This window comes from Carettochelys insculpta, chromosome 28, assembly GCF_033958435.1.
Source record: "Carettochelys insculpta isolate YL-2023 chromosome 28, ASM3395843v1, whole genome shotgun sequence".
Taxonomy (NCBI): Eukaryota; Metazoa; Chordata; order Testudines; family Carettochelyidae; genus Carettochelys; species Carettochelys insculpta.
Genome location: NC_134164.1, coordinates 2,175,209 through 2,226,193, shown reverse-complemented (window position 1 = coordinate 2,226,193; position 50,985 = coordinate 2,175,209). Strand labels below are relative to the sequence as shown.

At 56.3% G+C, this 50,985-nt stretch overlaps 1 protein-coding gene across 1 annotated transcript; it reads left to right on the top strand.

The window, feature by feature from the left end:
- Positions 1 to 18,034: 18,034 nt before the first annotated feature.
- On the top strand, positions 18,035 to 50,563 carry TBX21 (T-box transcription factor 21). Its single transcript, XM_074978915.1, has 6 exons — positions 18,035 to 18,865; positions 45,526 to 45,680; positions 46,469 to 46,590; positions 47,009 to 47,167; positions 47,460 to 47,521; positions 47,889 to 50,563. Exons 1-6 carry the CDS (start codon positions 18,366 to 18,368, stop codon positions 48,547 to 48,549), a joined length of 1,659 nt encoding a protein of 552 aa, XP_074835016.1. The 5' UTR covers positions 18,035 to 18,365; the 3' UTR covers positions 48,550 to 50,563.
- Positions 50,564 to 50,985: the final 422 nt, after the last annotated feature.

Sequence of the window (50,985 nt, the reverse complement as noted above, 5' to 3'; positions counted from 1 at the left end):
GCCCATCCTGTGACTTGGCCCCAGCCTCCCTGGCACAATAGCCTTGTGGGATTACTTCCTGCCCATTCAAGGAGCTCCAAGGTGACTCTGTCAGGCCAGCTGGGGTGTCCATGCTGCAATCCGACACCCGCAGCTGGCCTGTGCTACTGACTGCGCTCATGGGGCTCAGGCCTAAGGGCTGTTTGACTGTGATATAGATGGCCTGTGGCGTTCCCTGTAAGCTGAGCACTTGTGCAGCCACCCAGCTGATCAGCAGAGCACGCACAGCCAGCAGCCTGTGTGTCTACCAGTGGTGCGCACCCACACATGCTTTGGCGCACATAAAAAAATTTATGCCAGACGTGGGTGGAAAAAATTAGAGGGAAGCCCACCGGTCAGGCTTAGCTGAAGCCTGGATTCTATGTCCCTACACAAGGGGAGGGTCTCAGGGCTCGGAGACTTAAACTCTACACAGCAAATGAAAAGCTCTTAACCCCCTCCCTCCCCAGCCTGAGTCAGCCCGGGGTGTCTGATTGCACTGCAGACACACCCCACGCAAGGGAACAGTCGTTCCTCCTTGCTGAGAGCGGAATGGTGGTGGGATCCATTGTCAGCAGCTCCCTTGTGCGTCTGTCTCCCAACCAATCGGCCGCTGTCACCTGAGTTGCCTGTCTCAGGTGTGTCATCTGGGGCTCTGTGCTTCAGGGCAGCTCTGCGGAGGCAGAGGAGCTGGATTTGAGTCTGCAGCATCCAGTGTTAGGGCCTTTCCTACCTCTCTCCAGCTGACTGCACATGCAACACCTTGAGACTATAGTCAAGGGCTTCTTAGGTGGAGGATCCCTTCTTCTTCCTGCCTTAAATGGCTGTTAAGGAGCTGTTTTGTTCCACCCCAGAGCTGGCTGCATTTCAGTGATGCAAAGACAGCCATGCCTGTCTGTAAAGCTAACAGGCCCACATCCTCTGCTAGTGTAAACTGGTGTGGCATTGATCGACGCCAGATCGACCCTATCGTGTATGTATTTATGTACCAGTCTGTGGACCAATGTTGCCTGTAAGCTGAGCCCTTGAGTGGCTGTTTAGCTGATTAGCAGGGCGCCAACGGCCGGCAGCCTGTGTTTCCACTGGTGGTGCACATCCACACAGGACTTTGTGCACAAAACAAAATTTATTCCGCCCATAGATGGACAACATCAGCGGGAACCCTGCTGTGGGCACCAACACAACTGAGTGACCCCAGACTGCCGCAGGCTGTGTGCAACACGCACAGCAGTGCCCAGGTTCCGGCTTGGGTTTCTCTCTCTGGACATAGCTGGGGCCTGTTTACATGTGTGATGACTGTGTGGCTATTTCCAGCGGGCTGGGTTGGTTCTTTCCCCAGGGTCCGTGCCAGGTGGCTAGGGCTGAGCTCTGCCAGGCTGCGGTTTGCTGTCATGCCTCCCTGAACCGCTACGTAAGAGCTGGCTTCAGAGCAAAAATGAGATGCAAATTTTTCCGATGGCATCTTTTTATTTTCTTCCTGAGACGATTTTAGACCTTTTCTCTTTTTTTTAATTTTGTTTGACTAGTGAAAAAAGGAACAAAGTGATTTATAAAGCAACAACCCCCCGGTCGATCCTCTCACAGTCCTGAATTTCCTGCATCAGACCTCGGCCTCTGCCAGACGTTTGGCCATGCTGCCTAGCAGGATTTCATTCGTCAATGGATTGTACTGGCTTTATTATTAATAGCACCCAGCCTTGCACAGAGCCGGAGTTACATGGATTTACACCTGTTGCTCACCCAGCCCCAGCTGCCAGCTTGTCTAGGTACAGCTTCGCTCAGTTCTGGACCTGGTTGGAAAAACGCGGACGGGTGAGTTTTCCAGTGTCAGTTTGTGGAGATCGAAAGGAGGTGGAGGAACGTGCCCAGTTCAAAGTAATCTCCTACTTGATGTTCTCATTTCAGTAACTTCCAGAGGTTGTATTTGGACTTTCTCACTTTGTATTTGTTTTGGATAATAACAGAGAGGGAGCTGTGCTAGTCTATATACTATCAAAACAAAAAAGCAGCCCAGTAGCACTTTAAAGACTAACAAAATAATTTATTAGGTGATGAGCTTTTGCGGGACAGACCCACTTCTTCAGATCATAGCCACACCAGACTGCCTTAAATATTGAGTCTGTTCTGGTGTGGCTATGACCTGAAGAAGTGGGTCTGTCCCACGAAAGCTCATCACCTAATAAATTACTTTGTTAGTCTTTAAAGTGCTACTGGACTGCTTTTTCGTGTTTGTTTTGTTTTGTCTTTTGTGAGTATATTACAATATCACTTCAATATTAAATTAGATTTCATATTACATGTTCCATATATGACCTTTCATATGTTATAGTAGAATGTTTCTGCAGCATCGAAACCGAGATTTTACCTCGACTTAAACGCTTGTTCTCTGACTGAAGCATCAGTCATCTACAAATCTCCTCCACTTCACTGTCTCCAGACAAATCCTCCAGCTGACTCTTACTTGAGGGAGTGAAATATCCTGATACAGGCTGAACCTCTCTCAACCAGCGAAATCCGTAGTGAGCCAGACGACCACTTCTCATGGCTGTGGCCAAGTTGCCTGCGGTCCCATAATGTTTCTTTCCAGCCACCAGTCCTGGTGCTCCGTGTTCTGGGCTGTTATTTCGCTGTGATTTACCCCTAAATGTCTTCTAAGAGCCCAGGAAGCCATGGGAGTGTTGGTGATGTGCTAGACAGCACTGGCCTCCTGTGGGCCGGGAAATTCTCTTGTCCGACACCGGTCAGGTCCTGAGGGTGACGGACGAGAGAGATTCAGCCTCTAGCCCTGAATCAGAAATGCTGAAATTTTCATTGGGTGGGAAATTCCTAACTTTGGGGTTTTTGTTTCTGAAGAGGAATCCTTTTCTCCCCTCAATTGCTGGAATTTCTCATAGAGCAGAAATTCCAGTTTCTGGGCTGCAGTGCTCACTTGATGTGATGGACCCAGGTGCATTTGACAGGGTGTGTTCTGCTCCTGACAGCTGTGCCAGCCTTGATTCTGGTCTCACTGCTGCTGACATAAATCAGGAACGTGTCCAATGGACCTGTGCAGCAGGCCCCTGCAGTGCTAGGAGCTGTACAAAACACAGAACGAAAATATATCTCTGCCCCCAATGAGCTTGCAATTGATGTATAGGCCAAGAGACACCAGGAGGAGACAGACTGGTGGGATGCCACAAGAAATCACAGTAGTGGTATATTCCTCGGTTTACCCTAACCGTAAAATGGGGATAATGATACAAGCCTCTCTGAGATCTGCTGATGACAGGTGCTACATAATGTGCAGGAGGAGCTTGCAAGCAGCAACACCAGCCCTGTTCAGCAGAGAGGGCTCAGGAAAGCAGCTTGGATCAGTCCAACCCTGCATGGGTGGGCACTGGCGGTCTTGGTCCGGCCTTGCATATGGGATATAGAGGGGGGCCTTGGCCAGTGTTCCCTGTAAGCTCAGCACTTGCGCGGCCACCCAGGAGAGAGTCAGATGCCACCCAGCTGATTAGCAGAGCTCTCACAGCCGGAACCATATGCTTCTCATGGTCGTGCACAGCTGCACATGCCTTGGTGCTCATAATAAAATGTATTCTGCCCCAGATGGAACAAATTAGAGGGATCCCTGATCTCAGGCCAGCCCCAGGTAGGTATCTTGTTTTCCCATTGGGAAAATACTGTCACTCCAGACCGTGGTACTTACATGGGTTCCTCTCGTCCTGATTCTCAGCTGGGGTCTGTGGGTGTAGCTCTGTCAGCACAGCTAGGAATCAGCAGTGCTACGTAGATTAACATCAGCCGAGCCAGAGTAACTTGGTGCTTCACCCAGCCATTGGACATCCATGGGCCTTTGCTCGCACGTGACAGGGGGCTGTCCATGTGAACTTCATCCCGATGCAAAAGGCCGATGAACCCTTTACATTCATTTCAGCCTTCCATTTTGCGGGGGGGGGGTAAACTGTGCCCCCCCAAGCTACAAATGCCCTATGCTGCCGTACACCAGCACTGCCCCTTCGCCCCCACCCAGCTGAAGGAATATTCACTTACTTCCAGGACTGACAATGGCGTGCCAAAACCAGGCCCCCCCCCTTTTGCCTGTGGGGAAACTGAGGCACGGCAAAATTGAAATGACTTATCGGGGGGGACAGCATCAGGCTCCCGGCTATCTGATGTCCAGCGCCAGGATCACAGCTGCCCCTGCACAGTTGTATAGGTCTAGCTGTGTGTATATATATGAAAATCACACCACCTCTGGCCAAAATGCCAGTCGCCGTGGCTAAAAGGTGACTGCTGTCAACAGGACACAGCAGCCCAGCGTAAAGAAGGCAGCGCCCCGGTCACAGGCTGGGGCAGGGCAGCGGGGGGGAGGGGAGTGACAGAACATGCATCAGCCCCATGACCTCAACCATCCCCTACGCAGACCCCTACGCCGCTGGCAGGAGCCGGCTCCTCCTGCACACCCAGCAAGGGCCACCGAGTTCAGGAAACCGGACACGCTTAACACAGAGCAGGGGCAGCACAACAGGCTGCTTGTACCTGCCCAACTGTGCACCCTCCTTCCCCCCCCCCGCCCCCTTTGTGACTTGCCAGTCCTCCCCCTACTTTAAGGAGCCCTGCGGGTGCCATTGCCACTGTACCTGTGCGGCTCGTCATTGTCACCGGATCGTCACAGCTCCTGTGTCTGGCACCTCGTGGTGCATGTTCTGAGCCCAGGGACCAGGTTGGGCTAAAAAAGGCCTGAGCCCCGGGGGTGAACAGACTTTTTACATTGGGCCCCACTTTTCATCCCTGCAGTTAGCAGCCCCCTGCTCCCCACCTGGCCACTGTCACCCAAACTGGTGGCATGCTGGTTATGTTCATATTAAAAAACCCCTTCCAGCACGTGTAAGCCAATAAGGCTGTATCATGTGAAAAAGGCCTGTAAATGTGAATACACCAACATAAAAATAGTAACACATTTCTGCACTTTTAATGGGAGGGATTAGCCTGCGACCCAGCAGCCGATCGTGTCCCCACCACCTTATGAAACTTCATCCCCCCCCGCTCACTTTGTGCACCGCTGCTTAAGAACCCCTGGCTTTTGCCTACTACACTGCTTCAGCAAAGCTGTGGGTTGCCACGGATCAGTGCAATTGTCCCTGTTTTACACAGAGGGAAACTGAGACACACAACGACACATTACAGCCCTGTCCACGAAGAGATGGGATTCTGTCCAATAGGAAAGGGCAGAATTTGAGATGAATTCGTCAGTAGCTCAGGGAACCAGTCCATCCCATTTCACTGTAACACCAGCAAGTCAAGCAAGCCCATTCCAACCAAGAAAAAACAGCGGAGCTAACGAAGGGGCAGACCTGCCTGATGTGAACATGGGGTCCAGCTTTAGATTTACAACACAGGCTTCTAAGCTCTTGCGATGGTGCCTCTCCAGAAGTGTGGATCGAGCACTGAGCTGGCACTTGGGAAGCCAGCGTCACCCCTGGGTGAGCCTGGGCAAGTGCCCTTCTTCAGCTCCTGGAAAAGCCTGACTACAGGAAGGCCTCAATGTACATCCGGGAGAGGGACTGGAGTGTTGCAACTAACAGCAAAATGACATATAATGAGGACTTTTCTCCCTTAAGAAACCACGTAAATGGAGGGGGATAGGGACTGCCTATGTGACCCTTTAAATCCCGATGTACCACTCACTGACTGCACCAGGTGTTTAAAGCATTTTAAACAACATTTCAAGACATGACCCTAAGCCAAAGTCCATTTTACCCTCTGGGCAGCATACGACAGAGCCGCAGAGGCTGCTGGGAGGGAGGCTCAGCTAATTTTCCATTTTCTGACCGACTTAAGCAGGAGGAATTTTCACGTCGTGTTCTTCAAAGCGTCAATGGCCTCGGTGCCAAACGACATACACCGGTGTGACTGAGGTCGAAGGTTGCCTGTACGTAAACTAATCAGCCAAAGCAGTGAGAAGTCCTGTGGCGCCTTAAAGATGAACAAATTTATCTGGGCATCAGCGAAAGTCTGGCAGGCACCACAGGCAGTGTTCTGCCAATTTTTCCCATCCATGTGCAGAATAAATTTGATATACACTGAGGCATGTGTGGATGTGCACCACCCATAGACACACAGGCTGGTGGCAGTGGGTGCTCTGCTAATCAGCTGGGTGGCTTTAGAATCTTTCCTGGATGGTGGCCAAGCATGCAGGTTACAGGAACCACTGGCCACAGGACTCCTTATTGTTTTTGCTGAGCAGACTAATCTGACTACCTCTCTGAAACTTAAGCTAGCCAGGTAGTTATAGACCTGAATGTGGAATGGGGACACCCATTCTATGGCTCTACCCTTAGCTGGCATCTTATCAGTCTTGCCTGTAGAGCTAGGCTTCCATTAACATACAATGCCATGCCCTTCCCATGCTTCTCCTTGCAGAGAGCCAACAGAAACCAGCCCCCAGGTGTGTTTACTCTTTCCCGCTGGGATTCTGGTCCATAGACTCAGAGATCTTACAGAGGGACAAGACCCACTGAATTTGACCTCTCCCCTGGTCTGTTCCATTTCCTGTATGTATCAGCAAGATTGGTTTGGAGAGAGAATACTGACACAGAGAGGGAGTGCTCGCAGAGTTGCAGGCATAGGTACAGGTAGCTGGGGACGTTTACCTGCATATGCAGGCTTATACATTTAGATATGGGCTCACATATAAATATATGGCCTTTTACAGGCACACAGGGGTTTATACTTCTAGATACAGCCTGATCTGTGCATATACAGACACATACAAGCATAGAAGAACCATAACATTTTGATGACTCTTTTTACGGCTACAAGTTGAAGCTAATGTGGAACTCTGTCATCTGGCAACATCTGTAATGCAGCATCATTTTAGTTAGCCAGACAGCCACATGTCATGGGTGGGGCCAGGTTTCCCATGGTCCAACAAAGTTTGTTTCCAGCTACCAGTCCTGGCTCTCCGTGTTCTGTGCTGTTATTTATTTACCCCTAAATGTCTTCTAAGAGCCCAGCAGAAGTGTTGGTGATGCTGCTAGACAATACCGAGCTCCCGTGGGCTGGCAAATTCTCTCCTCCAGCGCCAGTCAGGTCCCGAGGGCGCCAGATCAGAGAGGTTTAACCTGTACTATGTATTGGAAAGTGTTTATTCAAACAGTCCCAGTTTGGGGTCCACTCACTCTTCCCTGGACTCTGACATGGCCCAGTGCTTTCCATGCCCACCAGGGGCAGGCTGTGGATCGGGGAGGTAGTTAAAATGATGCTGCTCAACGTTCTCCACAATGAGCAGCACTAATGCTCAGCTGTAGCAAAGCTTTGCCAGTGGGGACAGTGTGTTTGGACTTGCTGAGAAGCCTTGCGTGTGGCCAGAGAAGAAACGCAGGAGCTGGGATCTGAGTTCATCTTCGGTCCTTTTGAAAGAGATCCAGGCAACGCTGGGCGCAATAGGGCCCCAGAATCAGCTGGGGCTTCTAGGTACGTTAAGACACACGCTAATAGGAGTTCCCAGTTTGGATCTGGCTCGTCTCTGGTTGTAAGAACTCTACTGAGGAGCAAAGGGACCCTTAGAGCTGGAATGACAAGCACCTGTAGTGTCTAGAGGCCTCAGCGGAGATCAGGCCAGTCTTGCGCTAGGGGCTGTACAAACACATAGGGGAATGCCTGACACCAGTATAGCTTCCCATACAGGAGGAAACGGCCCTTCTGTAATGGAACAACTGCATCAACACGAGTGAGGATTCTCCTCCTTCGCTTGTAACCCAAGTGAGAGAGCTTCTGTGTGCAGACAAGGCCCGAAAGGAACCTGAACTCTAACGAATGGAGGAAGGAAGCAGAGGGGAAGTGATTTGCCCCAGCTCCCACCCCAGGGCAGCGCAAGGCTCCCCCGGGGCCCTGGTGCAGTGCCCTGTCCGCTCACCCCTCCTGCCTAGGTTAACAGGGAAGCAGCAGGGAAGCTGGTGGGTCTGATAATTGCTTGTCTGCCTCTGCTTTCTGGCCAGGAGGGCTGATCTCACAGCAGGTGGGGGCGTGTGCCTGTGAATTTATCCTCCCCGGGGATGGTAAATCGGGAACGAATTAGCACGTGGTGACATCAGAGGCGCACATGGTGCCGCACCTTCATCTCTGCTCCTTTTTAATGAGCTCTTTGGGTGTTCTTCCCCCTCCCCCTTTCCTCTTTTCACAGACGTTCGCCTGAGTCTCCAACCGGCTGGCGAGTTTGGGCCAGAACTTGGAGGTGTGATCAATCCTAGACTCGCAGAACACCAGAACTGCAAGCGGCCTCAAGAAGGCCCTGAGTCCAACCGCCGTCTACAGGAGCCCTGCTGGACCTTTGTCCAAGGGCTAATCCATACTTACCGGACGATCTGCCAGAGTTCGACTTTGCCGCACGTGTTAAGAGGCAGCGAAATCGACCTCTGGGGGCTCGGCTGGTGACCCCTGTACTCAATGCTATCGCCTGGTGTGAGGGATGTCGGCGTGAGCCTAAGGAGCCCTGGACTACGCTAGGTAAGAGAGTCAGTTGTGATACGTTGATTCTGGCTTCGCTAATGGTGTAGCTCGAATTGTGTATCGGAAATTGACTTTCTAGCCTAGGGTAGATCTAGCTGGGCCTGCTCTTAAATATCTCCAGTGATGGAGATTCTACAACCTCCCCAGGCAATTAATTCCAGTGCTTCACCACCCTGGCAGTTAGGAAATTTTTCCTAATGTCCAACCTAAACCTCCCTGGCTGCAATTAAATCACAGTTCGATTGAGTTCTTCCTGATTTGGGCCTCTGCTGCTTCTGACCTGCAGCGTTGCTGTGGGCTGGTGAACAGTTGGGGCGCTGCACCCCAGAAGTGGGCAAAGTGTGTGGGTTGCAAACCAGCTGAGGTGCCCCACTGGCAGCGTTTCTGCAGTGGGGGCGAAGCCGTACATGAAGCTGGGGTTAAAGCGCATAGGGGGATGCAGTATATCCTGCCTGTGTGTCTTCCCTACAGGGTTGTGTTGCTGGATGCACAGAGCACCCATAGGAGACCTCCCATGATACGATCAAAACAAAAAAACGGTCCAGTAGCACTTTAAAGACTAACAGAATAATTTATTGGGTGATGAGCTTTCGTGGGACAGAGCCACTTCTTCAAGCTCACCTAATAAATTCTTTTGTTAGTCTTTACAGTGCTACTGGCCTGCTTTTCTGTTTTGATAGTGTACAGACTAGCCCGGCTTTCTCTCTGTTACTATTCTCCATGATACTGGGCTTCCAACACCCTCCCCAGTCTGCGCCCCCCCCGCCCCATTGCAAAATCCTGAAATGTTCCTGGTATCAGTTCTTTCTCTTCCGACTGGGAGGGGATTACAGAGTGGGGAGGAGCTGGCAGGGAGCCGGAAGAGGCGCTGGGGGGACTTTGCATATAGATTTAAACCGGGGGAAGGGATGTCTGGCTGAACAATTAAACTTCTGAAAAGGCTGAAAGGGCTGTTAAGCAGCATCTGATGGGGCAATCCACAGCCCCCTGGAGAGACAGCAGCCAGGCCCATCACTCTGGGGTAGTCAGTACCATCCGGGAGGGTGTCAGACACATCGCCCCAGCCTTGCACATCCTTAACTTGCCATTTCCTCCAGAGGGGACTTTGGGGAGCTCCCCCCACCCCTGTCTGGTCTGCACTGGGGGAGGGGGGCTGAGCAGCTCTACTGCCTTGTAGCACCTCCCAGATGGGATATGGGGCATGGCGGAGCTGGGGACATGGCAGTGCAAGGGGATTTCAGGACCCCGCAGCTGAGACCGGGGCACCTGCATGTATTATTTGTTTGTATTGCAGGCATTTGTACCCCAGAGGCACTTCTACTGAGTAAGGCAGTGGCTGGCTTGAGGCAGCTCCCTTGGGCTGGTGGGACCAAAAACTTTCCAGGAATACCACCACTGGACCAGGACTCCACTGTGCTTTTTCTGCTTTGAACAACTCTCATAACCAGTATAGATGTGTGTGTGTGTGCGCTGGTTATGAGAGTAGTTGTTGGGACTATCTCTCTCTACATATATATATATATATATAGAGAGAGAGAGAGAGAGAGATGCACCCACATCTATCTATCTATCTAGCTGGCTACACAATTAAACAATTAGCTAGCTAGCTATCCTTTACTCTGCCCCGTCTCCTTTGCATCCATCTATCTGATTCAGAACAAAGAAAGCCTGATAGCCATGAACATTAACAGGCATCGCACAGCCATATCTACATTCTGTTGCTCTCTCACGTTGAATAGCGCTGGACTCCAGAGAAGCCCAGGGCCCTTGCCTAGGGAGTAGCATACAAAGTCTGGGGCTCAGAATCCGGCCTGGTGAAATCTCAGCGCCTCTGATAATCAGGTCGCAGAGATGGGAGCTGCCCCTCGCAGTGGCTGTTCTGAGCCTGCCAGTGCTGTGGGTGCCTATGTTGGGAAGAAAGCCGAGGGGAGCAGCTTCCTCTGCCTTTGAGACTTGGGGCAGGAAGAAAAAGTCAAGGACCAGCAAAGGGTTCCAAGTGTTAATCTAGAATCCTCTGGGCTGGAGGAGTGGAGAGAGCTTGAGGGCATCAGTCGATAGCAGGCTATTATAATGACTGGTGAGCAGGGATTCCTCTAATTTTTCCATCCGTGTGCAGAATAAATTTTTATGTGCACCAAGGCATGCATAAATATGCACCACCCATAGAAACACAGGCTGCTCATTGTGAGGGCTCTGTTAATTAGCTGGACAGCACTTGAATCTGTCCTGGGCAGAGAGAAGTAACTTGCTGATCAGTGTTGGATGAAGCAAACCAATAATCAGTGCTGCTAAACTGGATTCTTCTGCCTTCCTCTTCTCTCGTCCTGGTGCTCTGAAGCGTACATTGCAGGTCCAGCTTTCTTCCCTTAGCCTTACAAGCAGGTTCTTCAGAGTGCTTGCTGCTGACGCGAGGTGGGGAAAAAAAGATTCACACATTTTTTTCTGGTGGAGACTGCAGATTCAGCAACAGCAAAGCCTTTCTTGAACACACGTCGATTTCACCCACTGTTTCATTAAGGAAAAAGGAATTAAAAAAAGAAAAATCTGACTTCCCCAAGGGCCAATTTTGACATTTTCCAACCAAAACATTTTTTCCTTGAGGTTCAAAATGACTTTTCATTTCAAAAAGTACTTTTATTTTTTAAAAATCAAAGCCATTTAGAAAAGCTCCTGATCAACACGAAATCAGTTGTGGTGTTCTCAGGAAATTTGGATTTTTTTTTCAGTCCAACGCCAAATTCTCTTCTTGTTGTTGGAAATTTCAAAATAACTGAATTAAAAAAAAACCACCCTGGGTTGCTCGGACCTGGTGCTGAGAGCACTTCTGAAAAGCTGGCACTGAGTGTGGGTACCCCAGGGCAGATTTCCTATTACACACCATACGTACGTGCCTAAGGGTGCCTTACATCTCTCAAACCATGTGCAACACAAAGGGCAGCTGCAGGTAGAGGACCAGCTAAAGATGCTCTGCCTAGGGCACTTACGGTGTGATTCTGACCTAACTTGTCCTTACCAAGGTCTTGAAAACATTCCCCTAGGGGCCTGACCCAAAGCCCAACAGACATAGAGAGACACTGACTTCCAGCCCTAACCCGATGGGACACTAATTGTCTTGTTTAAACTCTTCTGAGTGACTCTCACAATATTGCCACCTCTGAGGGAGAGCCCAGACTTCCAGTCTGGAGGGGGCTAGCTATATTGCTGTTGTTATACAGGTTGAACCTCTCTAGGCTGACATCCTCGGGACCCGACCAGTGCCAGAGGAGAGAATTTGCTGGACCACAGGAGGTCAATATTGTCTAGTACAGCACCAACACTCCCACTGCTGACTATGTTCTTAGAAGGCAGTTTGGTGTAAATTACCACTGAAGAACAACACACACAGCCAGGAGTGGTGACTGGAAACAAACTTTACGAGACCTCAGGAAATTTGGGTGCACCCATGAGAAGAGGTCACCCAACTAACTAAAATCACGGGATCGCGGCTGTTGCTGGGCGAGAGTGTTCTGGATTAATGAGGTTCAACTGTAGTTGGAAAAAGGGGGCTGGGGGCTGGTAGGCGTATTCTGTCTCTTCAGTGAGATCTCCAAAGGGAGCTCAATTCAGAGTGCTGATAAACAGCGAATGTGATGCCAGCTGCCTGTGCTCGGCTGAGCTGGGCTTGCAAGAACCTCTTGATTGGTGTGTGTTGGGGGCTGTTATTACACTGTTGGATGGGTGAGAGGAAGATCCGTTCCCTGGCCCCCCTGCACTGTCCCCTGCATACTCAGTTCCCGCTGGGAATGGAAAATATTGACAGGCAGTTGGTTGGCTAGCTGCCAAGGAAGAAGCAAAGAGCTCTGCGCAGCTGGAGAGCTTGTCTCTGTCCGCCTTGCCTTGCTAATACCACCCACAGGAACTGGTGGGACAAAACTCCGACCGTGGAGGTTCAGAAGCTGTGTGGTGACACGGGCATGGAAGCAGCTTTGCTGGATTGGTCATGTTATGAGGATGGCTGATACATGGGTACCACAGATGGTCTCCTATGGCCAGAGTGCTCATGGAGAGGGCTCTATCAGCGGTCGGTGTAAGTGCTATAAAGACACGGCAAAGGCCAACGTGAGGTCATGTGGCGAATCTCCCAATGATCTGGAAACTCTAGTTCAGGGCACATTGTCCTGGCAGCAAACCACCATACAGGCTCTGGTGAGGTGCCAGCAGTTTGCGCGGGGGTGTGCCTGGCTGGGGTAGAGGGGGGGCGTGCCTGGCTGGGTGCAAGTGCCTGGCTCAGGGCACAGCTGGGGGCTGTGGCCACTGTTCAGTTTTGTCTTGGATACTGCTGCTGTAGTGGCACCATGGATCCCAGGTTTGAGTCTACCCAGGGGTAGTTACATGGTCTGTGGATTGAAAGCTGATTTGGGCTGGTACCGGCACTGGCACTGGCAGGGGGGATGGGTAGAGCATGGCTGGCACTGAGATGTGTGCAGGAGGTAAGTGAGGAGTGGGATCAATGACCTGGAGGGCGGAGGCGGGATGGTCATGAGGTAGGAATGGATTTTTCAGGTTGCTTGAGCATTAAAAAAAAAAAAATAATAATAACCCACGGCAGAGAAGCCAACCTGAACTTATAAAAGTGTTAAAAGCAAAATCCTCTCTGCATGGCCAGCAGCTGCACTTAATGGATCCCAGTACGCGAGGTACAGCGCTCGAGCGGCACTCCAGGAACCTCTGCCTGGGAGACAAACAAAACTAAACATAGGGTTGACCTCAGACACGTCTCCCAGGATTCCTGCCACCCCCCCGCCCGTCATCTCAGAGTAAACTTCTGACCAGGTCAGGTTCAATTTAGCCTGAAATGAGTTTGACTTTCTGCTCAGAAGGGAGGGCTCCCTTGGCCAGCAGCATTTTCTTGGGCAGTGGGACCAACTCCCATAGTCATTTACACAAGTGTCATGGGTGGAGCCACTCCAGGTTACAGAGGTGTAAATTAGCTACAACTCAGGCCCATAGTATTATGGGGAGATGATATTTCTGCCCCTTGTATTAAATTTCAGAGTGGTTTTTAATTCAACAATAGCTGAAGATTTTCTCTCCTACCTTCCAAATGAATATATATATTTTAAAGGTGCTGTCAAGGACTTTTAGGCTCAACATTTCAATCCAATTGCAGTTACAAAACGTGATAGAAATAGAAAATGTTTCTAAGTCTGATTCTGAGCCTTTTGATTTTTTGATTCTGAAAATTGCTAGTAGGTGGAATTTTTAAAATTTCAGCAAGAAGAGGGTGCGTATGTTTTATTGTTTCAGTTTGCTCATTGTCCTGCATTGTCATTGTTACTGTTAAGTATCGGAGGGGTAGCTGCGTTAGTCTGGATCTGTAACAGCAACGAAGGGTCCTGTGGCACCTTATAGACTAACAGAGAAGTTTTGAGCATGAGCTCATGCTCAAAACTTTTCTGTTAGTCTATAAGGTGCCACAGGACCCTTCGTTATTGTTACTGTTGATGTTTTTACCTCCTTATCTGTGGTGGTGAGTGCAGCAAGCAATAATAATGAATTAATAATGACTGTCCAATGCCTAGAGCGGTACATAGCATAATACTTTGCAACTGGGAGGCAAAAGTGACATGAAAAAAAATAAATAAAGTGACCAGGCTAGTTTCAATATCCAAACTGAGAGAAATGTAACAGTCAAATAGAGGAAAGGAAATGTTAAGTGTGCTTTTATTTCAATTGCAATATTTGAAAGTGCTGTAGGGATAAATTTTCCTTTTTTGATTGCATGAGGTTTATGTTGAAAGTGTCATTTTAATAGAATCTATCTACCTATCTATCTATCTGTCTATCACTCTCATCACTGGATTACTGGACGGCCTGAACCCAGACTCACCTGATTAACTCTTTGTTCCTAAAACCAGCTGTATGACTTAAATCATCCCTGTAATTTCATCACCCAAAAACTTCCCACACCCCATCACACAGGGAGTCCTAGCTCAAGGATGAGGCAATCATGTCCCCAGACCACAGCTTTATGGGCAGCGGGGAAAATAGGGAATGAGATTCGAAGAACGGAAGATATCGCAACACAAAGAATTCTCCCTCTGCCCCTCTATTTCTTACACACCTTCTGGATCTCTCTCTTCCTTTCCCTCCCCCTCAGAACCCCCCCTTTTGAAAAATCCTATTTAAAGAGCTTGCAACATAACACAACTGTTATTGGATGCAAATTATCCTGCAGTTCTAGGGCCCGTCCTAACAACGCTAGCAATGCGAGTAGCTTTATTCTTGCCAATAAACTCACTGAAGGCAGGGAAGTCTGTTGATTTATTTGCATTCCTAACATGGCCTGTTACACTGGCTGATACTGTACTCCCCAGCCAGGCTGTATCCCACCAGATTTCTGTCTTCTAATAGTTCCATTGTAAGTTGGGTGGGACAGGGACAAATCTTTGTGTGTTGTTTTTGCACAGCGCCTAGCACAACAAGGTGCTGATGTGTGCCTGGACCTCCTTAGCGGCATCACAAGCCAAATACCTAGTAAGTGTTTCCAGTGTCCTAAGTGTAAGTGTCTGAGTATCCCAGGCCCCATCTGTCCTCAACATCAAGGCCACCGCTCTCATTACATAGGTGTATGGCTCTTTAACGGGTTCGTTAGGAGTGGCCTCTTGGCGCAGGGCTTAGAGTGGGCTGCTTCATTTGCAATTCTGAAGCTGACTGCATGGGGAACAAGTTGGGACTCTTAAACCCTGATCATTTCTCCATCCACCTGGCTGAGTTGCCTCCGGCATAACTCCCTCAGTGCCCACATTCCCCAAATCCCGTTTCTCCTGGCTTCCGCACAAGGAGAACTCCTCTGGGAGACCTGGACCCACTGGCCCCAGGTCCACAGCTATACAGGGTAATATGTGGCCATGCAACAGACTGACACCTCTTTGAAGATATGATCTTATTCCCCAGAGCCTCATCTTCCACTTAAAATAGTGAGTTTCTAGCTGCAAAGGAGACCTCAGAAACGTGGCCCACGTGTAACCGCTGCAGAGACGTCCAGGCAAACCAGCAGAGAGCCAAGGCCAGTATCTCGGAGAGGGGCTAACAGTCCCATTCATCTCAGTGAGGGGGTTCGCGCAGGTGAGCACTTCACTGGGACTCAACCACCGTTTGCTATGTCATGGGAAAGGTGAGGGAGGGTCACCACGATCTGCTGGGAGGGATTTGGGGGCAGCTGAGGGTGCCCCCCCACTCAGGAAGGAACCAAACTCAGTGAACTGAAGAGTGCAGCACGAGCCCATTTCAAACCTCTGCTGTGAGCAGCGGTCTCATTTTGATGACTAGGGGGAGGAGCTTATTTTGGGGGAGGAGCTTGGGAGAGTACAGACACCTTTCCCCTCCCCCAGTTCAGCCCCACAGAGTGAGGCCAGCTCTTCTGGGGGAGCTACCAGGTCCCGATCCTGCAATCAGAGCCGTGCAATGTGGGGTCCGAGAAGCAGCTAGAGCATGGCTCAGGCGTTGTGCACCCTGAAACAAACCCGGTCCCTCACCTTAATGAAGTTGCAGCGCCAATGAACACCAACCGGCCTGCAGAGAGTGTGGCGTGTGAGTGAGTGTTGGGGCTGGAGCCGGGGGCTGGGATGTCCAAACCGAAATGCCCAACTGCAGTGAGAGGCGGGGACCTACTTTGTTAGCCTGTCTACACTACAGTCGGATGCCAGCATAGGTGTGGCAGGCAGGGGCCTGATTAGGTGTCTCTAGCGTGGCTGCAGCAGTGCTTGTCCAGGTGTAGCTGGGTGTGATGGGGCGGCAGTTTTACCACACCAGGTTGGCCAAAGGGGATGCGTCCATACTAAGAGTGCCTGGCCAGTTTCATTTACCGAGTAAGTGCTCCTTGGCCACCTTGCTGTGGCCCAGGGACTCAGCGGCCGAGCTTGTGATGGGCAGGCATTTCGCTGTCTGTCCCAGGCTACCTTTTGAGTGCCGCCGTCAGTCAAGTCCACCATGCCTGGGAATGTTCTAAGAATCCCTGGACAGAACCTCAGACCCTGCTTCTTCGGCAGGAGGGGGAGGGCAGAAAACCGAAGGGGGCAAATTGGTTATTAGTTGGCTGGGCCATGTCTCATGCAGTGGCAAGGGACGTGCCAGTGACAAGACAGCAGAGTCCTGATGACAGTCGATCCAAAGTTGGTGTCTCTGCAGTGGGTGACCCCTTCACTAGGAGGCGGCCTGACCCTGCAATGTGCATGACCTCCCGGCTTCACACGAAGCACGAGAGCCATTTGGTGGCTCCAGGGGACCAGAGGCTGCTGAGGACAATCTGCTGCCCTCAGCAAACCGGCCGTGTGCCACTGCCGGTGTTCCCTGTAAGCTGAGCACTTGGGCGGCTGCCCAGGAGATATTCAGGTGATTAGCAGAGCGCCCACAGTTCTCCCCAGCCAGCAGCCTGTGTTTCTATGGGTGGTGCACATCCGCACATGCCTCAGTGCACACAACGAAAATGATTCTGCACACAGATGGAAAACAAGTAGAGGGCGCCCTGGCCAGCTGCCTTGCCATGATGTGAGCAGCTGGGCCAAATCCTCAGCCTCAGGCAGCTGCCCAGAAATCTGCCAGGCCAAGCACCTGCCCCACATGCCTATAACTACAGTGGACCCCGCAGGACACCAGTGAGGTGCTTAGCGATGGCAGAGCAGGCAGCTGAGGCCTCTTTGAGGTCCTACAGGGACGCTTCCTGTTTGAAAGTGTCACGGGGTCCTGGTGAGAGCCTGTAACTTTGCAAACCACAATCAGAGGTTAGGGCTAGGGAGGGAGAGGAGGGGTATCAGGGAGGGAGAGCTCAGTGGTTGGAGCAGTGGCCTGCTAAACCCAGGGTTGTGAGCTCCATCCTTGAGGAGGCCATTTAGGGACTGGGGCACATAGAGTCCTGTGGCGCCTTAGGAAGGAACACATTTAAGAGGTCAGCTTTCACGGGCTAATCAGGACTGGCCACAGAACCAGGGTTCTCTGAGTGCTTGGGTGGCCACTCCAGAGAGATTTAAGGGCCACCCAGCTGATTAGCCAGTGTTTATATGGGTGGTGCGCATTGCACAAGCCTCAGTGCATATAACAAAATTTATTCCTCCCTGGAGGGTTAAAAACAGAGGGACCCCTGCCCAGGACGGTTTGTTATTTCAGATTGCCCGGCTAGTCTGTTGGGTCACAGAACCAGGCAGCCCTGGAGCACCCCAAAGACTAACCATCTTATTTCTTAGGTCAGGCGCTTTCCTGGGTAAGTCCCGCTGGCTCGCAGATACGCTGGCGGGGCTCGAAGCTGCTCCAGGGCTGCTCGGTACAGAAAGCGGAGCTCGTGCATCGGGGCTGGGCCGCTCTGTAACCCCTCCGGGTCCCCCCTGCCCGGACTCCCCGCTTCTCGGGGCGGGGGAGGCGCCTGTCGCTTTAACGAGGGCCGGGCTGGGGCGGAGTCCGGGCAGCCCCGCGTGCGGCGGGTTTAAGGAGCGGGCGGCCGAGCCGGGCCGGCTGTAGAGGATGGAGCGGGCGGAGTGAGCGCAGCAGCTCCGGGCCGTGGGGGACCCGGGCGCGCACCGGGGCGGAGCGGAGGGGGCCGGGGCGGGCCCCTCCCGGCGGCCAGGATCGGGCCGGGGCGGCGGAGTTGGACGGACTTTGCTCGGCTCCGGCGCTTGGATTTGCCTGCGAGCCCCGCGGCCGGGGGACTCCTGCGTGCGCTCGGGGCGCTCCGGCTGCGCGGCCGGCCCGGCCCTGGGTCCCGGCGGCCCGGCCGCGTGGGAGGGTGACCCGGGGCGGGCGCCGCGGAGATCTCGGCGGCTCTCTGGCTCCCCCGGCCCCATGCGCCGCTGAGGCCGCTCGCCCCGCGGCTGGGCACGTCCATGGGCGCCCTGGAGCCGGGCCCCGCCGCCAGCCGCCCCGCGCTCGCCATGCTCAACGGCAGCGAGAGCCAGAGGCCGGCCAAGGAGCCGGCGGAGCTGAAGCTGCCCGCCCAGGAGCGGTTCTGCTTCCCCGACGCCGCCGAGGGCTGCGCGCTGCGCCTCCCCTACAGCCTGGCCGGGGGCTTCGCGGGCAGCCCGGCCGCCGGCCGCTTCCTCGGCAGCTGCTCCGCCTACGGGGCCCCGCCGCCCGCCGCCCAGCCGGGCTTCGCGCTGCCCCCCGGCGAGCTCTACCCCAGCCCTGGCGAGCTCTACCCGGGCCCGGCCGCCGGCGAGGGCTGCTACCCGGGCGCCGCGCCGCACGTGTTCCCCGGCCGCGGCGCGCTGGCCCCGCCGCCCGGCTACCAGCTGGCCGGGAAGCTGCAGGCGGCGCTCACCAACTACCCGCTGTGGGCCAAGTTCCACAAGCACCAGACTGAGATGATCATCACCAAGCAGGGCAGGTAAGGCCGCCGGGAGCCTCCCAGCCCGCGGGGCGCACGGGGGCGGCTCTGCCTGGGCTCCCCGCGGGCTCCGGCTTCTCCCCCCTCCCCCCAAGGCCGCTGCGGGCAGGGCCCTTCGCTCCCGGCCCGGGTCCCCCAAGGCCGGAGGGGTCTGAGCCCCGCACAGCTGCTCCAGGCTCCTTCCGTCCCCGGCGCCTCGGCCCCACTCCCGCGGCTCTGTCCTAGCGGTCTCCCCACGTCTCGGGGGGCGCTTGGCCCTGGGGCGGGACTCGAACTCCCGGGGTCCCTCCCCTGCTGGTCTGAGCCAGCAGGTGCGGCTCTGGGCGTGAGCAGGCCGCGCCCGCTGGGCTCCGCGCCGGGCGGCAGCCCTGGGAGGCGCTGCGGGGTGTTCGCGCTCCAGGCCGGGGACACCCGCTTCCCCCGGGGGCGCACAGCGGCCGCGCTCCGTCCTGCAGCTTTGCACCGGGGCCGATCCCCACCTGCCTCCCGCTGAGCTGCCGTCGGGGCGTTTCCAGCGCAGTTAATCCCTCCGAAAAGCCGGAGCTGCCGGGGCAAAGCGGCGCTCGCAGCCGGCCGGCAGGCGGGGGGGGATTGGCCCGCTGCTGGGATGGGGCCCCTCTTCCCCCCGCCCCTGCCCCGCTGCCGCTCCTTGGCCCAGACCCACAGTGTCACTTCGATGCCGAAACCAAGCGGCTGAATGTGTTGACAGTCCAAACGCGTTCAGGCCGCTGCGTTTCCCAGGCCTGCGAGCCCGGCCAATGCGCCTCGCTCGGGGCCCTTCCGTAGCCCGCCGTCGCCAGCGGCGGGGGCAGGGGGGAGAAATGCCAACCGGCCAGCGCCCGGCGCTCGAGCAGCTGGCAAAGCCCGGCCTGGTGGGCTCCCGTTCCCTTCTCTCCCGGGCCGGGCCGGGCCAGCCCCGGGGCCCGCTCCGCTGGAAATTGACGCTCCGGTGGGAGGTGGAACATCTTTGATTCAGGTTTCAAGCATCTGAGATTTTTTTCCGTTGCTGGGGTCATATAGAAACCTACTAAAATATCACCAGAAGCACCAGCTTCCTCTTTCCTGCCAGGCCAGAGCGAGCCCCCTTCCAAGGGCTTGTAACCGCGCGCCTTCGCCTTGTGAGCACCACCCCGGCTGGGCCTTCTGCGAGCAGGGCTGTGAGTTCAGCTGAGCTGCTGCTGGGGAGCGTTAAGCCAGCACCAGCCAGAGGTGGCTGCATTTCAGACTCCCTTAAAGTGATGCCTGTGTAGCGAGGCCCCAGCTGGGCTCTCCTAGAACTAGCTGGGCCTCTTCGGTGAGGGGAGGATCGGGGCCCTCAGTCAGCAAAGCTGGGGGGGCTGATGGTGCTTGGAGACCCTTTGTCTGGAATGGTGCTGTGCGACTCGGCAGGCCTGGATTTTTGTGCGCCTGACTTGGGAGCCCTGGGAGGGACTCGTGTTCCCTCCGAGCAGGGGGAGCTCAGTGCCACGGGAAAATCGGACTCAGCATCTCAGTCCAGATACTCCTGAATTGCCCCCCAGCCCAACCCTCTTCCGTGGTCATGGGCCCGATCCTGCCACCACTGGACTCAGTAATGCTGCTGACTTTGACTTCAGGAGGGCAGGATGAGGATCAGGCCCTATGTTAATTCTCTTCCCCTTCTCTCCCTCCCCTCCCCCCTGCTTAATATTTCACTGCCTTCAAGCTTTGGTTTCCATTGGGGTTGGGACTCACTCTCTCACTGGGTTTTTCTGCAAGTCTCCCCACAGCTGCACCACTGGTCTGACTGGGGGTATACCAAGAGGCTGGTTCTGATGGCCTTTGAAGCGTGTCTTCTGCAGCACCGACCTCACTGTGCCTTTTTGGCAGGAGGAGAGGGATCTGTCTGGCGTTCTGGGCAGTGGCTCAGCTCCATAGGGTTCCCTGTGGTCCAGTGTAGAGGCTGCCCCTTGAAATGAGCTCTTGCCTGAATGCCGCCTTGAAACAAGCTGCCTTGGGCATGGGGTGGGTCTGTCTGAATGGGGACTTCTGCTGAGGGAGACAGCCCGGTGCAGAGAGACTGAGAGGTGCAGTAGGATGGTGCAGAGCCTGTCTGCATTCTCCCTGATTCTGGGGTGCTTAAGTCTTGGCACCTTCCCCTGCGGAGGCTACTGCAAGTGAAATATCCCAGAGGGGCCCAGAAAATTGGTGTGTGATGGAAGGTGACTGCTCTGACAAAGCTGCATTGGCAGGAGTGTGCTGTGGGGAATGATTTGGTGAGGTCCTCGTTGGACAGGGAGGGTCTTCTGTACTTGCTTGTGAGCAGTGTTCCCTGTAAGCCTGGGTGCTGCCCAGCTGGCTAGCAAAGGAACCACAGCTGGCAGTGTGTGTCTGGTGGTGGTGTACAGGCCTCGGCGTACACAACAAAATGTATTCCACCCATGGATGGAAGAAAGTAGAGGGAGCCCTGCCTGCAACTCCCCCTTTGTTTACCTGCCTCTGGCTGTAAAGCAGGAGGCAAAACAGCCCTCTCCAAGTCCTCTTATTCAGCAGAACAGCCAGTCTGCATTTCCCCTTGTCCATGCATGCAAGGGGCCAGGCTGGCATCTACCTGAGCTGCGGCTTCATGGCACAAGGATCAGGCCCAGATGTTTAGATGCCTGTTGGGAGCTGAAATGCCTTTGAGGAACTGGGCGTCTGTCCTAAACCCAGCTCACCCCCAGGGGACGGCCCATGCGCAGCTTTTTCCTTTTAACAGGGGTCTGGGACGAGTCCAGTGCCTTGCCTGGACTGATGCCTGTTATGTCCTATGAGAACACCCCAGCAATCTGACAGCCAGCGCTGGCGACTGCTTCCTTGGCTGTGTTTGATGGGCTGGTCTAGTCAAGGAAATCTAGTGTTGGTGAAATTCCGTCAGCGGCAGCAGTGCAACCCTGCCAATGTGCCATTTCACTAGTACCGTTTGCCAGGCTGGGTTGTACCAGTGTAAGCACCATCTTGCACGGATGCACGTGCCCAGTGCAGAGTGAATCCCAGGAGTCGATGGACTGAATTTGCTACCTGCCTTCCCTCACCCCCCCCGCCTCGTGTAAAACAAGGTTCGTGGCTGGTGCAATTTGCTCTGTAAAGAGTTTTCCTTCCCGCCGTTGGTATTAGCAGGCCGGGTGTGGGGAGGCGAGCTGCGCCACGCCGCAGCGTCTGGTTGCGGCGATCCCTCCCTGACTCTTCTGTCTCTCGCACGGCCGTGGTTCTTGTGGCTCCGTGCGCTCACAGCGGCGGCAGGCTTTTCATTGGGAGACAGGTCGACTCAGGAAATCAGCAGCCCACCCGCCACCCCTCCGCAACAGGGGAGTTTTAACCAGTGGGAGCCAGCAGTGCTGCTCTCTGCGGTTTGCTCAGGAGGTGGAAAGGGTGCGGGGGGGGGTTCAGCAAACCCACTAACAAGCTTCACTGTTGTCTAGCTGCTCCCTTTTGAGGGGAGGCCTCACAGCCCTGCAGGGATGGCAGGGTGGTGGAATCACCCCCATTTTACAGGCTGGGGAAACTGAGGCACAGTCTGGGTCAGCAGGGCCAGGGTGAGCACTAGTGTTCCCTGGAGGCTGAGTGCTTGGGCAGCCACCCAGGAGAGAGTCAGGTGCTGCCCAGCTGGTCTGCCGAGCACCCGCAGCCAGCAGCCTGTTTCTACTGGCTGTTCAAGTCCGCACGGGCCTCGGTGCACAGAACAAAATGTATTCGATTTCCCCCTGTCATTGATTTCCAGATCTGTTGCCCCAGCTGCTGGGTCTTAGCTTCATCCTCCCCAGTTGCTGTGTAGGATGGGCTGTTCTGGTAACTGGGCAGCCTGCAGCAGTTCCAATTGCCGGGTGACCTGGTGCTTTTCAATTCCCTTAAATTGACTTGGGCCTCCGGACTGGGGTGCCAGGGTGCTTAGATGGGCGTGTGCCATGGAGGGCTCCGGCTGAACCCACTTGCTCATTTCTGAAGTGGACTCAAAAGATCCTTCCAGCAGGGTGCACCTACGTAACCTTCCACTTGCACCCACTTACCGCAGAGATCCCTAGGTCACGGCACCACGACTCGTCGCCAGGGCCTTCCCTTGTGTGAGCCCACCCCGCCCCCTGCTGTCTCAGAACCATGCTCCTCCTTGGGTGTGGGCTCCACCCTGCACTTGTCATAGCAGCTGACAGCGGGGGGTGAGTCTCAGGGCTACTGGAACCAGTAAAAAGGTATTGGAACTTTAGACAGAGTGCCCTCGCTCTTCAACTATTGAATTTGTCACAGCAGTGAGCCACCTCTGTTCCTCCACAAGCCCTTAGAAGTAAACCCAAACTTCCCAGAGGGGTTAGTCTGTAGCTTCACAAAAACCAAGCAGTCCTGTAGCGCCCTAGAGGCAATCATTACCTAATAAATACATTTGAGCTTTCGTGGGTAGTTCTCCTCCACAAAAGCCCATTACCTAGTAAGTAAATTTGATCATCTTTAAGGTGCTACAGGACTTTTTTATTTTTGTGTCAAACTTCTCTGTACAATTTTAGTTTGGCCTTTAACTAAAAGCCACCCATTGGGGGGGGGTCCGCCACCATTTACGTCAGCCGGGGCCCCCACTGAAAAATTAGATCAACCCAGTGCCACTGCTCAGGAGTGTGAGAAACGCACCTCTCTGAGCAGTGTTGCCAGACAGACCTGAGTCTCCATGTAGACTGCACTAGGGTGATGGAGGGAGGTTTATTCGCACTCTTGGGGGCAGAACTGCTCTGTTCAGGGTAGGCAGTGACCCCACGGAGATGCTGCAGCTGTGCCACTCCGGTGTTTTAAGTGGAGAAAAGCCCCTAGAACTGGTCTGCCATGTGCCAGCAGCCATAAGCCAAATTCCCTCCCAAAATCAAAGCTGAAAGGTTTGGCTGGGATCTCCAATGCCGCTGCGTTTGAGTGAAAGAATTTAAAAGTGGTTTCGCATCCGACCTCTGCCCTGTCATCCCCTGCTGTGTTTTACGATCACCTTTTATTTATATCTAGATGTGGGTTGTTGAGGGGAAGGTTTCCTTTCCCCCTTCAGCTGCCGGTAAAGACCCACAACAGTAATCAAGGAAAATTGCCTCCAAGGAGGCAATGGTGAAACTGACGAGTGCAGCTGTCAAATGCACCAAGTAAACAATGTGGAAAAACACACAGAAAAAAGCGTTTTGGTTTTTCCCCCTCGCTCCACTTCCTCTCGTTAACAGTAATCTGAGATGTTGCTCGTAACAATATTAATTTGTTTTGAAATCAAATGTTAGTGTGACAAAGTGGATGAGATGATCTCTTTTATCGGACCTGCTATGCTAGGAAGGTTTTATGGGTACAGCTTATTCCAGCCCAGGAGACCTCTGTGAATCTCAAACCCACATCTCTCTTCCCCACCAGAAATTGGGCTGATAAAACAGTGGTTCTCCAATGAGGTACATGTAACCTCAGGGATATGCAGAGATCTTTCACCCAGATATTTGTGCTTCTTAACAACAGACTCGCTTAAAAAAGCACTAGCAAAGTTGTTTCAAAATAGCATTTCATATAGACAGTGTCTTGTTCATGTTGCCCTGTATTCTGTGCACTGAAATGTTGGAAGTACAATATTTATATCCCAACTTTTCTGTACTCGGGGCTGTGACGCTTTTATTTTTACGTTGGATTTTGTAAGCAGGTAGTTTTAAAATGAGGTGAAGCTTGGGGGGGTCCACAAGACAAACCACACCCCCAAAAGTGGGACAGTAGCTTGGAAAGGTTGAGAGCTGCTCTGGATAAAAAATTGTCTGTCTGAGAGCAAAACATCCACACTGCTTTAAATCCAATGTAGCATTTTAAAAATTGCTGGAGTGACTGTTTTAAATCAGTGACAGAACTTGCACTGACCCCAGCCAGGCCAGGATTTCACCCCCTTGGAAAGCATCTGAAAGCAAAAGTGGTGTAGTTAAATTCATACAAGTCCCTTAGTGTGGATGTATTTATCAAAGATGCTTTATACTGGTTGACTCTCTCTTCTGGCACCCTCAGGACTGGCCTGGTGCCAGACGAGAGAGTTTGCTGGCCCACGGGAGGTCGGCGTTGTCTAGCACATTAGCAACTCTCCCACTGCTTACTGGGCTCTTAGAAGACATCTGGGGTAATTTATAGGTAAATAACAGCACGGAACACTGAGAGCCAGCACATGTCTGGAAACAAACATCATGGGACCATAGGAAACTTGGCCCACCCATGAGAAGTGGTCACCCAGGCAATCCGCAGTCATGTGGGGTTACGAATGTTGCTAGATGAGTGTTCTGGATTAGAGAGGTTCAGTCTGTAGTCCCATTAGGGATGGGAAATAAATTCCCCGGTATGAAGACAAGGCTGTGCTGGGAGGGCTTTATGGGCATAGTTTATTCCAGCCCCCTAGGGCAACATGACTATGCTGGCAGCTTGCACTATGCCTTCTGTTTACATTAGGGGCTTTTGCTAGCGCAGCTGTTGGCCCAGGGGTCACACCGCTTCTCACCCCTCTGGCTGTAGCATAGCTGTGGCCTGCGTCAGCTTTGCACCAGTGTAACTGTATGCACGCTAGTTAAGAACATAAGAATGGCCATACTGGGTCAGACCAAAGGTCCATCCAGCCCAGCATCCCATCTGCCGACGGTGGCCAATGCCAGGTGCCCCAGAGAAGGAGAACAGAAGACAATGATCAAGTGATTTATCTCCTGCCATCCATCTCCTGCCTTTGTTCTGAAGGCTAGGGCACCATACTTTATCCCTGGCTAATAGCCATTTATGGACCTAACCTGCAAAAATTTATCAAGCTCTTTTTTTAAACCCTAATAGAGTCCTGGCCTTCACAGCCTCCTCGGGCAAGGAGTTCCACAGGTTGACTGTGCGCTGTGTGAAGTTGCCGGTATAACTAACTGGAGGGCTTAAAAATCAGCCCCGTAGTTGCCATAGTGGTGCCAGTACAAAATCTGTGGTGCTGTGCCCCAAAGCACGACCTTAATACGGAGATGATCTGGCCTAGCTTGCGAGGTGTGGCCAGTCGTAGGGCCGCCAGTCCTTTCGATGTTTCTGGGTGGTATTCACCACCAGAGATAAGAGAGTCCCCAGCAGTGTAACCAATTAAAAGTTCAACCACCGCCAAGTCCCCACGTGTCCAGCCCTTGCTTAGATGTGAAACGTATTTATAATGTCTTTGGGGCCCAAGTCTTAGCTGCTGTACATCAACTTGTCTCCAAGACAGCCCATGGTGGGGTGGCTGCTTGACCCCGGCTGATACAACGGGCCAGTTTTGTTGCAATGTCTCCTGTGCTTGCCCCTCAGAGAGGGAAGAAGCCACGTGTTCACGCACAGGGAGGACGAAACTAGCGGGGCTGAGAAACACATCACAAGTGATCAGGGATAATCGACCACTGGAGGGAAACATTGAATAACCTATTCCGGTTGTTCCTGTCCAGCTCGGTCTTTTTCCCTCGTAGCATCCGGCGTGCGGAGCTCTGCCGAAGTTACTGGGGAGGTTTATTGCAGCTCCTAGAATGGCCATTCGGCAGCTGGACATGGGGTAGCCTCGTACATAGTCTCCTGAGCTAGCATTAATCCAGCGAGCGTGGAGCTCCGAGCAGTGCAGAGAGCCGAAACCCACCAGGACTTGTGCGTGCTGCCGTGGCTTCACAGCTCTTGGTACCTGAGCTAGGCAGCTAGATGAAAGCTAGCAATCACACCAAGGTGCCCGCTAATCCTTTCCAGCTGTGTGTGGAATAAATTTTGTTGAGTGCAATGTGCAACACCTGTAGAAACAACCTAGCAGAGGCCCCACCGCTACTGAGCTGGGAGGGGTTGGAATCTCCTCTGAGCAGCTGCCCAAGCAGACAGCATACTGGGAACACTGGCTCAGGTGCGGCTGCCTGTGCAGCAGTCTCCCCTCTGGTTGCAGTGCAGTTTGGGTCGGCAAGAGAGGATCCCTGACTAACTGGATCACGGGTCTGGCAGGCTCTGATGATGCATGTTTCTTACAGTGCTGATTACACCTGTCTCCTGTGCCCTCTTTTGCCCTAAGGGGGGGCCCCGATTCAGCACAGCCCTTCAGCTCAATGGGGCTTCAAGGCATGTGCTTAACTTTATGCACCTGCTCAGCTGTTTTGCTGAGTGGAGGCCCCTTTGCGTTGTGTGAAGTTCTGCTTTGTCAATTTTCAAATGGCATTTGACAGTATAGATCAGAGAGCGACTTGGGCAGTGTTGGAGTCATACGGAGTGGATAGCGGAGTGGATAGCAGACTGATACGGTTGTTGAAAGATATCAGTGATAATGTGGAGGCAGTGGTGAGACCATGCGGGGAGTTGGGAAGCTGGTGTAAAACAAGCAGAGGTATGAGACAAGGGGATCCAATATTGCCAAGTATCTTCATCGCACATCTGGAGAGAGTGGTGGACAAGATCAAGGAAAAGGTAGAAGGGGTATCTGTGCACGGGAAAAGAATGAACAACTTGAGATTCGCAGATGATGTAGTTATCACTGAGGAAGATGAGGAGAAGCTAGTGAAAATGGTGTGGGTGTTAAACGAAGAAGGGAAGCAGTACGGACTGATTATGAACATCAATAAAACAAAACCAAAGGTATTTGGAGATAAGGAAATAGGAAGGAAGATCAGCATGGATGGTATTGAACTAGAGAATGCAGAGAAGTTCACACATCTCGGGACCAACGTAACGTGATCTAGACTGTAAGAATGAAATAGCGACAAATAGCGAAAGCAAGAGCGAGTTTGAAGGCGATGGATGAGATCTGGAAAAGCAAAGCAATTAGCTTAAGAACGCAGCTGGGCGTCTTGAAAACGTGTATTCAGCAGCATGTTGTACGGATGTGAGACATGGGTGATAACGAAAGATTCAAAAAGAATAATATGGGCATTCGAAAGGAGTTATAGAAAGATTCTGAGAATAGGATGGATGCAGAAGGTCACCAATGAGGAATTATATAGAAAGATGCAGCCGAAAGAGAACCTGCTGCAGAAGGTTATGAAACAGAAGCTACAGCTATTTGGACATATTTGCAGAATGAACCACGAACGAAAAATCAAGACCCTGGTATTCAGCATAATGGATGGTTCGAATAGGAGAGGCAGACCCCACAGAGAATGGATAGATGATGTAGTAGATTGGTGCAGAGCTCGTCTACAGCAACTAAGCCACTCCGCACTGGACAGAGAAAGATGGAAGGAAATAGTGAGGGAGCCATCAGACACCAACGGGTGCTGAGCCCACAGTTATTAGTGATGATGATGAGTAACACTTGTTCTTCCATTGAAACTTTATTTACACGCAATGCCAGGAACTCCCTCCTCCCATGAGGACGCCAGCCCCCCACCACCCCTGCCCATGAGAGCGAATGGAGCGCTAGCCTAGCCTTGTCTTTGTTTCGCAGCCGAGAACCTTCAAGACAGGGACTTTCAGTGCTCCTGTGAGCTGAGTGCTTGGACAGCTGCCTGGGGAAAGAGTCAGGGCTGCCCAGCTGAATAGCAGAGCGCCCCCAGCCAGCTATTGGTGGTGCACATCCACACATGCCTGGGTGCATGGAACAAAAGTAATTCTGCCCGAGGACGGAAAAAATTAAAGGGAAGCCGGGGTGAGCTGGGGGTGGGGGCAGGGACCGGCATTGGGGGCTGTTTGTACAGTGCCTAGCGGGGCGCCTAGGTGCCGCCCCAACACGCAGAGCAAAGAACAAGGGTGTCTGGCGACTGAAATGTGAGGGTGAGGCAGAGGATAGGAGCTGGTCTGCCCCAGAGCTCAGGGCTGTTGGGAGGGGGCGGTTTGGGCTCAGGCCTGGCTGGCGAATGGAAGGTTCCTTCCCGGGAGTAAGAAGCTCAATGAGAAGAGATGCCCCAGTGGTGGGAACCTGGCCATGACAGCAAGTTCTGATGTGGGGAGGGGGATCAGCCCCTGTGCCTCCAAGGCTCAGCCTTGCGCCACCTGCAGGAGGGGACTTGGCTGACCTCTGAGGCATGTGGGGCAAAGACCTGAGCTGCCCTGTCTGAACACAGGTGCCTTGGTGGGCTGGTGTCTGCCCTGGGGGGCTTGTTTTTCAGGGCAGCAGTGGGTCGTTGCGGGGGGCACCACCTGACCTGCAGGCCAGTGCCTGCAGCGTAAATCAGGGTAGCTGTGCTGGAGTCGGTGCATTTATACCTGCTGCGGATCTGGCCCTTTTGTGTGCTCATTCAAGCACAGATGAGCTCTAACTCGGAGACAGCGCCTGCTGCTCTGGCTGAGCCACCCTCCTGCCCCCAGCACTCCTGCTGTCGCTGGAGTGAGCCTGGCATCTGCAAGGGGGGCAAGGGCATGTCCCAGACTGCCCTCATACACACTGGGCCGGCCGGCCTGGCCTCTGGATGTGCCTGGACGGTCTTTCCCACTAGCTGCAGGGTGGCACCTCTCGGAGGTGTGTGCTGCACAGTCTCCCAGCATCTTTCCCAGGCAGGGCCGCGTGGGGTCCCCAGCTCACTGTGTCTGAGGGTCTGTCTCTCTCCATAGCTCCAGGTGTGTGCGCATGGGGCTGTGGGGTTTTTATACTGCCAGCAGCAGATGGGAGCATGCGCTCTTCCAGGGGCCAGGGAACGCACCTGGGGCTTGCCTAGGCTGGGGCGCGCAGATATTAATGCTGAATTCAGACCCCCTGCAGTGGGGCCAGGGGCTCTGGGTACTGCAGCACCTCTCTGCTGGGTTGGGGGGCAGGGGAACTGGCAAAGATACCCCCAGCATAGACAAGGCCTTACTCCCTTGGATCGACCTGAGCCTTGGCTGGGGATCCGCCCTGGCTGCCGAAGGAATGATTCTTTAGCGGTTGTCTGATGGTCCCACCAGTGTGGGCTGGGCTTCTGCAGTGCTAGGGGCTGTACAAGCACACAGCTGGCCCCTGGATCTGGTGTGAACAAGTCTCTCCCCTCTCCTGGGTCTTCTAGCCTTCTCCCACAGCCGGCCCGGCAGGGGTGGGCCTCGCACCCACAGACAGGCTTGGAGGGTGTGGACAGAGGCTGCTTCTCCTGTTGGGGGATGGGGGGGACAGCCTTGTCAGTGTTGGGTCTGAGCCGGGCTCTGGCTGCGACTCACCAGCCCCCCTGACCCCTGTGACTCAGCTGCCAGAAGAGGCTCAGTTCTCAGGGCCAGTTAATTGTTTTTCCCCTTAGGATAAAGCCAGAGATGCTGCATCCGGGGGCTGGTCCCTGCATGCTCAGTGCTCCCACTGATGCTAATGGGACATTGCAGCAGAGTGGGACTCTGATTGCCAGTGCATGTGCCCCAGCCCCCCCAAATGCTGCTTGGGAGTGTGGCACTGATCCACAGCCGCATAGCCCTAAGCCCCACCACCGCCTATGCTGATCACTTAACCCTGGTCCAGTCCCTTTAACTCACCTGCCCCCCGGCTTGGGAATCTGTCGTCCATGTTCCCTGGCAGCTGAGCGCTTGGGCGGCCGCCCAGCAGAGAGTCCGGTGCTGCCCAGCTCTGTTTGTGTGGGAGCTGCACCTCCGCACAGGCCTTGGTGCTGGTGCGACTGTTACTCCTGGGGTCCAGGGAGCGCTGGCGGGGGGCCTGCTGGGGCTGGGGGCTGCACAGCAGCAGAGAAGGAGCAAGGGGGTTACAAGGAGGAGAGGGAAAATGATTCTCCTGTCTCAGGACAGGACCAGGCGCAAAGGGCTTGAACTGCAGCAGGGGGACGTTAGGAGAAACTTGCAACCTGTCGGGTTGGTTAAGCGCTGGGGTGAATTGCCTGGGTGATTGTGGAGCCTCCATCCTGGGGGAGAGCTGGTTAGAGACACACCTGTCAGGGTGGCCTGGCTGGTGCTTGGCCCTGCTGTGAGTGCAGGGACCTGGCCGGATGACTCTCGAGGTCGCTTCCTGCTGTAGGATTCGGTGGAGGGCAGGGAGGGAGTGGGGGCTCAGAGCAGCACTGGGAGGGGAGCGTTCCTTCCTGGGACCTGCCTGCATTCAAGGGCCACATTCTGCTCTCTGCAACGCCGGCCTAAATCCGGAGGCAGCGGAGTTACTTTGCCAAGCTGCGGGAGGGGGCGCTGATCCGGCTCGGCTCTGGGGCGGGAGTGGGAGCGGTTGGGATTCTGTGTCTGCTCCTCTGCACTTCCAAGGGGGAGCTGAGGCCGGCCAGGCTCACCCAAGCAGCCTACTGGGCCCCCAGGGCTGCTGCTGAGCTGCCGCAGCCCTGGTAGCGGTGGCTGGGCGGAGGGCAGAAGGTTTCTGTGGAGCCAGGCATCCCCATGCCTGGGGCTGGGCTGGGAGTGGGCTTGGCCAGCCCTTCCGAGCCCTCGGCTTGCCACAGGGAGCTCAGCACCCACCCTGGTGGGGCGGGAAGTGGCTGTGCAGTCGGCGAGCTGGACTGGCCCGGGAGCAGCTTCTGGAGCAGAGAAGGGCAACCACCCGTGGCGGGTGGGAGCCACGAGCGGCCGCCCTTTGCCTCAGTGGGCGGTAGCAACTCGTGGCCCTCTAGGGTTCTACTTGTGGGGGCCCCCCCTTGTGCCCTCTGCACCGGGGCACTGGAGCCCCCCACTCACCTGCTGCTCCCCCCTCCTAGAGCTGCAAGGCGGGGCCGTGAACAGCCCGTCAGTGTTCCCGCAGGGGAGGGGAGCTGGGAAGGAGCCCAGAGGTGCTGGGGGGGGGAGGAGGCGTGCCAGGCTCTGGTGCCCTGGTGCAGTAGAGGGGGGTGGGGGGAGTACTGGCCATTTGTGGGCTGCAGGGGAGCCCCAGTGTCCTAGAGAGCTGGTGCAGGGCAGAGCGGGAGGGGCAGGCAATGGCTTGTGCCAGGGGAGGAAGGGAGGGGCTGGGGGCAGGGCAGGGCAGGGCAGGGCTGGGGGCAGGGCAGAGCAGGAGGCCCCAGGCCAGGATGGGGTGTCCCCACTCTCCAGCAGAGCCTCTGGGTGGAAAGCCTTGGCCCTGGCAGGTGAGGGAGCCGCATGGACTTGGGCAGCGCCAAAGTGAAGTGTGGGCTGCGCCGAATTGGGGCCTGGTGGTGCTGTGAGAGCAGGAGTGGGCCCCAGAGGCTGGCAGAGCTGGGGCAAGACCCCACCACAGCCCAGCCTGCTCTGCCGGGGGTGGGGGAAGCTCTTGTCTCCCAGGAGGGAGGTTTCTCCTAGCCGTCTTAGCTCCTCCAGCCAGCCCCCCCCGGCTGCTGTTGTCGGTCCAGCCGCAAGGGAAGGGGCTGGGCACAGGACGCCGTCCTGTTGTGCTGGCTCAGCTGGGTGTCGTGCTGGCACACCCAGGAGGGGTCCAGCTTCCCTGCGCCCCGGCAGGGGCAATGAGCGAATTCCAGCCGGGCCCTTGGGGCTGGGTTCACCCACAGCTGGTGGGGACGACTTGGGCTTTTACGCTCCCGGGCTCCTGGATGGGCGTCCAGCTGCTGCAATCCCCCTGCCCCCGTGGAAAAGCCCAAGCCTCTGTTGTGTGAGTGGGTCCTGCCCTCCCACTGCTGGTAGACGCCTCGTAAACCTGCAGGGGGTTCAACTGCTTGGCTGGGAGCCATTCAATCCCTGCACACGCGGCCCCAGCCCCCGCCCACGAGTGTGACGCACATGGCCCCAGCCCCCGCATGTGAGTGTGACACGTGGCCCCCCACACGAGCGTCACACATGTGGCCCTAGCACCCCCGTGTGAGCGTGACAAACATGGCTGGGGGAGGATTTCACAAACAACCCCACGCTGCAGCCTCTGGGGCTGCGGTGCAGCCAGGCAGCTCCTCCAGCCTAGACTCCTGTTCCCTGTAAGCTGAGCGCTTGGGCATCCGCCCAGGAGAGGTTCAGGTGCCGCCCAGCTGACTAGCAGAGGGCCCCCAGCCGGCAGCCTGTTTCTACTGGTGGGGCACAGCTGTATATTCCTTAATCCTCTGTCTGATCAGACCTTTGGCCTCGGCCTGGGCAGCCTCCACCTGCCAACCCTCCCGTCTCCTGGGGTAGAGATGTAGCAGGCAGGGCTCCCTCTAATTTTTCCCATCCATGGGTGGAATAAAGTTTGTTACGTGCACTGAGGCATGTGCAGATGTGCCCCACCAGTAGGAACCCAGGCTGCTGGCTGTGGGCGCTCTGCTAATCAGCTGGATGGCAGCTGACTCTCCTGGGCAGCCACCCAAGCACTTGGCTTCCAGGGAACCCTGGCCCCAGGCCCTGGCCATCTCCTTGTCCTATTCGATTCAGCTCCAGCCTTGGTGATCAGCTGCGTTGATAATAAACTGGATCTTTCTGCAGCGAGGTGAGCACCAGTTTGCGGGGGCAGGATTCCAGGTGGGAAGTCCGGCCAGATGACCCGGGGAAATAAGCCCTGAGAGATCTTGCAGTGGGTGTGATCATCCAAGATGCTCACATCCAAAAGGTGATCCCTGCCCTGCCGTGGTTAAAAGTGTTCACTACCACAGGGGTGTGCGAACTTCTTAAGTCAGGCTTCGCCGTTTATCCCTGTAATTAGCCAATCTCCCAGCACACACCTGTCCAATGCCACCCAAACCAGCGGAAATATTGGTTATGTTCATGGGGGGGGAAAAAAAATCCCTCTGGGATCGAGTGCAGAGTCCGACTCTTGGGTGATGGCTGTCGTTCCTCTGAGTGGGATTCCTACACCAGCCCCGGGGGACCAGCTGCCCTGAGCTACCAAAAGTCAACAGGCAGCCGCTGCAATTAACCCGTAAGCACCTTGCTGGAAGGGGGCGGCCTCGCCCTTCGTATGACCAAAGAACTGCTTGGTGGAAGGTGCTTCCTACCTGTCGGGGCGGTTAAACACTGGATTAAATTGCCTGGGGTGGCTGTGGAATCTCCATCACTGGAGGTTTTTAAGAGTGGGTTGGACACGCCTGGCAGGGATGGGCTGGATCAGGGGTGTGAAATTTCGTAAGGGCGACCACAGCGCTGCACGATCGACTGCTGGCTCTCAGGCTCGTGCATCTCAGTAGAAACGTTGAAATCAGTGACTGTTTTTATGCTGGCGTAGTCGCATTTGGAGACTGCTTCGGAACGCTGCTCCGTTCGTTTCTTACCCGCGGTGTTTTCCTTCCCCCATGCGACCGTAACCGCCGTTCCCATCAGTTTGGATGGTGTTAGGCAGGTCAGGGGACCCTGCGAACTGCTAATTGCAGGGCAGAGAAGTGGGGGCCAATGTGAAACATTTTGCTCCCCCGAGTCCCACGGTGGTGTAGACGGCAGCTTGACCCCGATTTGGGCTTGAGAAGGTTCATTTGTTGCTTTTTAAGACCCTTATTTCTCCCCTACAGTCCCAACCAGCCAGGGGCACAGCTGGATCCTGCTCTGGGAGTGGAATCCATTGCTCAGGCAGGTCGGGCTGTTACTTGGCTGTCCGTCTGCCAGCTCCCACGGAAGCTGTGGCACGCCTGGGGCATGCGTAAGCTCTCTGGAATAGCGGGGCTCGGGGTGCATGGCAAAAAGTGGAAAGACAGGCTTCTGAAACGCTGCTCCGGGAGGCTGCAGGGCTGCCCTTGGTGTCCCTGACACCTGGTGGGGGTCTTGTCGCTCGAGGCCAGTGCAGTTGTCTGCCCTACATAGGACTTAGCTTGGGCGAAAGGCCACATCTGCCACCCAGAAAAGTACTTGTATGTGTAGGTCTGGTCTAAGGAGAACTCCCTCCCTGCCCCTAGCTGTGACTGACTGACCAGGCTGAGGACAGCCACGCACCCCTCTGCAACTCTCGCTTGGTGCTGGGGGCATGTCATGCTGCGCTGGAACCATCAGGCCCTGGCCCCGATACTTCCATATGTGTCCCTCCCTCCCTCCCTCCCTCCCACTTGTTGCCTTGGATCCTATCCGGGGACCCCCCTGCTGAAGTCTCTGCGACCGGGTGTTTGTGGGTGTGGTCTAATGGTTAGAGCAGGGAAGACTGAGCACTGGGAGAGGTGGGTGGGGAGCGAGTGTGGTCTAGTGGTGAGAGCTTGGCGGTGGGGCGGACCCACGATGTAGGACGCCTGGCTTCTATTCCTTGGGCTGGGGGTGTAGCAGTCACAGTCAGGCTGGACAGATTCTGTTTTGGGCTGTGGTCAACATGCTGTGTCAGAGGCCAGAGGCAGGCCTCCTGGGTTCTTTCCCAGCTCTTTCTCTCTCCTTCTGACCCAAGGCACCAAGCCTTGGTTTCTCCCATCTTTCAATGGGGCTGGCCCACCTCTTGGGTCGAAACCAGTTTTCTCTGTACACTGAGCAGTGGGGCATCCACACTGGAGAGTCAGGAGCTGCCTGGCTGATAAGCAGAGCACCCACCACCACCCATGGTCGGCAGTGTGTGTTTCTGCTGGTGGTGCACATTAGCACATGCCTCGGTGCACAGAACAAAATTTATTCTGCCCATGTATGGGAAAAAAATCAAGGGATCCCTGGTGGAGATTGTTCAGTTTTCTACATTAGTCTTTGCTGAGTGTTTTAAGATCTTCAGCTGTAAACGGGGAGCAAGACCTAAACTTGCAGAAAGCTGAGTGGTGTTTAGAAAAAACAGGACCTTTTAAGACACCCCAATCCCTGTGCCTCTGTTTGGCCAGCCACGGTGCCGCAGCCAGACACACAGCAAAGCTGCTCCACCAGGGACTGGGTTCGGAGACTTCGGTCAGGCTTGGCGTTATCATTCTGTGGTTCAGCTCCCCAGCTGCTGTAACGTCTGCGACGACAGAAGCCAGTCAAGGATCTGGCCTGAAGACAGTTTTCGTTCGAGGTGGGTGAAAATGTTGAGCCGAAATTCTTGGTGCCGCGGGTGCCAGCGAACTGGTCTCAGGTTGGGCTGGTTTTGCCAGGCTGTTCACTGAGAGGCGGCGGGAGAAGTTGCAGTGTGTGTGTTTGTTCAGGTTTCTGACATTTCCTTTTTCTTTCCAAATATTTACGAATGCTTAAAATCGGCACATTTGGGGTCTGACAAACCCTGCCCTTTGGCCCCCCATGATTCTCTTTTTAAACCCTCTCATAATGGCCAGTGAACCAGAACATCCACCTTGAATGTCAAGAGACTGTCTGCACTGTGCCTCCCCTTTGTGACTTATCCTAGGCAGGCCTGTGTGTGTGAGCATCTGCGCAGGTGTTGGCACGCGTGTGATTTCTTGTGTTCTGTTTGCTGCTAGCCAGGTACGTGATTGCGAAAGCAAAGCAGGAGCTCGGGCTGTGCAACCAAACTGTGAGCCTGAGAGGTTTGAAATGCCACAAGGCCCCGGGGAGTGGCTCTGACACAGCCTTTCTGCTGCCTGGGTGGGGACAGAGCTGGCTATGGCTTGTGGTGGGAGGAGTGGGAAGGGAGATACCTGAGGGTGTGATCATAGCGAGTGATTCCATATGCCCATGGAAACAGCCTGTGCCCAACTCTGGGGGTGGGGAGGGAGGGTGATAGAATTGGTGGGTCCCTGGTCAAGGCGGGAGTGGGGGGGAGGCGCTGCTCCCCCAGCAGGGACGGACTGGCCAGCCCTTGGCCCTCCCGAGTGCCTTGCAGCTCCCAACCCTGAGAACCACCTGAAGCGCACCAGGTGGTGCTCTGTGGTGATTTAAAGGGCCTGGAGCTCCAGCTGTCGTCATGATGGTCAGAGCCCCAGCCCCTTTTGAACCACTGGCCCTGGGGCAATAGCCCCCCTTGCTCCCCCTGTCAGCATAGGCCAGCTCAGGACCCATTTCCACCAGCCCAGTGGGCTGGAGTCAGACATGCCCTAAGCGTAGGGCAGGCAGCTGTGATCTGTCACTCGTTTGCACGCTCGGCCAATGTGGCGTACGCTTCCACAGGTGTTAATCTGGAGTGGTGCCGGTGAGGGCAGCCGAGTTAGGTTGGTGTGAATGGGAGGAGAACTGAGCCACGGAGCCTGGTGACAGGCCAATGGTCCATCTAACCCGGTGTCCTGCCTCCTGACTGTGGCTGGTGCCATGTGCTTCAGAGAATGAACCAAACAGGGCGGTATGAAGTGGTCCACCCCCAGCTCCTGGGAGTCGGAGGTTTAGGGACACACAGGGCAGGGAGTTGAATCCTGGATCATCTTGAGTTGGAGCCATCCCGTGGAACTTGTCCCTCTGTCGTTTTCTAACTCAGTTGTACTTCTGGCCTTCCCCACATGCCCCGCGAATGTGCTCACAGGTTGCTTGTGTGTTAAACGTGCTGCTTCTCTGACCAGTGCACCCACTAGCATTCTTCCCCACCCACCTGTGGAATAAATTTTATGTGATCCAATGTGTGTGGATGTGCACCACCAGTAGAAACAAACACTGCAAGCTGTGGGTGCTTTGCTAATCATCTGGTAATATATGAATCTCTTGCACAGCCGCCCAAGTGTTCAGCTTTCAGGGAACTCTGCCTGTGACCCTTGGTTCTTGTGTTTTGTGAAAGGAGAACGTAACACTTCCTGGTTCATTTTTTTTCTCCACTTCTTTTAGAGATTATTATCATATCCACTCATAGGTGTCTCTTTCTGAAGGCAAACAGCCCTGGTCTTTCGGGTCTCCTCGTTTGGAAGCCGTTCCTCACCTTTGATCATTTTCGTCACTCTCCTCTGTACTTTGTTCAATTCTAATGCCTCTCTTGTGAGAAGGAGCGTCTGGAGCAGCACGCGGTATTCCAGGCATGGGTGTACCGTGAATTTAGCTAATGGAATCCTGGTATTTTCTGTCTTATTCTCTGTCCCTTTGCCAGTGAGTCCCAATATTCTGTCTGCTTTTTTGGCCGCTGCTGCGCATTGAGTGGATGTGGTCAGAGAACTATCCACAGTGACTCCAAGCTCTGCTTCTTGTGCAGAAACAGCTAATTTAGATCCCAGCATTTTGTATGCGTAGCTGGGATGACGCTTTTCAATGTTTATCCCTTTTGCCTTTACCAACATTGTATTTCGTTTTGTTCCCACTCATCTTGTTTCTTCGAGATCCCTTTGTACCTCTGTTATCAGCTTTCCATGTAACTGTCTAAATTTTGTATTTTTCTGAAACTTTGCCACCTCGTTCTTTACCTCTTTTTCCAGGTCACTTATGAATGTGTTGAACAATGCTGGTCCCTGTGCGGATCCTTTGGGGAGCCAGCTATTTACCCCTCTGAACTGTGGAAATCATTTGCTCCTACCCTTTGTTTCCTGTCTTCAATTTAACCAGTTACTGATTTCGTAAAAGCACCACCTCTTATCCCCCGACTGGTTTTTTGCTTAAAAGTCTTGGTGTGGGTTCTGTCAAAGGCATTCTGAAAGTTCAAGCACAACATATGCACTGATTTCCCCCTTCTCCATATGTTTATTGGCAACCTTACAAAATTCTAATAGATTGGTGAAGCATGTTTTCTCTTCCTAAATAGTGTCTGAGAATTCTGTTTTTCTACTATAGTTTCAATCAGTGTGCCTGGTATTGAAGTTAGAATTACTGGCCTATAATCGCCAAGATCACCTCTGGAGACTTTTTTAAATATTAGCTTTACATTAGCTAAACACTGGTCATCTGATACAGAGGCAAGAGGTTACATACTACAGTTAGTAGTTCTGTGGTTTCGCATCTGAGTTCTTTCAGAACCCTTGGGAGAATGCCACCTGGTCCTGGAGACTTATTACTGTTAATAATTTATCAGTCTGTTCCAAAACCACCTCTACTGATACCTAATTTGTTGACTAAAAAGAGTGCTCTGGTGGGGGAGTTTCTCTCACATCCTCTGCACTGAAGGCCGCTGCAAAGACTTCATTTAATTTCACCACCACAGCTTTGTCTTCCTTGAGTGGTCCTTTAGCAGCTTGATCAACCAGTGGCCCTGCTGATTGTTTGGCAGGCTTCCTGCTTCTGATGTACTTAAATCTAAGAGCAAAAAATTGTGTGTGTGTCTTTTGCTAGTTATGCTTCAAATACTTTTCTGGCCTGCCTGATTATATTTTTTACACTTGACATGCTAAAGTTTATGTTCTTTTCTATTTTTGTCAGTAGGATTTGACCTTCAATTTTTAAAACATGTCATTGTGTGGTAAAACCATCCGTTTTACCAGGGTGGCATTTTTTTGGGGTTTTTTTTCCTGTTTGATTAAAATTGGGGGATACATTTTTTTGAGCCTCTCCTGTACTGTTTTTAAAAAGTTTTCACGCAGCTTGCAGGCATTTCACTCTGACAACTGCTCCTTTCAACCTCTGTTTGACTGGCCCCTTCATTTCCGTGTCATTCTCCTTTTTGAAGTTAAGTGCTGCTGTGGTGATTTTCTGTGGTCCTTCCCCTGCTGTACAAGGACGTTAAATTTAATTACATCCTGGTTCCTAGTACTAAGCATTTCAGCCATCTATTTACTTCTTTAGTCCCAACTGGTCCAATTGAGAAGGACCACTCCCTTTGTGGGGTCAAGGACTAGCTACCCCAAGAAACAGTCATTAATGGTGTGTAGAGAGTTCAGTGCTGTGTCCTGTTTGGAGCTGATGCTTCTCAGTCAATATATGGATCCTAGAACCCATTGTTAGGGGGATTTCTGGGTGTGTACCCTCTCATCTCTCTCAGCATTCCCCAGTCACCCCAACCATTCTCATCCTGCATCACTAGGTCCTGACCGGTGCTGGATGAGAGAATTTGCTGGACCATGGTGGGCCAATATTGTCTAGCACATCACCAACACTCTCACTGGGCTCCGAGAAGGCAGTTATGGGTAAATCACAGCTAAAGAACAGCCCAGAACACTGAGAGCCAGGGCTGGTAGCTGGAAACAAACTTGGCCGCAACCGTGAGAAGTGGTCGTCCAGCGAACTAAAGTCCTGCTGGATTATGGATGTTGCCAGATGAGTGTCCCAGATTAGAGAGGTTCAACCTGCACTGGACTGTATATGTTCTTTCACCTATAGGGCCCCGTCCTCCCTGTGTGACCTACTTTGTACCCTGGGATTTGCCCCTGATTAATCCGCCACTTTTCTGCGATTCCTACCATATCCATCTCCTGTCTAACCTCAGGCAGGCGGGTCTCTCATCTTCAGTATTTAAATATTGTATGTTTGTACCACAATTGTCACCATTTGGTTGTCTGCCTTTGTGTGATGTAACCAAATGGGACTCTTGTGTGTGACGGTCTCTCTTCTGTTCCGTGCCGTTCCTACCTGTAGTCTAACGTCTATCAGTGCGCTGTTACTTGCATTAAGGTATTGCCTTGAAGCACCAGGCGAGATTAGGATCTCACTGCTCTAGGCCCAGTACAAACACACAGTGGAGTGACTCCTGACTGGCACGCGTGCAGCCAAGATCAGGCCCCCTGTGTACAGTGTCTGGGAAGCTGGCTCGCACAAGTTTGACCTCCGTTAGCTGTGCAACAGCAGGGCAGCTCGTACCCGCCGGTGGTGTGACGGGGCAGGGATAACGATCGAAAAGCAATGAACCGAGTAGTGAAGGATCAGATCCCTGGCTGGTGCAAATAAGACCCGTGTGAGCGAGTGTCAGAGCGGGCAGGGGAAATGCCGCGTCAGGTTCACTTTTGCTGGGTGAGCGGGGCTGGCAGCTCACCGGAAGCTGCTGGGGTAAAACTGGTTAGTTCTCAGCTGAGGTTCCTTGGCATTGTTCCCATGAAGGCTTCCTGGGGTCCAGCCCTTCCTCTCTAACTGGCTGGGAGCCTGGGCTGTGCACACAAAGGGCCTGGCCACGCTGCCGTCAGAGGCATCCTTGCTGCACGCACGGGGCTAGTGACGGACATACCTGTGCAATTGGGGGGGAGTGGCTCTGCTCCCCGAAGAGGCAGGACCTCATGCAGAAGGGGGTGGGGCCTTGTGAAGAAGGGGCAGGGCTAGAGCTAGCCTCCCCCAACCAGCCTTCAGCACTGCCTGGACCACACCACCTAGAGCTCGGGCAGCTATTTAAAGGGCTTGGGACCGAGGTAGGGGCCTGGGCCTATTCCAGTCACTGGGCCCCGGGGTCAACTGCTTCAGAGCAGAGAGCATCTTGCAGACATGTCACTTTCTCTCAGAACCCAGCCGGGCATCTGGCTGTCATGAGTTCAGGGTCTTGGACATGTGGATGTCCCAACCTGGCCCCCTTGGTCCCAAACCAACTTGAAAACCTCTGGGTGAAATTTTATCACACACAGCTTGGCTGGGGTGTAGCTGTGGCATGGGGCAGACTCACCCCAGGGGAAAGGGGCTGGGGCATGGGGCAAGAGGGCTGGTGGGGCGACAGGCTACCCACAGGGGCAAGAGATCTGGGGCAGGCTGGGATGTGGGGCAGTTCAGATGTGGGAAGGGTCCAGGCCTGGGCACAAGGCAGATGGCAGGTGCGGACAGACCAGCCATGGGGCAGGTTGGATGTGGGAAGCTGCAAGCCCTGGGGCAGGCTGAGTGCTCGGGGCTGGCCCCCCATGTGTAGGGCAGCAGAGGACCTGGGAGGCAGGGCTGAGGGCACTGACAGAGGAGAGAGCAGGTGGAAGAAGGAATCCCAGTGGCACACCAGGGCTTGTCTCCCTGCCGTGCGGGGGGGGGGGGGGGTGTGTTCCACTTTGAGGGTGGGGTGGGATGGGCCTGGCACTCTGTCCCCCCCCCCCCCCCCCATACTCCAGGCCAACCCGGGTGCGCAGCCTAGGCCAGGCTTTCCAAGGCCGTTTCTGTGAAGTGGGGCCCTGCTCTTGGCCTCCCCCGCATCAGGTCTCCCCCCAGCCCTGAGCTTGCTCCCCGGGGGCCCAGCATGGTGAGAAACGCCATGGCTCCCCGCCCAGCCTGGCTCCCCCACGGGTGCCACCCACATGGGCGCACGGGGTCCAAACCACGGTGACTTGGCCCTCGGCTCTGCACTCCTGTGCTGCCAGCAGAGGAAGGAAGGAAGTGAGAGAGACCGAGAGAAGCAGAGGAAGGAGCCCGAGGGAGGAAGAGAAGAGCAGGGGGGCAGGAGAGGGAGGGAGAAAAGGGGTGAGAGGTGCTCTAGGGAGGTTTGGGGGCAGGACGGGGCTGCCAGGCTGGGCTCCCTCTGACCATGTGCACCTGCCGACTCCCCCAACCTCTCTGGCTCTCAGCTCAGACAGGGCTCGGGGGGCTGGTGCTGGTCCCAGCCTGCCCCCCTCTGACGATGCGAGAGCGGGATGCATGTTTCCAGGGGCCGTTAATCTGCAGGGAGCAGCCGGCCCTGCCGCGGAGGCAGGGGCTGCTGGCTGCCTGAGGGCAGCTGCCTGCAACGGATGCCCTGCAGGGGCGTGTCTGTGGGGCCTGTGAGTGTGTCTGTGCGAGCGCACAGGAAGGGTGCTGGGCGTGTCAGCTGTCTGTCGGTGTACGCCAAGCCGGGCGGGCGCTCCCTAGGTGTGTGTGTTCCCCAGAGAGTCACTGTCTCTAGGAAGTGTGCGGGTGACTGTGCACAACCCCCCTGCTGAACGTGCTGCTGTCGGGCCTGGGGGTGGCTGCGTGTGCATCTGTGCCCCATGCTTGGGGTGCTGTTGGCTGCAGGAGATCAGCGGGGCTGGGGACTGATCATAACTTGTATTGGGGCAGCTTCTGGGGTGAGGGACCGGCTCCGTTCTCCGTGCTGTCCCTTCCTGCACCGCGGGGCAGGCGTGCGTCACTCGTGAGCGTGCGAGTCGGTGCACAGGCTGACCACAGGCACACTGTGGCTCAGTGGAGCCCCCCGACGCCCTGCGACCCAGCAGGATGAGCCACAGGGGGCTTCCCTGGTCCTGATCCTTTCCAGCTGCCCAGCCCCGGGCTTCAGTGACCCCTGTTGGCCTTGTCCCTGGAGGCCCTGCCTTGTAAGCAGTCAGGTCAGCCAGCTTTGTCCTGGGGCTGGGGCTGGGGCCCTGCTGTCTTCCCCCCCTTGGCCCATCTCTCCCTCCGAGTTCCCAGCGGGGCAGTGGCTGCCAGAGCAGGGGAATTTCAGGACTTTTAAGGCACTCTTGGGGTGGAGGAGGGGCAGGGCAAGGCTGAGTCGGGTCGGAAGGGCTGTGTGGGTGTGACCAGGCCAGATTCTGAGCTCGCTGCCCCTCGTGTCCATCAGGCCTTGGAGTCAGCGCGCAAAGCCAGCACAATGTGCGTCTTGAACTACCGGCTGTAGGTTCTTACAGGGACACTTTTATTTACACCTGTTTCCGTCTGGTGTAAACGCATCATTCTGGGGTTACCCTGCGGGGCTGGCAATGCGGCTGGGGCTGGTGCTGGGCCAGGGGACTCCCGCTATGGGGTCAGGCCTCTGAGCCCACTGGTGCTAGGTGGCCCTTTGCCTCCAGGGCCAGTTCCTTTCTTCCGTCTCTTGTCAGTTGCCTTCCCTTGGGGGGGTCAGTGGCTCTGATCCTGCGCTGCCTCCAGTCATGGGAAAGAAGATCTTTGAAGCAAGAGTTGGGGGTGGGGGGAAGAGGTGAGCTCCCCAGACCCCTCCTGTCCACCTGGCTTTTAATGGGATTTATGCAGGTGGGGAAAGTACCTAAACAGTTACTTGAGCAAAAATGCAGCTGCTTTCACTCCTGGGTACTTGAGTGCAATGAAGGGGGGTGTGTGTGTGTGTGTGTGTGTGTGTGTGTGTGTGCGCGCGCGCGCGCGCGCGTACACACTTAAGTAGTTTTCCAGAGGGACACCAGTGACTTGTACTTTAGTATGCCCTCCCCCAGTTGTACTTTTACTCAAGTAATTTTTGGGGTATTCTTCCTACCTCTGGACTTACAAACCTCAAAGCCGGGGGGGCTTCTCAGGGCCCTCCTTACCAATTCCAGTGCCCTTCTCAGCCTGCCCACCTGCACTCCCCGTCCTCCGGGTGGGGTTTAGGGGACAGGGACAGGACGGGGAGGCTGGTGGGGGAGTGGCGCAGCCTGCCAGAGCTCCAAGCTGGGAGCTGGAGCTGAGGAATTGGGGTCGTGGGGTCTGCCAGCAGGGGCTGGGAGTGAGTGACTGGCCTGGCGGCAGTCAGAGCAGAGGATGGGGGAGCCAGGGGATTGGGCTACTGGGGCTCAGAAGCAGAGCAGGGGCTGGGGGCGTGGGGCTGTGGAGCTGGCACTGCCTGAGGCTGGTGGTAGGCATGCGCCGCATAGGGCAGTACTAGATGTGGGGCACCGTGGTGCCCTATGCAGCCGCGGATTCTGCCTACGGTTGGCCCTGGGGCTTCCAAACAGCCCAACCTGTGCAGAGGTGGTGGCATTTCCTCCCCAGGTACCCAGACATCCCGCGGGGGCTCCGCGGTCTGACCCGTACGGTGCTCTTACCCCCTCGTGGCTGGAACCTGCCCTCGTCCCAGCCACTGCTGCATACAAGGCCGCAGTGCCCCGGGGAGCCGGAGCCGGAGCCGGAGCCGGAGCCCCGTGCAGCCCTGAAAGCAGCCACTAGAGGGAGCCGTGCGCTCGCGCCCTAGAGGAGCTGCTCACCTGGGTGGGGTCCTGTCTCCCTCTTGTGGCCAGCGCTGCTCACCACCCCTATTGCTCACGCAGCAGCAGCTGGTGTGCTGGCGGGTCCCACATTCGAGCCTGGCTGGCGGCAGGTCGGTGTTTGTGGATCTGCCCTGTTCCAGGGGTTCCCGATTGGAGGTGGTTTGTCGTCCTTCCCTGTGCCCTGCCCGCCTTTCGCAGGCCCCTCCCTCTCGTTAGCGCCCCCCATCGTCAGAGCCAGATTGGAACTTACCCTCCCATTGTTTTCCGGTCCCCCTGTGCTCCCTGCCCCCTCCCCCTGGCCTGGCCTGGCCTGGCCATGGGGCTGAGAATAGAAACGGTGTCGGTTTCTGAACCGGAAAAGGGGGCTGGGAACAGGACCCAGAATGGCTGCCACCTGTCAGGCTCCGCTGACACGTCTCCGGGCACTGAACAGGGCCAAGAGGCTACAGCTGCCCTGACGGGGGGCGTGGGGCCAGGAGGGGCTGGGAGCAGACCTGCATGCTGGGCCGGCTTCCGAATCAGCTGCTGCAGGACTGAAGAGCTGGGAAACGGTCCAACTCATTGCCGTGAGGAGGGGGTTGATTCCACACCCTGCACCCCATTGTCTGCCCTTGTTCTATGCTCCCCTCCTGCCAGCTCTCCATAGCCAGCCCTGGCTCCCCCTCTGGCCTTCTGCTTCCACCCCTCCCTGTGCCCAGCTCTCTGCTGCAGGGGCTGAGTGATAGGCAAGGCTCCTGCTCCGTGCTGCGTTGGGAGTCAGGACACCTGGGTTCTATTCCCAGCTCTGCAGCTGAGCAGGCCTCTGGGCCTCAGTTTCCCCTCCCACCCTGCACGTGTCTTGTCTAACCAGACTGGGACCTCCACAAGGAGGGGAGTGGCTGCTGCTGTTTTGCAGCACCTCGCACAACAGGGTCCGGGGCCCTGCAGAGGCCTCTCAGGAGACTCACAGAACGCTAGAACCAGCAGGGACCTCGCGAGGTGGTCAGGTCCAGTCCCCTGCCCCCATGGCAGGACCCAGCACCAGCTAGACCATCCCTGTTAGCTATTCATCTGACCTGCTCTGAAACAGCTCCGGTGATGGAGAGTCCGCAATCACCCTCAGCAATTTTTTCCAGTGTTTGCCTACCCTGACCGTTCCTAATGCCCAACCAAAGCCTTCCAAGACCCTCATCATAATTCACAACCTGAGGACAATCCAGGCCACCCCGTCTGCATCTACCTGGTTGCCATCACCTTCCCCAGCCTGTCCCCCATGGCTATAGCCGTTGGTTCTCTCTGCCTTGGGGCTGGGATCTTGCTCAGCGCATCTCTGGCTGCCGGCTGCCAGTGGGGGGATCTTTCCTGGCCGGACTCCATGGGATTTCAGTGGCAGCGGGATCCTCTGCTTTTGGGAAGGGGCGGCAGCCTGGGGACGTCCACCCCCACGTCACTGTGCTTGTTCCCTCCCCACAGGCGGATGTTCCCGTTTCTCAGCTTCAACCTCTCCGGGCTGGACCCTGTGGCTCATTACAGGGTCTGCGTGGACATCGTCCTGGTGGATCAGCACCACTGGCGGTACCAGGGCGGGAAGTGGGTGCAGTGCGGCAAGGCTGAGGGGAACATGCCAGGTAGGAAGGAGAGATACAGGCCCCCCCAGCCCCTGTATCTTGACCCGGGGGAGCCAGGTCTCTGCATACAGGGGAGCTCCTGCCCCAGCCCCTGCAGCACCCCCTGCTGGGAGAGGTGGGGGCTGGGGGACGGGAGAGGCTCCCGGTGACCTGTAAGCTGCTTGCTGAGGGGAGGAGGCAGGCCTAAGATTTCAGGTGGTGATGGCTGTGGCCAGGCTCTCAGGGCTGCCTGGGGGTGCAGTTGGATCTCCATACCCCACGTGGGGCTGGGGAGCCCCTGGGGCACGCTCGCCGCAAGCACAGACTCCCCTGGCGTTGCAGGGCCGGGACCATCTCAACATCTGTCCCTGCTGCTGGATCAGCGCAGAGCAGCAGGGAGCCCCTCCCCTTGCTCCCTTGTCCACACCCCGCCCCTCGGCTGCTCCCCAGCACCTGCCGCATTCCCAGCAGCTGGGGCGCCCTCTTGTGGGCAGCCGGGGCAGCTCAGGTGCTCCTTGGCCAGTAAGGCAGGCCACAACCCTGGGGGTTATTTTGCCTCTGGGGCATGGCGAGAGGTCCAGACGCTGTGGGGTAGGGGGTGGGGGGCAGACCTTGTCCCCTGGCAAGGTGACCCAGCTGGCACTTCCCAGCCTGGGTTGGATGGGGAGGATGTGGTGCCTGTGGTAGGGTTGAGGGGCTGGTCCCAGGCAGTGGCTGGCAGGGGGGCTGTGCCAGGCCGGCGGCTGGCCTAGAGGCAGGTGCAGGGGGCAGGTGGAGGGCTGTGGTGCTAAGCTGAGGCTGTTTGGCAGGGAACCGGCTGTACATCCACCCCGACTCGCCCAACACGGGGGCCCACTGGATGCGCCAGGAGGTCTCGTTTGGGAAACTCAAGCTGACCAACAACAAGGGGGCGTCCAACAACATCACCCAGGTACCCAGCCCTGGCTGGCAGCCAGACACCAGGGCAGCATCGCTGCTCGCGGGCCAGATGTCTGTCCCAGCCTTCGTGTGCCTGCCCGCAGCCTGCTGGGAAGAGACCCTACCGCCATGCTGGCATAGCTCCCCTGCCCGGGGGAGCTTATTCTCGGAACCCCAGGGCTTCCCCGGGGCCCTTGGTTCTCTCCCGGCCCTCCAGGGCAGGATGTGCCCTTGGCCCTGCAGGCAGCCTGCGGAACTCCCTGCCACATGAGACCTGTCTGCAGCGATCAGTCCCGCTGCCTTTCCCCAGAGGCCATGGGGCCCCAGTGGGGCTCAGCCCACCGTGCTCCCCCCGATAGACCCACGCAGAGGCTGGCCTGCGCCCCCCACCCCCAGCTCCTCTCCTGACAGGCCGTGCCTGCTCTCGGCAGATGATCGTGCTGCAGTCTCTGCACAAGTACCAGCCACGGCTGCATGTGACGGAGGTGAAGGAGGGGGAAGGGGAGGAGGCCTATCCCTCCGGCAGCACCCAGACCTTCGTCTTCCCCGAGACGCAGTTCATCGCCGTCACGGCCTACCAGAACGCCGACGTGAGTGCGGGGCCCGCGCCCCTGAGCACCCCGTGGGCACGGTGCCAAGGAGACGGGCAGGGCTGAGGCCAGGCTCAGCACCTCCGGCCCCGCCATGGCCCAGTTCCTGCCTCTGGCCTGGTGGGAGAGCTGTGGGGCACTAGGGCTCAGGGTGGGGTGGTTGGGGAGCACTAGGGAGGTGGGGGGGCTCCTGGTTCCCTGCTTCTCCCCCCGCGACTCTCCTTCCTTCCCCTCTCCCCACCCCTCCAGCCCCACACGCCCCAGGGACTCACTCTGCCCTGTGTCCTCCTAGATCACCCAGCTGAAAATAGACCACAACCCCTTCGCCAAGGGCTTCCGGGACAACTTCGACTCGTGAGTATCCCCCCTTTGCCCCACTGGTCTGGGAGCCAGACCTCCTGCTACTGCCCCATGGGTCCAGTCCAGCAGCAGGCCCAGGGCCTGGGCTCTCCCCACACTGCCCCATGGGGCTGGCCCAGGGGGCAGGTCTGCTGCCAGGCATCTGGCTGGGCTCTCCTCGCCCTGCGCTCTGGGAGCTCTGAGGCTGTAGGTGGGACGGGGGGGCAGGGCAGGCCACCCTGGGCCTCCCCCAGGAGCAGGAGGGGAGTTGCTCCCAGGAGGGGGCCGCTGCCCTGTGCACCCCCTGAACGCGCTCGGCTGCAGCCGGCTCAGGGCCCCAGCCTCTCCCCGCTAATCACCTCCCCCGGGTTCTGCCCCCCAGGATGTACACGCCAGCGGAGGGCGACCGTGTGACTCCCTCCCCGCCCGATGCCACAGCCTGCCAGCAGCTGCTGCCCGGTGGCCGCTTCCCAGCCTTCCTGCCGGAGCAGTTCCCGCTGCCCCAGAGCCGCTACTACCCGGGGGAGACCCTGACCCCCAAGGAGCCGCCCCGCTGGTACTTCGCCTCCCAGCAGCCGCCCACCACCCCCCTGGAATATGGCGCCTACGAGGGCGGCTACGGCCCCAACAAGTACGTGCCCTTCGGAGTCAAGTCCTTCCCCCTGCCTGCCTCGCCCCACGCCGCCCTGCCCTACTACCAGGAGCCCCACGCCTTCGGCTCGCCAGCCGCTGCCTGGAGCCCCGGCCAGCCGCCTGCCAAGCCCGGCCCCGGGGCGCTGGGCTGGTTCCGGCCCGTGAGGGATGTGCGGCCACTGACCGGCGCCGAGGAGAAGGGCAAGGAGGGGGAGGGCTGGGCCGAGCCGGCCTCGGCCAAGTTGCTGGACTCCTCGGACTCTGCGGGCCTCTTTGAGGCGGAGTGCAAGCGGCGGCGGGTGTCGCCCTACGGCCCCAGTGCCGAGAGCTCACCCCCCACCCCCAACGGGGACCTGTACGCCAAGGAGGGGGGCACCGACCCCAGCTACTACGGCTTCTACGGCAACTGAGGGGGGCCGAGGGACTGGAGCCCCCTCCTCATATCAGGTGTCCCCCGGGCTGCAGGCAGGTGGAGCGCCTGGCTGGGGGGCTTAGCCCCTCCCCGGCTCCCCCACTACAATGGGCAGGGCGGGGGCAGACCTGTGCGTCGCACTGCTGGGGCTGAGCGTGCCCCCCTGGGGTGCCCTCGTGCTCTTGCACACGTGTACCTGCCCCCATCACACGGACAGTGGTGCACGCGCCTCGTTGCCTGCCCAGCCCGCTGCCTCGGTCAGACCTACCCGGGGCCAGGGAAGACGCACACCCTGACTGCTACAGTCGGCGGACAACGGTGAGGGGCACCCCCGACCTGGACCAGGCCCCCTGCCCAGCCAGCCCCTGACCAGCCCAGGCTGTGGCTCTGCCCCAACCCCCCTGCCCCACGGCTGGCACTGATGGCCAGAGCGGGCTGCACACAGGTGTCCCCTCACCTGTGCCAGCAGCTGGTGCCCAACAGTGACAGGGCCCCCTGCAACAGGCAGGGCCTGTGGGCATCACCCAGGCCTGCTCTGCCCCTAGGTCTCTCCCAGTGAAGCACCATCCCACGAGGTGCCCAGGCTGTGCCCAGCTGGCTCTGGGGGCTGGTCGGGCTGAGTGCTGCTCCCTGCTGGTTACACGCTGGAGGCTCGGTTCCTCTCCGCCCCGGCACCGCTGCTCAGGGATGGCTGGGTTCCCCCAGCTCCCGGGCCTTAGCCCCCCAGGCACTACTCGCCCGCCCAGCACGGGGGCTGCTGCTCAGGCAGCTCTTTGCTACCCTGCCTCCCACCAAGGCACCAGGTTTCCCAACCGCCGCGATGCTGCCCTCCCGGCGTCTCACGCCCTGGCCTCCCGGGCGCGCCTCTGCGCTGTGCACTGCAGGGCCCCGCCCCATCCTAGCCGGGCCCCATTCCAGGCTCGGTCCTCTGCTGTGCCGCCAGGCCAGCCTTGAAGGGTTGGGGTCCACGTTCCCGCCAGGCTGTGCCCGCCCGGGGGAGGAAGTAACTTTAGGTGCCTGGGGCAGGTGGCTGTGTACGCCATGGGCAGGAGCAAATGCTCCCACGCTGTGCGGCTGCCCATGCCCTCAGCTTCTAGGGAGCAGTGGGAGGGGGGAGCCCGAAAGGCCACTGCCTGCCCCAGCCATTGCCTGGGCCAGTGGGCCTGGCTGCATTTCCTTGGGCACACCGGGCTGGGGCAGCCTGGCTGCCCTGCCCTGAGAGGGACAGCTAGCTGGACATCCCTGGGCTTGGCGGTGAAGCAAGAGTGGAAAGCGGCGATCCCCGCCCTCCCCGCTGGCTGGCAAAGCCTGCAGCCCTGGCACGGGCAGAGGGGGTGCGCCTACCTGTGCCCACCCAGTGCCCACTACAGGCTTGTGAGGCAAAGCTGGGGGCAGGGCTGGGCAGGGAGCAGTGAGCCAGAGTTCAGCAGGGGGCCAGGTGTGTGTGTGGCCCAGCTGCTGGGGGTCACGCAGGCCCTAGCGGGCAGTGCCACAGCAGTGAGTGCCCCATACCTGCTGGCTGTGCAACGAACGCTTTTGGGGGGCGGGGGGGTTGTTGCACATTTTCTTTGCAGCTCTGGTGGTGCACACCCTCCCTGCAGTAATAGACAGTGGGGGGAGTTATTCAGCTAGACAAGCGGACCCCCCTGCCCTGTTAAAAGCAGGCACAGCCTGGCCTGCGCCCGCACCAGCCCTGCCTCGCACACCTAAGCTGTGTCCACACTGCCCTGTGTAGGTGGATCGGTGCTGGCGGGGGGGGCAGTTGTGAAGACAAATCTTTACTTTTGAAAATATTTATTGACTCATGTACAGGGCCCCACCCGGGGCTTTCGGTTTTCTGTTTGGTTTGGTTTTGGCTTAAGACTTTCTTTTAAATAAACTGTAAACCTGGGCCTCTTGTGCTGCCTGGTTGAGGTGGGGGGGCCCTGCATGGAGGATGGGGGGCAGCTGGGAACTGGAAGCCCTGCACAGAAGGGAAACCCCCTCAAGCTGGGGGGTGCTGCAGCTCCAATGGGGGGGTGGGGCTGCAGCAGTGCCTGCCTGGAGGGGCCCTGTTCCAGCTAAGTGTCTGTTGTTGGGGGGGGGGCAGGTGGGCACACGTGTGTGGGCAGGGGGCTGGCTCGTGTGGCCAGCGCCTGCCCTGGCACACAGAGATGTGAGTGTGTATGATGGGCCGGGAGTATCTAGGAACCGTGCCCCCTGCAGGTGTGGGGGAGGGGGAGCGTGCCCTGGTGCCCTGTCAATGGGGGCTGTGCCCTGCACAACACCAGCTGTGCATGAACACAAGGCGTGTGCAGCAGCAGCAGCTGAGTGGGTGCCAGGCCTGCGAGTGGCTGAGGCGGGGGGCGGCGGTACCAGTGTGTGTGCGCACGAGTGGTGCAAAGTGAGCGGGCGAGGAGAGGAACCCGGCAGAACCACGGGCCGCCAGCAGCAA

What these genes read in the sequence shown, in the direction of transcription:
- TBX21 (XM_074978915.1), top strand. Translation starts at nt 18,366, where the DNA reads ATGGGCGCCCTGGAGCCGGGCCCCGCCGCCAGCCGCCCCGCGCTCGCC. An exon ending in ATCATCACCAAGCAGGGCAG is followed by an intron (nt 18,866 to 45,525) that starts GTAAGGCCGCCG and finishes CCCTCCCCACAG; the next exon opens with GCGGATGTTCCCGTTTCTCA. An exon ending in TTCCGGGACAACTTCGACTC is followed by an intron (nt 47,522 to 47,888) that starts GTGAGTATCCCC and finishes TCTGCCCCCCAG; the next exon opens with GATGTACACGCCAGCGGAGG.